Genomic DNA, 72,089 nt, shown 5'->3' with positions numbered 1-72,089 from the left:
TTCAATTGTACCATGTATATTGATGAAAAATAACTCTATGAGAATCTACAACTTGGTCAGCTGGAAGTAATTGACAGTTTGCAAGATAAATCACATTGATTCAAGTGTAAAAATATGGTTAGAACTCAAGAAAAATGCCAAAAGTCCACTAGGTTCACGGGGGACCTGAAGTAATGGACTAGTATGACCAGCAAGTGACCTGAGTAGGTCAAAAAGTGACCTGGGCCTGAGCAGGAAGCAGCCCGCATTTTTCGGTGCAAAATGCGGGCATGCACAGCCTGACTGCAATTGGAGAGAGCTGAAGCCATGGTGCATGCTTTGGAGCATGCAAACTAGATCCTGAACTTTGAATCTCATACTCCTCTTCTGCACTAAACCCCGGTGGTAGACCTTCAACCCTTAACACAACGACAACGTCCCCACACTTAAGACCTTAGCAGGAAGGGAAAACCGAAAAACAAGGACCTAGTATCTCACATTAGACCAACCACGATGTCCCCACACTTAAGACATAACCGTCACTGAGAAATAGAAGGTGTAGGGTTAGAAAAACTTGGCTCATATTGTCGAGGAGGAATGTCAACTATTGAGGTTGCGTCTGGTGTCTTTGTGTTGGCTAGAGGAGGTAACAAGGTGTCTTCACAGCACATGTCCTTCGTGATTCATGGGAGGGACCATGCGGCAGCACCCAGGGAGGTAGCTCGTTGAAGGAATCGCAAGAAATTTGTCAATGATGAGGGATATTGCACTCAACTCATGATCACTCAAATGGAATGAAAGAGCAGTCACTCGCCCTATTACTAACATCACTCGAGGAAATAATGATTAAAACCCAGAGGTCACACCCGATTTAGAAATCGACAAAGGAATGGTGCAGAGGGAGTATGCCAGGATGCAATTAATGGTGCATTAGTGTAACCCGTACATCTGGCATAAGTGCAAGGAGAAAGGCCATGGAGCCTTGTAGGACAGTGTACAAAAGAGAATGACGTGTCCTGTGCTGATAGCAGAAACCCCATCCCGTGGGTGCATAGGAAAACAGAAACGTACCGGACTCCAATTGTCGTAACGTCCCTCAATCCTCACCTCTCAATAATTGATTGAAGAAACACCAGTCACACTCAGCCCACCCTTTGTCTCACGCTTTGTTGAAAGATACAAAGAGCAACCCATTCCCAAAACCCATTAATGTAATCCTCACCATCACTTGTGCAGAGGTTGTATGCCTTGTGCGCAATTGATGGTGCAACTGTGCATCCTGCCCTGTGCCGGCATACAGTGCAAGAAGGAAGTCCAGGGAGCCTTATGGTGTAGTGCACAGGAATAGATCATGCTTTGTGCATTGAGAGGCCCATCCCGTGCGTGCAACACTCCGTTCACATATTTCACCTCTCATTTGATTTGAAGGGAAAGACTGGTCACTCACCCCACCCTCTGTCTCACGCTCTGATAGATACAGAGGGCAGCCCATACTCACGTCCCCATCCTGTTAGGATGAAAGCTCACATCACTCAAGGGGTTGGTGATGAAGATCATGTCGACTGTTGTTGTCGTCAGGATCTTGAAGATGAGGCATACCCAGGGAGGCAGCCTACAAGTCTCATAATTCAATGATTTTTAAGAAGAGTCGTCTGTTAAGAAGGGCAGATGGACTGATATTACAGAAACAACGCACCAAGGGAGGTGGCTTAAAATTACTTGTTGGAAAGATTATGCTGGTGATGAGTCAGCTATCCTGAACTGCAGGGTGTTAGCACCTTTTCCACAGTCAGCTTCTCGCCCAAGGGCGTTTCCACATTTTCTTGGAAAGAGGCCTGTTATGACAGGGAATTTCTTCCTTTTCTTCCATAACTGTTTTGTTTTGTTTTTTTCTTTTTTTTCTTTTTTTTCATTAAAAAAGAGAATGGTGGAAATACCATGTGTCAGGACCAACCTCGCCACCGTTGTTGGATCAAATGAGAAGAGAACAAGGTGGGATTGAGAGGTATCTGTGAGGGGCTAGGAGAACGAGACCGCCTCATACACTAGCTGGAAAGGAGTTTGTAATGTAGCTGCCTTATGAAAGGTTCTGTATGCCCAGAGGGCCTCTCTAAGTTGATCATCTCAGTCGCGACAATGTGTGGCAATCATTCTTGTCAGGATCGAGCAGAGAATGCGATTGGTGACTTCAACTTGGCCATTGGCTTTGGGGTAATAAGGAGTGGACTTGCGATGGCGGATCTTATATAGCTCAGTCAGGCTCCTCCATGATTTTGTTAAGGAAATGAGTACCTGTCTCACTTACTAGCTCAAGGGGATTGCCAAAATGGGTGATAATATTCTCGTACATGAACAGGGCTACGCTGTTACCATCATCCCGCTTCAAGGCTTTAGCTTCACACCACTTTGTGACATAATCCGTACATACTAAGATGTATCTATTCTACTTCCGTCTGGTGGGTGGATCAATGGGACCCACAAAATCAAATCCCCCACTTCTCGAATGGCTTTAGAGGAAGAATGGATTGCAGTGGCATGGCACTTGTTTTGGTGGGTTTCCCCATTCGCTGACAAGCATCACATCTCTTATAGTAATCATATGCATCCTTGTGGAGGGTTGGCCACCAGTATCCTGCTTAGTAGAGCCTTCTTGGCTGTCGCTTCTCCTGCGAAGTGTCCACCACATGGTTCGTCATGGCATGCTTTCAATACTATGCCAATTTCATCCCCTGCAACACATCTTCACAGCACTTCATCTTTGCCTCTCTTGTACAGTGCACCACCTAGCAGGTGTTGGGGGCTAATTCTAACGGAAGCTTCTTCTTCTCACGGCTTGAGATGCCAGGAGGATACTTTTGAGTTGCTAGGAGGTTGGCTATGTCTGCATACCAAGGAGTAACTGTTTCAACTAGAAACAAGGAAGCATCAGGAAGGTCTGGATCATCCTGTTCCTCTTCTTCTGTTTGAGGGATCTGTGATAGATGATCAGCTAGGACATGGGAACAGCCAGGCTTAGTGACCACTTCAAAGTGGAACTCCTAGAATAGTAGCAACCATCTCATCAGTCGTCCTTTAATATCTGCTTTGTTCATCAGGAAGGATAAGGCTTCATAATCCACATAGAACTTAAAATGTGTTGACAATAGATAGTGTCAAAACTTCTCTAGTGCAAACACCATTTCCAAGCACTTAAGATCTGTCACACTGTGTAGTTTCGTTCCCTATCAGTGACCTTTCAGCTTGCATAATATATTGGTTGATCTAATTTAGAGGGGCCCTTTTGACATAGGACAACACCTAGCCCTTCAACTGATGCATCTGTGTGCACATGGAACTCCTTCGTCCAGTTAGGAGGCTGTAAGATAGGTGCTTGGATAAGGCACTATTTGAGGGCATTAAAGGCTTCTTCAAAGTCATCAGTCCAAAGGAAATCAGCTTCTTTCCTTAGGAGCTTGTGCAAAGGGGCTGCCTTGGTTGCAAAATGTGCAATAAATCTTCTGTAATAGCCCGCATTGCCAAGAAATCCTATCAATTGCTAGAGGTTTGTTGGTGCTATCAAGGTGGAAATCTTTTCAATCTTTGCTTGGGTCTGTTGCAATCCCTTGTGCCGAGACAATGTGGCCCAAAAGAACTCTTGAGGAGACGCCAAAGACACATTTATCGGGGTTGAGAGAAATCCCATACTCTCGGCATCTGTCAAAACATTGCTCTAGGTGTCCCTAGTGCTCTCGGATCAAACTATAGACACAGAAGTCATTAAGCTAGACCTCAATGAAATCATGCAGATGATTTTGGAAGGCAGCCATCATTACTTGTTGGAAGGTGGCAGGAGCATTACAAAGACCAAATGGCATCACTCTATAGGCATAGGTCCCCCATTCTATGGTGAAGGTTGTTTTGGATTGGTCCTCTTCTGCGATTTGGACTTGGTTATATCCATTGAATCCATCCAAGAGGGAATACATCTCATGGCCTGCCACTGTGTCCAACAGTTGGTCTGTAAAAGGGATAGGGAAATGACCCTTCTTCGTCTTCGAATTTAGCTTCTGAAAGTCGACACATATTCGAAGTTTCCTATTCTTCTTGGGTACTACCACAATGGGCAAAACCCATTCACTGTTAGCCACGAGATAAATGAACTCTGCTTCAAGAAGTTTCAATAATTCGGCCTTCACCAGAGTAGAGTAATTAGTATTCATACGCCTTTGTCTTTGCCTTACAAGTTTGGCATTAGGATCTAGGTCAATGTGACGCTGGCATACTGTGGGATCAATCCCCTTTAGGTCTTTGTATGACCAAGCAAACACATCTAAGTTCTCCTTTAATAAGTCTCACATGACCACTAGTTCTTCTTTTGGAAGATTGAGGCCCATTTTTAGGTGATGTTTGGTACCCTCAGTATCCAAGAATGTTACTTGTCTTTCACCTTCCACTTTGCGGATAAATGTCCCACGGATTGCTTCTAGATAGAGCTATGACTCTTTCAAGAGAGTAGTATCCTCGTCTGAGGTTTTGCTAGAACCAGTTTCCTCCTTCTGAACAGATGACTCATTCGTTTGTTGAGGTTGTTGGAAGGGTATCAGAGCTTTGTTTACTTCTGTGTGAGTAGTAATTTCTTATGGACTTAGGGATTCATCTTCAGAGGATGCATCTAGGAATGTCACATAGTACAAACCTTCTAGAGGCCGGGGCTCTGAGGGCTTTGGCTTCTATTGACAAGGGGCATCATCATCATCTTTTCTCTGGACTGAACAGTTAGGGTGACAGGAGCCACTATTACTGTCTCTGTATCTGCTCTGTCTCTGTTCTGCATCTGCTCTATATCTGTTTTGCCTTTGTACTGTCTCTGCGACTGTCATGTAACAGGGAGAACAGTACATCCATGCTTATATTTCACTATCAGAGGTGATTTCAAAAGTTAATTCTAGTTGAGACAGGAGGTATTCTCCCATGGACAAGGATTTTGCTTCCCTTGGCAGTTGGCTTATAGTGCCCACTGTTAGGGACTGTGCCTCTGTTTACTTAGGAAAGATCTGCTTAACAGCCTCTTCGTCTCCTATTATACCATCTGTTACCTCATTGGAGGAGTCAGTTATTACTTCGATGGATGTGGATCCATTGCCTTTTTGCGATCCATACAGCTTTAACACTGCTTTGTTGGGTCCTCTACCTAGGGTTAGGGTTCCTTTGAACCAGTCCGTCCTAGCTCTTGCTTCAAAAAGCCAAGGCATTCCCAACAACAGTGGGTATGAGGTCCCATAAGAATTTGGTTTGACCACCAGATATGTCAGCCAATAGTCTCTTCCTGTAAGGGTTGTTTTTACATATGGGAGGATGCCCAATGGTTTAATTCTGCTTTGGTCTGCCAATCTGATAAGCCATTGTGTAGGTTGAATTCCTTGCAACCCTAAGTCCTTCATTGTCACATCTGTCATTATGTTTACTGATGAGCCTCCATCAATTAATGCATCTAAAATGAAGCATCCTTCTATCCAAACACTAATCTTTGGGGTTCCAGGATCTAGGAAGGTGTTAGCCACATCTACTTCCTTTACAAGCTCTGTGGCCTTTTTAGTCTTGGTCACTGTTGAAGGAGCGATCCTTAGTCCACGTCTTCTTGTCAAGATGCTTTTGAATTTCTTTCGGTAGCTAGGAGATAGCATCAAAAATTGTCGAAATGCTAGGTTTGGTTTAAAAGTGTCTAGGTCTTTGACCAAGTTGTAATCTTTGATAGGATCCACAAGTTTCTCCAGCCTGCTGGGGAATGGGGCTACACCCATTTTCATCTTCCCTTTTTCTTCTAGTAATTGTAGCATCGGCACTTCTTCTATTTCTGGAGGTGCTTCTGTATCATCTATCTCCTGGGCCTCTAGTCATGTCTCTGGGACTGTCTCTGTAACTCTCTATGGCACTACAGTGCATTGTACTGCACTGTTCTGTCCTGTACTACTCTGTCCCTTTGTTGGCAGGTGAAACTTCACACTCTTGATAGGAGAGTTATTTTCATTCTGAGAAACTGGTTCCTTCTTCTTGGTGCGTGTGACAACAGCAACTTCCAACTCTACCAAATTGGAGGCAGACTCTTGTACCTTCTGTTGGCTATCAGTGCCATTGGCCCTTACAGGGGCTATACTTGGACAGTCCTTTGCAGTGTGGCATTCTCCTTTACATCACCTGCATAAGGGCTTGTAATCCACAGATCGTCTAGGGTTTGGACAATTTGGGGAGATATGACCCTTTTCTCCACACCTATAACATTCCACCTCTGATCTCTGACCACCACCAGACTATCGTCCTCTGTAACTTTGAGAGGGAAACCTCCTTGGACCAAAATTAGGACCAAATTCTCTAGGCTTTGGTCAAATATCATGTGTTGTCATTTTGGATTCTAGCAAGTTGAATCTCGCATTTTCATCCTTCTGTCTTCGTTCATGCATCTCTTTCAGAGAACAAATATCCTCTATATGGTTTTTCCGCAAATAGTAGGAACATAAGGCCCCAGGAATGGTTGGTTTTCGGGTACATTTAGTGGCTAAATGTCCCGCTTGATGACACTTTCCACACCATGTATTAGAGTGCATCACATCTCTTCCAGCTCTCACAGGAGTGGATATATTGGTGGTATTTACCTTTAGTGTTTGTAGCTGCTTTGTAATCCCTTCCAGAAGCTCTTTCTTGATACTTGCAACTGAGTTGGATAAGTAGTCCTTCAGATTTTCACCTCCTGAAGTGCTTGTAGTGGGATTTTGGGAAGCGTCTGTAATTACTACATAAACCGGTTGGGTCGATCCAGAGGGTCCTCTATTCTGGCTCTGATTTAGAGCTCCTCTTGAGACTTGGGGTTGTTGATTCTAGTTGGTAGGATTCCACTGCTGTTGAGTCGCCATTGGAGGAACTGTTTGAGGCCACTGTTGCTGTGGTTGAACCATCATATGAGGCACTGTCGTCTACGATGACTGCACTAGATTAGGTGCATTATACTGCGGCACTATTTGCATCTGGGGATAGGGGTAGGGAACTGTCCCTGGGACTGCATTTGGTGGGTATACCATTCCAGGCATGGGAGGAGGTAAGACTCCTCTTCCTGGAGTCATTGACAGCCTTGCTTCAACTTCGTCATACAATCTTGCATCTTCCACTGTAGCTTGCAGATTGACTGGTCTTCTCAATTCCACGAACTTGCAAACTTCTAGTTGTAGGCCTCTGAGAAACACTCCTTTCTAGATTCCTTCGTCCAAATGATGGTTAGTCCATCTCTTTAGGATGGATCTCATTCGCGAGACATGAGAGCGGAATTTTGATGCCGAGAAGTGATTACAAATAGCTAAAAATTACGAATATCAAGGGAAAAATATTCAACGTCGAAGGCGGCAGCTCGATCTAGGACGATTTTAAGCGTCAAAGTGCTCTAAGGACGCTCGTGCAACACTTGCAGATTTCTAGTAATTTTTCCACATGCTTGTGTGAGTCAAGGAAGCTGCCGGCCAGTCTAGGATGCTGAGGCGGATGCCCAGGATTTTTCAGAACGCGATTCGGATACCGTATACGAGAAAGGCCGGAAAAAGGGCCAAAAGACCGATCAAAACTTGAAAGGGTGGCCACTTGAGGTATGAAGGGGTGCCCTTCAAAGGGGACCCCCTACCCCCCCCCCCCCCCCAATTCAACGAAATAGGAGGAGGGCGTCGTGCAGTAGTCGCGCGCAGAAAAAACGGTCCCCCCCCCCCCCCCCCCCATGGATGAGAATTTTGGCTGTCAGTAAGCCATAGTAATGATGAGGCAAGGCTGCTCCACTACTTCTCCGCTCTGTATCGCCTTCTCTCGTGCGTCCAATGGCGGGTTGTAGAGAGAGGATAAAAATCAATATTTCTCTCTCCTCCCTCTCTCTCCTCTAAGGGCAGATTCATGTGGTGAAGAAGAAGAAGAAGAATGGATAACGAATGCTTGCCCAATGAAGACCGGATTGCTCCGTGGTTCAAGAGGAATGAAGATTGCTGATTGTGGGTCGTCATGAGCATTAATGGCTACTAGAAATCAGTCCCGAGATATGGCAAATAAAAACCCGCAACCCGCAAAGAACGGTAATTTCATTTTTACAAAGGAAATTGATGTTTTATGCAATTTGCTTCATGAATATTTATTCCCATGGGATGATTATGCATTATGTTGTTGTTTTCTATGAGTTTGATCAGTTTATGCTCAGAAAATCAGAAAATCATAAGTGTTGTGACTGAAATTAATGGTGTAAAACCCGTAAAACACGCGAAATAGGGGGAAATTGGGTGTTTTTGATATATAAATGGAAAATATAATAAGACACACCAGCTAAATTTGTGTTTTTGCTGCAAATGAACCTAAGGGCCATAGTCCACAACTCATTTTGTATTTTTAGTTATTTAATATTGTAAAAAATACAAGAAAAATAGGGAAAATGGGTAAAAATAAGGGAAAAATAGGTTTTGAGTGTGCGAAAAATACTAAAAAATAAGATTCATGTTTGTGTATGTATGGGGGGTCTGAAGTATGAGGTTTAGCCTCAGTTCAGCCCTACCTTTATGTTTTAGTGAGTTTCTTTTGCTTTTCATACAACAAAAAACATGGAAAATATTACCCTAAACCTATCCATCGTGCACAATCTAAACGGCGAGGGGGTAAAAAGAATGAGAGTGGTGTTTAAGTGCTGAGAGAAAGAAAATGCTAATTTTTTTCATCTATGCATATCATATAGATCGATCGTTAATTTAAAATAAGGATCTAGTGGCACGAGGTCGCCTCGGTACTAGGTTCGTGCAACGTAGCAATTATGCGTCAGAGAAATTCATTGAAAGAATGCTTTTGCACTAAGCACAATGCTGATTTTTCTTTGTTTGAGCATATGGACATTCACAATTTGCATGAAGCATAAAATGATAAAAGGTATCAGACAATACCTCCTGGATGAACAACGTTGAGTGAGTAAGGTTGTCCCAAGCTGCAGGCTAGGCGTTGGGTCTAAGGGGAAAGTAAAGTGAGGTATGGTACATCCTGGAACGAAATAATTGGTACCTTGAGAGGACTATGTGCGAAGTGTTATATATGTTTAGCGATGCATCGAGGGGTCAATCCCCAAGATGTAGGAGAGTTGCAGTGAGGTAGCGGTAGTCAGCCATGGGAGGACCTCCTATATTTGTACTTCGTGCCATTTGGCAATGTGTTGGGACTCCCTCTGAGGAGTGTTAGTCGGGTTAGGGTTAGAGTTGGACTACTATACGTGATACAAACGCAATATATTTAGGAAGGCAATGTATGATGTATGTGTCATCAACGCTCCTGGCCGCGAGGCCGTGGGGTTGTTGAGCGCATGATAGAGGTCCGGCTAGTGCATGAGCCAGTACCGGCCCATTTTAGGTCCCATCAAGACATAAGCTTCTACTCTTTCTCCAGAGGATTGACTTAGGTTCATGAACTCCTCTCACATCCGCTCTTCAAAACCTTCATGCCTGAATTTAGTGAGGAAGGCCAACTTCAGGTCGTCCCATGTGCCAAAAGTTCCTGTTGCTTGTCTCTCATACTATTGAAACGCTGTGCCCTTGAAAGTGGTGGGGAATATCGCTAACCAATGCTCAGGGGTTCTGGCATTGTTAACCACACATGCTACCATGAATTCTGCTACATGAAGATCAGGGTCTTCATTGTACTCTCCCTTAAAAACTGGCAATGGGACTACATTTGCTGGCCTGCCATTAATATTTCCAAGACGAATCTGACTAGGAAGGGGACCTTGAGTCGCCATGGGGACTTCTGTAAAGAGTGATTTTAGGGTGTCAAAGGAGGCTTCTACTACAAGCTTGTTCTCAGCTTTGATTTTTGCCTTCTCTCTTCTCACGTACCTCTGGACTCGTTCTAACGCTTGCCTCTTTATTGCGTCATTCATCAGTGGGTTGGCTCCACCAACCAATTGGTCTGTACTCAACAGGATAGTATCAGAGTGTTGAGATATCGAGCTCCACTCGTGATACGCCAGGGTGACCGTTGTGTATTTATGTCACCGACTTGTCAGTTGCAGACGCGGTTGGTACACCGCCCATGAATAATAGCTACATGATAGCTATCCTTATCTACTCTAGTTCGTGGCTCAGTTAGTATGCCACCTTAGTTAGTTGAGTTTGGTTTGAGACCCATATTTAGGGTTCTTCTATTTTCTTTGTAAGTGAGTTCTTTTGGCTTACACAACTAAGAAGAGGAAAACTGTTTTCAGCCTCCACCCTTGTGTGTCTTCCCCCATTGTGCAAGCAAGAAAGCTTCAAGCGAGACTCCTTCCTTCTCTCCCACAATCTTGACATGGTATCAGAGCCTTGTTCATGGTAAGGAGCTCAAGAAAGCAAGCCAAGCTCGCGGTGGTCTGGTAAGAGGAGCAGTGTTGCTTTCATTTTCTGTTTTGGGAGCAGATCTCTGCAGGTAGCACAGCCGGAAATTGCAGGAGTGCATTGTCTCAGGTTGAGACGCCCTTCGCGGTGAAGCAAGAGGGCAGTATATGCTGCGGGGCCTGTTTTGCTTTGAGGCCATTTCGGGGCCTGTTTTGCAGACGGAAGTTTTCTGCACGCACTCAGGAAAAGGCTCAGTTTTATGCTGTGCAGCCACTGTTCTACAGGTCGGTGAAAAGTTACTGTAGAAATTGCATCGTATGCTTGTGCGCAGAGACATTGGGAGTTTCAGAATCATCCGTGGTTCCTGTTTATGCAAAATCGTCACTAGGAAGTGACTGTGTGGTCAAATACCACTTTCGCCAGTTTTGCAGATTTGCCCTTGTGAGGGTGAAGCTGTGTTTTTTGCAGTGACAGAATTTCTTGCAGTATTCTGTAATGGCGTCTGATTCTCTTTCACAGATTGTCACTGAAAAGCTTGACAAGAACAACTTCCAGGCATGGAAGTTTAGAATGACGAATTTCCTTATGGGAAAAGGATATTGGGAATTTGTTGCAGGAAATGAAGAAGAACCAGTTCTTCCTGATGTTCCCAATCAACAACAAATGCAGGCATTTAAAACATGGCATGAGAGAGCCAGGAAAGTTATGTATTGGCTGTCTATCAGCATTTCAGACTCTATGATTGTGCATATTCAGGATGCAAGTACGCCAAAGGAGGCATGGGATACTTTGTCAAAAATGTATAGCACAAATACGCAAGCCAGGAAAATGCAGCTCAAGCAAGAGTTGCACAATGTGCAAAGAGAAAATATGAGCATCAACGACTACCACATGAAGGTGAAGAAGATTGCAGATGCACTTGCTTCCATTGGGTCGCCAGTGGAAGATGATGATTTAGTTTCCGTGACCTTGAATGGTCTAGGAAAGGATTATGCACAGTTTCGGACATCCATTTCAGTTCGTGAAAGATTTCCTGATTTTGAGGAGTTGATTGCTCTTCTAATTTCTGAGGAGCAGAGAAATGGTGGTGCATCTTCTTCAGGAGGAACTTCAAAAGAAGCTGTCTTCTACTCAAATGCTGGAAGAGGTAGAGGCAGAGGTAGAGGAGGCCGATTTGGAGGCCGTGGCAGAAATCAGAATATGCAGCAAACTCAAGAAAACCAGTCCTATGGAGGAGGACGTGGTAACTCTAGAGGCAGGGGGAGCCAAAGAGGTCGTGGTGGATGGCAAAGAGGTCAAAATGCAAACAGTGATGTTGAATGCTACTATTGTGGTAAAATGGGTCATATGGCTAAAGACTGCTATAAAAAGCAGAATGACATCATGAATGGAAAACTGCAACAAGGGAATTATGCATCTTCTAACAGACAGGGTGATGACAGAAATGAGCATTTGTTCATGGTGCAGCACATGAACAATTCTGTGACAAGTGCAGAAGAAAGCAATGATGTATGGTATGTTGACTCAGGTGCATCAAACCACATGACAGGTCATGCAGAATGGATGGAGGATGCAAGGAAAATGGAAAAACCAGGATTTGTGGAGACTGGTGATGATACTGCACATCCTATTGTGCAGATTGGAAAAATTCCTTTGTCTATGCAAGATGGGAAAAAGAAATACCTGTCCGATGTATTTCATGTCCCGAATATCACCAAGAATCTGGTTTCAGTTGGTCAAATGGTTGAACAGGGCTTGCAGGTCAGATTTAATCCTCATGGATGCTTTGTTGAGGATATGAAAAATAAAGGTCGCTTGATAGCAAAAGGAAAGAAAAAGGGCAGAATGTTTACATTGGATGCAGACATGTCTGAATTGAGTGCAGCAATGTTTGCACATGGGACCGGTGTAGTTGCAGATATTGATATCTGGCATAAACGCATTGGTCATGTTAATGTACAGCGACTTAAATCAATGCAGGCCCAAAATATTGTTGCAGGATTGCCCAAATTCAAGGTTGCAGAAATGCATAAGGTATGTGAAGCCTGTCAGTTTGGAAAACAGGCAAGGAAACCATTTCCTAGACATGTTCAAGAGAGTGAGAAGCCATTGGAATTAATCCACTCTGATGTGTGGACTACTAAAGCTGCATCTCTTGGAGGCTGTCATTATTTTGTCACTTTTATTGATGACTATAGCAGAAAAGTTTGGGTGTATTTTATGAAAAAGAAAAGTGAAGTTTTTGGGCATTTCAAAACCCTTAAAGCTATGGCTGAAAAAGAAACAGGTCTGCAAATAAAATGCCTGAGGTCAGATGGAGGGGGAGAGTACCTCTCAAATGAGTTTGCAAGGTTCCTGCAGGAGCATGGCATAAAGCAGCAATATTCATGCAGTTATACCCCACAACAGAATGGAATTGCAGAAAGGAAAAACAGGCATATTGGAGAGGTATCTCGTGCCATGCTCAATGAAAAAGACTTGCCAGATTTTTATTGGGCTGAAGCAGTTGCTACAGCAGTCTACATAATGAACAGGACTCCCACTGCAGCAATACATGGAATGACTCCAGAGGAGAGGTATACAGGTAGGAAACCAGATATTTCTCATTTGAAAATTTTTGGTTGCATTGCCTATGTACATGTGCCAGATGAGCTGAGATCCAAGTTGGATCCAAAAGCTGATAAGTGCATCTTTATTGGTTACTCTCTGCAGCAAAAAGGGTATAGATGCTATAACCCTTCTACTCGTAAGTTTACAGTGAGCAGAGATGTTGTTTTTGATGAGATGAGTAGCTGGTATAAACCAGTAAATGTGATTGATGATGAAGATGCACAAAATGGTAATGCTGCACAAAATTCACAGCAGCAGTCACAAAATATTAGTGGACCTGGAGCGTCCTCTAGTAGTGGTTCACATTCTTCGCCATGGACAGGCAGATTGAGATCAGGAGAATCTTCTCAAAGTAATGCAGATAGTGGTATGCAGGTATCACGAAAAGGAAAAGAGAAGGTTGATCAGCCCATGTTTGATGTGAATGCAGGTCACTCTTATGTGGATGGTGAATCCAGTGGCTCAGAACAGAGCATTGATGATGAGTTGGGTATTCCTTCTATTGTTACACCTGGAGTAAGGAAGACCAGGGATGTTTTGAGAGCACCTAGGAGTGAACCTACTTTGCGCAGGTCTACGAGAGCTAGGTATCCTGTGGATAGGCTGAAATATGATGGATTTACAGCCATTCACTATGCATATATGGTCAAAGTGATACAGGAACCAGAACCCACATCTTTTGAGCAAGCCATGGGAAAAGAAAAATGGGAGAAAGCCATGGATGAAGAAATGGATGCCTTGGAAGCAAATGCTACATGGGAGTTAGTACCTTTGCCTAAAGGTAATAATGCAATTGGCTGTAAGTGGGTTTATAAGGTGAAGCACAATGCTGATGGTTCTGTGAACAGATACAAGGCAAGATTAGTAGTCAAGGGGTATGCACAAACATATGGCATTGACTATGAAGAAACATTTAGTCCGGTTGCAAGGATGGCAACCGTAAGAGCAGTCATTGCTATGGCTGCATCAAAGGGATGGTCTTTACATCAGATGGATGTAAAGAATGCCTTCTTGCATGGTGATTTGCAAGAAGAGGTATATATGGAGCAGCCACCAGGTTATGTGCATGCTGTTCATCCTGAGTTTGTTTGCAGGTTGAAGAAAGCCTTGTATGGCTTGAAGCAGGCACCTAGAGCATGGTCTGACAAGATAGGACAGTATCTTGTCACTATTGGCTTTCAGATTTCCAAGGCAGATTTCTCACTTTATGTGAGAAAAACAGAGAAAGGTATTATGCTACTTGTCATTTATGTTGATGATTTGATTATGACAGGTGACAGTGATGAAGATATCCTTCATGTGAAAATGCTATTGAAGCAGAAGTTTGAGATGAAGGATTTGGGAGAGCTGCGTTATTTCTTGGGCATTGAGGTGATTAGATCACCAAGTGGGATACAGCTCTTGCAGAGGCAGTATGGATTGGACATGCTGTCCAAATATGGGATGACAGGCTGTAAGCCTATTTCAGTTCCTTTGGAGCAGAATGTGAAGCTGAGCACAGATGCAGGTGAGCTTCTGGAAGACCCTACTATGTACAGACGCATAGTAGGAAGCTTGATTTATATGACTATTACCAGGCCAGATTTGAGCTATGCTGTTGGATTGGTAAGTCAGTTTATGCAGGCTCCAAGGAAACCACATTTGGATGCGGCTAGACGCATACTCAGGTATGTGAAGTCCACATTGCAGTATGGACTATTTTATGAGACTGGGGTTCAGATACAGTTGCATGGATAAACTGATGCTGATTGGGCTGGTAGTATTTCTGATAGACGATCTACCAGTGGATATGTGTTCTCTTTTGGGAGTGCTGCAGTCACTTGGAGCAGCAAGAAACAGCCTACAGTTGCCTTGTCGAGCACAGAGGCTGAGTACAGGGGTGCAGCAATGGCTGCATGTGAGGTAGCTTGGTTGCATAAGCTACTTTATGATATGCATCAGTCTACAGATGGGCCAGTTGTCATTTATTGTGACAACATGAGTAGTATACACTTGGCAAATAACCCAGTCTATCATGCTAGAACAAAGCACATTGAGGTGCATTATCACTATGTGCGAGAGAGGGTTTTACTAGGTCTTATTGATCTAGTTTATGTCAGCACAGAGGATCAGGTAGCTGACATATTCACGAAGGCATTGGGCGCAGAGAAGCTGCGCAAGTTCAGAGACCTGCTTGGTGTGCAGGAATTGGGATTGAGCTCGAGGGGGAGTGTTGAGATATCGAGCTCCACTCGTGATACGCCAGGGTGACCGTTGTGTATTTATGTCACCGACTTGTCAGTTGCAGACGCGGTTGGTACACCGCCCATGAATAATAGCTACATGATAGCTATCCTTATCTACTCTAGTTCGTGGCTCAGTTAGTATGCCACCTTAGTTAGTTGAGTTTGGTTTGAGACCCATATTTAGGGTTCTTCTATTTTCTTTGTAAGTGAGTTCTTTTGGCTTACACAACTAAGAAGAGGAAAACTGTTTTCAGCCTCCACCCTTGTGTGTCTTCCCCCATTGTGCAAGCAAGAAAGCTTCAAGCGAGACTCCTTCCTTCTCTCCCACAATCTTGACACAGAGAGGGCTTCAATCTCTGAGGGATTCTCTAGCCAACATCTCCTCTACTTCCTTCTTTTCAACATCTCTGAATTCAGCTTTCAAACCACTACAGAGGGGGAGATATTCCATTCTGAAAGTATCAAAACTCATTCTTCTTAGGATCGTTGTTGTGTCATTATAATAATGCCAACTTCTCAGGGTTTCAACAGTGTATGCTGTGAAAAACGCTCTGTCTACCTACTTCCAGTGGGTTGCTAATTGGACAAACAAAAGATTATCAGTGCACCAAGCATCCCACGTATCTTGCTGTTGAGCATCCATGAACAAATTCCAACTCTTTTCCTTCTTGTTTTTGTGAACCTCCACAGACCACGGGTCTTGAAGCTTCTTCACAATCACCCACTTGATGATGTCTGGAAACTTCTCAATGAATGCCAAATCTTCCATGGATGGTCATTCTCTTTGTTTCTACTTTTCAGTTTGTTCCCAAATAATTTGCCACCAAGATGCAAGTTTCTGCTACTTCAACAGGAAGAGGAAACAGTCCACCACATAGAGCATGTATCATGATGGTGATATGTTTTCGCCATTGTGGGATGAACTTCTTGTGGAAAGTGGCTTTGATAATAAGAATCTCTAACTCTTCAGTGGAAGAAGAAAATTTTCAAACATCCATTGAATTTTCCTCTTCTTGGCAATGCCATTTCCTTCATTTTCAGCCTCTTCTAATGCTTGTTGATGGCAAGTTTCCCCGACTGCATATACCAAAAACATGGATCCCCAAGAGGAACACCAAGGAAAAGGGGATTCTACTGCAATAAAATCTATCTTGTAACATCAACAAGTTTTCATTTCATTCTTTTGATCATCAAAACAAAGAAAACAACAATTCTTCACGTAGCATCATAGTAAATATCTCTCACAGATTTGATAGAATCAACCATAATCTTCAACATCTTCATAGAATCCATCAATATAACAAAGAACAAAAAATAATACACCATCTTTGAATGGAAATCAATCACACAGTATTCAACTTCAATGTCTTCATAGTTCTCTCTCTCAATCTCTCATATACAGTTACATTGTTTTGATAGAATTGACTCTCTCTCTCTCTCTCTCTCTCTCTCTCTCTCTCTCTCTCTCTCTCTCTCTCTCTCTCTCAATAGTAAATCATATCCTCACTACAATACTCTCATAATAACTCTCAATAATCCTTCTTAGGTCGTGGATGCACCTCCCAAGAGGTATGTCTGATATGAAGAGTCACCAGAGCTACTACAATGTCTTTTCACAGCTCACTACTGTCACTGTCACTCAATCTTCTCTTCAGTCTTCAGTAGCTGCTTCTTCCATTTGTTTTAGCTCTTTTGAACTTAGATTCATCCTTTCCAAAAGTTAGAATACTTTCCCAAAGTCACACGTACTTTCTACAGAACACTTACAGAAGGTCTACGGAATAGTTACAGTACAATACTAGAGTAGCTATAGTACAGTTACAGTACAGAGACAGAGCAGAGACAGAGGCTCTACATAAGGTCTATAGAGGGTTACAGAACCTCATAACTCATACTCAAACCATTCCAAACTATCAAAAACTATTCAATAGGCTTCCAAAATATCTCAATCTTCATCAATCATCAATCCATGCTTCATACAGAAGAAAATCAGAACAAAACAGAAGCTATACAAAAGGTATACAGAACCAATCAAAACCTCAACAAAACCTATCAGAACATCACAGAGCTTCATATCTCTACTAAGAATCATCATGAACTTCCAAAGCATAATCAATATCATCCAAAATACTCTCAAACACTTCCATTAACAACCATACACCACTCTAAATCCATAAAAAATCAATCATTCAGACCTCAAAAACAACAAAAAGCAGTAAAAAATTCAGTCTTTTTCCACTCTCAACACCCCATGAGGGGGTGGATGTCGTGCCGCTACACAGTCACAGTGTGAAAAAATCTAGAGTGTGGCTTTCTTATTAGAGAGCCAATGCCATATTATTCATTAATGTCTGTGTTTGTAGTGTGGATGGTTCAAAAATACTAGATTTTGGACAAGTTAAGACAATTTTTGATATTTTAGATATTCTCTCTTATAAAAATACAAAAACTATAGACAACTTCTAGAATAAGATGACATGTAAAAGTAAGAAGGTAGCTTTTAGCTATTTTGGGAGGATTTTATGGAAAAATAAGGATTGGCGAAATCGCGCGATGTGCGATCGTAGTTTTCAAGCAGTGAATAACACTTTGAACTAGGAGATGAAGGAGTGATTTGGCAGAATTCTGGCTAAGTGTGCGGGTATTTTACCCCCCCTTTGGAGCCAATGGAAGCATTAGATTGGTGATCTGAGAAACATAGATGAATGTATTATTTTATGCACGTTTTTTTCTACAAGAGATTTATCTTATCATAATGTCGAAATAAATTGAGAGGCTTCACCTCTGTGAGTATTCTTCTACATCTATTTCTTTCTGTGAGTATTCTTCTACGTCTTCTATTACTTTGAGCCCCTTCTCTTCTGTCTACTCCTCTCACTAAATCTTTGTTCACCCTACTATCTCTTACCCTCATGGTAGACTTTTGACCCCAAACACTCTGACAGTGAACCCGATGTGAAAGTCGGCAGCAAGTGTGTAAAGATAGGGGATTTTGCATGTTCAAGTGGTGGTGATGCTTTACAAACAAATGATTGCATGTTCAAGTGGTGGTGATGCTTTACAAACAAATGATTGTTGTTATTGTTGCAACAACAACAACAATAATTGTTGTTACAACACCAGATTCAAACTTGATAAGAAGCACAAAGAATTGATTCCTTAGTTGTAAATGCATTACAAGCAGTGGGACAAGAATTGAATTAGTTTAAGGGTCAAAATGTTTCGTCCTTCATCCGGTTGTATGAAGGAAAGATGTTGTTTCATGGGGTACCATAGTATGCATGAAGTCCGCAGGTTCACCTACGGAAACCTTGTTACGACTTCTCCTTCCTCTAAATGATAAGGCTTAATGAACTTCTCATAATGTCACCGGTGGCGAACCACCAGCGTCGCTGCAATCCGAAAACTTCACCAGACCATTCAATCGGTAGGAGCGACAGGCGGTGTGTACAAGTCGGTATTTCTCATGTTTGGCCATGCATGCTTTGCACGATATGATTGATGAGTTACATAGAAGAGATGCTGATTTGGCAGCTTTTAAGAAATATTTGAGATAAGAGTTCTTCTTCGAAGATGCAGGATTGGTAACTAAAAATACATTTACAAATTGGATTGAAAAGCCCAATAAAGGGTTGGCTCCAAACAGCTTTGCTCCATGAATTTGAAAGTCGGTATGTGCAGTTGGATACTGATGAGTAGCAATCATTGGATATTCAAAAAATTGATTTTTTTTAAAGGTTGCATATATTGTCTTGCAGGAGAAGTTGACTAATCGTTTAGAAGATGCCTCTTCTGAAATAGGGCTGAAATCAAATTGGGCTAATGTAATTGAAGCAGTGCATATGTTGGTAAAGAGAGAGCGGATGAAATTAAGATGGGGTACAGGCGCCATACCTGTCAGTGCTCAAAAGGGGGATGACATTGCAACCAAGATGCCTATAGCTATGATGGAACAACTAGTTATACTTGTTGGTCTGGCTCTTAAAGGTGATATTGTGGATGAATTAATCAAAGGCATGCGTGATTTGAGGCTGAATTTGACAAAAATCTATGCAAAGGTTGAAAAGTTGGATGCAAAGATAGAAGAGAAGGCTTAAGCAATAGCCCAAAGGCCATATAGAGAAGGATACAAGAGAAGATGCATTTGGTATGATAGTTTACAGCATGAAAAGGGAGATTGTATAGGCTACCATGAAGTGAAAGCAAAAAGGTTAGTCTTTTGGAAAAATACAAGCAAAAAGGTTAGTCTGTTGCATGTATTTTGCCATCTTTTGGAAAGATGGCAAAATACATACAACAGAAGCTAGTCTTCCAATAGAGCCAAATTTTGGAAATGGTAGCATATAGAAGCGGTTGAAAGATATGGCTACAAGGATAGAATTTGTTGCCATAGATGTAGTCACATATGGGTTGAGAATTGAAAGGACTGATGAAGCTCGTAAAGGAGGCTGGCTAAATCAAAATCTTGTGTTTGGATAAAAGCATTAGATTGCATGGAAAATGGCAAAACAACAAAGTATGAATTAGCTGATGCAAGTCAGAGTATATGAGGGAGAACAAGATGGAGTGCACCAGTGGATTCATTTTCAATCTATGCTTATTTGGCTGAGGTCCATAATCAAGAACCTCTTATGGAAGAAAAGAGAAGAAGAGATGAGGACACTGCTAGTCCTTCCTCGCCCATCTAAATGCATAACATGAAGTAAAATGAAGTAGCAGAAAGAGGTTGAAAAAGCCATACTTGAGCATGTTATGGAGGATGCATCTCAAGAGAAGAAATAAGAAGAAAAGAAAAGGGGCAAGCAGCCTGATTACAGGGCCTGATTACAGGTTACAATCGGAACTTGAGGCTACCACAAACCTTAAAAAGGTCTTGGAAGATCGCATACTTAGCAGTAGTGCGGAATTCACACTTGGCAAAGTTCTTGGAATCACGAAGCGTGAATTTCATGATGCAATCATTGATATGCTGAAACGAAAAAGGTAGTTTGATGGTGAAGTTTTGCAAGCATTGATGCAGGTTGTCAAATACATAGAGAAACATCTTCAGAGGGAATATGATGATGCATATAATGTCGTTTTGGAACAGGCTGATGCTAAAAATGAGTTAAATGGGAGTGTAGACAACAAGCTTGTGGCTAAAAATGATATTATGGGCAGTACTAAGCATAGAGAGAAAGCTATGTATAATGGGGATGTCCATCAACAAGCACATGAAGAAGAAGATGCTCATTTTATTCCAAGCAATCATTATTCACGAACACATTGGGCTCGTGCTACAACAAAGATAATTGTTAAAGTGGGAGAAAGAGAGACGCCTTGCATAGCTCTCTTGGATCATGGTTCTAAAATCAATATTATGGCACGTAGCTTGTATGAGAATGGAGGTTGCCTGATTGATGTGGATCTAGGATGGCACATGTAAGCAACAAACAATTCATCACGGGATCTTTATGTGGCTTGTATGAATGTACCCGTGACTATTGGAGATGTTAGGGATGAATATTATTTTTTTGTGCAGGATTCATGTAGTTATCCGATGATTTTAGGATAGTCCTATATTTTGGAATCAAGGTTGGAAACAAAAGCCTTGGATGATGGTTCTTCATATGCTCACGTTTAGAGTAAAGACAATACAAGGGTGGTACAGTTTCTCACTGTTTGTGTGAATCATCCCCACGATTGGGATAGGCTGTGAGATAATCCTATGCTACCTAATGCGCAAGAGTTTAAGGGTTTTTTAATAGCACTGCTATAAGTGGAGGCTATGTAGTGCATCTACGAAGATAATTATGCCTCCAAGAAAGGGGAAAACTGTGTTTGTGTCTGGATTGCAAGAATGGATATCATGTAGTCTTGGAAGTTTTAAGAATATTTCAGCCATGTGCAGGGTTGAAAAGAAATATGTAGGATGGGCTAAAACAGAACTAAAGTCATATGGTTTGATGGCTGCAAATGAAGGTACTTCAAGGCTATTTTCAAGACTGGTTGATGATGATATAGTGGCTAAAATGTTTGCAACAATTAATACTGAAAACAGGGCAAAAAAGAGGTTATTTATGGACACTTTAGAGATGTATGAAGTCATTCAAGAGTTTGTTGAGCATGAATATGAGAATATGGATGAAGAAGAGGTAGAAGATGAAGACATTGACATGGTAGAGGATACTTCTTCTGACACTGCAGCTCTGTAAGACTTTGGCACATGTCGGAGGATGTGCTAGTTAGGAGGGGGTGGATATCATGCCGCTACACAATCACAGTGTGAAAAACTCTAGAGTGTGGCTTTCTTATTAGAGAGCCAATGCCATATTATTCATTAATGTATGTGTTCGTAGTGTGGATGGTTCAAAAATATTAGATTTTTAGGCAAGTTTAGACAATTTTTGATATTTTAGATATTCTCTCTTGTAAAAATGCAATAACTATAGATAACTTCTAGAATAGGATGACATGTAAAAGAAAGATGGTAGCTTTTAACTATTTTGGGAGGATTTTATGAAAAAAGAAGGATTAGCAAAATCACGCGACGCGCGATTGCAGTTTTTAAGCAGTGAATAACACTTTGAACTGGGAGATGAAGAAGAAGTGATTTGGTAAAATTTTGTCTAGGTGTGCGGGTATTTTACCCCCCTTTCAGAGCCAATGGAAGCATTAGATTGGTGATCTGAGCAGCATAGAGGAAGGTATTATTTTATGCATGTTTTTGTCTATAAGAGATTTATCTTCTCATAATGCAGAAATACATTGATAGGCTTCACCTTTGTGAGTATTCTTCTATTTCTTTCTGTGAGTATTCTTCTACGTCTTCTATTACTTTGAGCCCCTTCTTTTCCGTCTACTCCTCTCCCTGAATCTCCCTTCGCCCTATTGTCTCTTACCCCTGCGGTGGACTTTCGACCCCAAACACTCCAACAATGCTGCGTGCCCACCATTGCAAACCTGAGGGTGGAGTTTTTTGCCAAGAATTTGAGCACATTAGTTAGGGTCATTATGAATTTGTTTTTCATTTTGTGTCTTTTTGTTTGCATTTTGCATCACGCACGAGCACATGTAGTTAGGCTAGGCACATTCTCTTCAGTGCATTCATATTTTTTGTATGGAGCATCAATTGATTGGTTGCATATTATGGATACGACATTTCATATTTTGAATCATGAGTAGATGAGCACGAAGTTTTGTTTTAAAGCATATTTTCTCATTAGGGCACATTGCATGGATAATAAGTTTCTTTGGGATGTGATGAAAGATGATGTAAAGAAAACTTGGACCAATGTTGATGCCCATAAACTATTGCTAGACCTCCTTTCAAAATTTTGACATGCCAACTCGATAGCTCCTCAAGCAATTTCTACTTTGTGAATCTTGTGTATCTAGCTTGAAGTAGCCAAGAGCTTCATTTTTCCACAATAATCACTAATGTGGGCTCAAGTGACTACAAGATCAACAACAAGTCTGTTACATGGGATGAGTATAATGCCAAAATGTGGCATCTAGGCATCCTCATTAAGGCTTGCAACTTCTTGGTTTTTTAGGGTGACGTTGAATCAATTGCATCCAAGAATCCAAAGGAGCTGACTGCTCTTTTCGAGCAAATATCTGGATCTAAGGAGTACAAGAATGACTTTGAAGATTTGGAAAGTTTAGAAATCACATGCAGAGGAAAATTTTACATTTTCTTATAAAAAAAGAGGTATGTAGCAATTAAGAGGAAGCAAAAGAAAGAGCAGATAGAGCTCAAAATGAAAGAAAACAAGAAAGAGCAATATGTTTTCATGAAGGATTTATTACTCTATGAAAAGAAGATAGTAAGAAAAAGGGTGGAATTGGAAAAAAAGCATACTGAAACCTTGAAACTTAAGGAAGAGAGAACACAAATAACTTAGAAAATAAGAAATTGCGAGAAGGATCTAGAGATGTGGCCATGGAATCAGACCCATTAGAAGCTTGTGTAATGGTATGTGGTGAGATAGTGGATATTATTTTCTCTAAAGACCGTGCTAATTTTTCTCTAAGTACCTGACTTGCTTTTGACCGTATGATATCGATAAACCTTTGGTTTATTTTGTCAATCGAGTCATGAAGCAATCAACTGCATCTGTAGCATATTGGCTTAAAATTTTGTCAAAGGTAAGCAATAAGGACTAATCAACTCACTATAGATAGCTGAGAATTAACTACAAGAATACAATCAGATCAAGGAAGAAGCTGACATCGAAACATTGAAGTTAAATTAGGACAAGGAGGTGCTTGATCGACAATAATAGGTAGATGAAGAGGATTAAAATAATCTCGAGGAAAATCTTCATCAACTTCACAGTAGAGAGTAAGAACTTGCTTCTCAAGAGGAGAAAATGCAGTTATGGTTGAAAAGATTATTAGAAACAACCACAAAGAATGAAGATGAACTTTCATGCATTTGAGATGAGAACTGGAAGTCAAGAACGTATGATAATCTAAAAGCAAAAATTGATGAAATTGAACTTGGTTGGGACGAAGAAGATGACATTATGGAAGGTTGACGACATTGCGTAAAGTTGGTGACCGAAAAAGTTTTTATAAATGTAAGCTTTTGGAGGCTCGTGAGATTGCGGGGAAGTTACTATATGTATATCCTCTACATCACGTGTGTTCAAGACCTATTTATAAATATCCTTATCTATAATATTTTTCTAAATTAAAAAAATCCTTTTTATTCAATCTATAAATAATCCCTTTATATTATACCCTTCTGTATGTAAAAAATGTATAAAAATGGTATTTTAAAAATACCTTATTTTGAACCCACATGATGCACACATATATTCATGAGTAACTAACCCAAGCTCGTGACGTCTTCAATGGTGACCTGATTGGTGTTTTCTTGAGGATGATGATGGCACTTAACATAGATCGCAAGCAAGAGGTACTCATTGACGTTAAGATACATTGAAAATAACGAAAGCTTTTCCTTAAGTTTTTTTAAAAAAAATCTCCAGCTTGTCAAAGGATAATTATAGGGAGAGCATAATTATCATAGGATCCTCATTATCAATACCAAAAAAGCTCATCAGGTGAAAGCAGTGATTATAGAAGAAGTTGGGAGTACGTAATTTAATCCATATGTGAAATTTCTAGCATCATGATTCTTGATGTAATCATTGATTTGGGATATCCAAAGCTTTTCTTAAGATTTTTTTGAGGAAAAATCACCGAGCTTTTGTGAGTTGTGAACTTCAAATTGGGAAGAGACGTTGACAATAACCAGCATGGACAATCGGTATAAAAAGGGGTGGCTATCGAGCATAAGGAGAAGGAGGATTTGGTGGCAGCCGGAGCTAATTTTGGAGGAAAGGTCACCATGCAATCTGCTCTCCCACCTTTGTCTTCATCATCCTCACACCCTTGCCTCTCGACCACCTACCCCGCTTGACATTAACATTGATGCCTAATTGAAGATTATTCCACGGAGTTGGATTGGTACCCTGTGTGCCCACTGATTATGGTGAGCTTGACTCCCTGGATAGCATCTCTTCTACAATTGTAACAGATGATGATGGTGATGATGATTGGGACCTTTGTTAGCATCTCCCTTATGGCATATGCTATTATGATGTTACAATGGTACTGCAACAATGACAAGATGATTTTTAATGATAAATAATGACAAGGTGATTCTTTTGTGGAAATATGTAATGAACTTCTAATCCATCAACTTTTTCATGCAAATCTATGGCATTTTACTCACACTTGTGTGTCCAAGATTTGAAGAACTTTTGAGAAAAGATACATTGAGCTTATCCTTTGAGTGCATCAAAACAATAATTTTATGTATAAGATCTTGTGTTGTGAATATTGAAATCCTTATATTCTCACTTCTCCTTACCATGTCCACATATGTATTCGAACAACTGTGAAACCTAACCATTCCTTTTTACTCCATGTATTTACCTTGAGTTGTGTACTCTTCATAATTTCTTGCTCCCATCTCAAAAAGCATCCCTACGGCGAGTGAATTTTGCAAATTCCCATGCATATTCCATGCGAAAATGTTTGTCGGAAGCCACTAATAAGTGGCGGTCTCCAAATCTTGGTCTATAGGGACCAGTTTATTAGTGTATGCCAAAAGGCAGTGAGATAGATTCAAAAGACTCTCAAGTCGAGCTTCAAAAGGAAGAAAGAGCTGAATAGGCTAGATAGCTAGCCAAAATTAATAGGAGTATTCTCCTTAGAAGAGTGGTCCAATATCGCTACAAGGGAGGGGTCTTAGTAACCCTAGTTCCAGACATAGCCCGTTAGGAGGAGGAGGACGTTCCAGTACTTTCCCTCTCCCAGTTAATCAACCCACTTTGAGTAGTGGAGTAATAGTCCCCATAGTTCAAACTCCTTTAGTGAATTTAATTGTCATGGCACAACCCATTGCAATCCCAGTAGGAATGCTAGACTCGCCAACCTTAGGATTTCCTCTACCCATTTTTAATGGGTTAGCAAAGGAAGATGTGGAATTGCATATTAATGAATTCCAAAAGCTAATGTTTAACTATTGAATCCAAGATGAACAACACTTAATTATGTTCTTTAATATGACTCTAAAAGGACAAGCTATAGTATGGTATCACAACCTAGGTGCTCAAACCATAACTACGATTGATTTATTTTTTGTAGCATTTCAAAGAGAGTTTGCCCCTGAAAGGGGAGGCCAATACTAGCTACATGTTCTTAATGTAACACATCAAGAACCTCACGAGAATGTTTGAGGCTACGCAAAGAAACTGAAGGAAGTATTTTGTAAGTTGCAAACTTATATTCTTATTCTAGGTACTTCTCAATTGCAATACTTTTTGCATGGGATAGACTTTAACATTGATACAACTGTTACAAGAGCAGAGAAGGTAGAGTTGCGATTACAAGTGGCCTATACCTCTAGCTAAAATTGGAATCTAAGTGTAGGTGTTGGAAATACATTGATATTGAAAAATGGTGGTCAAGGAATGCCCATGAGTACTTCTAATGGGAGAGGAAACATGATTCAGAATGTGCCCATGTTGCCAGCTCCTCCGAGTGTGACCATGCCTTCTCTAACTAGTCAGATGGCTCCACCAAGTGTTGGAGGCAAAACAATAAATCCTAATGTTGTTACAGGGAATCAACATCCAATTCCTAATCAAGTGGTCAGAGGCCAATGGATGATAGGTAGACAATCACAGCTATGAGACAAGTGCCTCGAATGTCCATGGCGAAGTTAAGGATATGATAAAGCATTATACTGATATGATCACTGAACAATATAGGCAAATAGACATTGATGTCAATTTCCTTAAGAAGTAGAAAAATTTGATAGGGAGTCGATGCCCTAAAGAGGGTGTGGCAGCCAACATTTTCCTAGGAATTGTTCAAATGTTGAATGTGACATATGTGGGAAGTCTCACCATTTAGCTAGTACCTGTTGAAGCAAGATTAGCTCTCTCCAGCAAGGAAGTGAACAGCCAGGTGTAGTCAACCATCGAGCACAAGGAAATAATTTCTAGCAAGATGAGGAACCGAAATAAATATTGCAAAGAGGAAAAGCTATTGTAGAGGAGCCGCTAGTGGTAGTGGAGTTAGCCTTATTGAAGTTGTTTGTGTTAAGTGCACTAAAGCTTCTAATTTATGGGTCATTACAAGAGGTCAAAAGGGTAGAGAAGGTGACAAAGACAATGTAAAACCTATCTAGGTAAGTCCTAAGCAAGATGATAAGCATTAGGAAAAAAATGAACTCACAAATGGGCCTTTTAGCCCCCCCTCTCCTCCTTAAAATAAGGAAAAGAGGAGAGAAGAATAGTAAATTAATCCTCTTCTCTCTCCACTTTTGCAATCTCATTTTGCATTTTTTATATTATCTACAAAGATATACTTAGATTCCTTCTCTCTCCTCTTTCAAGAAGTCTTTTTCAACCAAATTTTATATTAAAAAAGGAGTTAGTTATAGGATTGTGGTGCTTCGTTTTCAATGAAAAATGATTAGTAGATACAAGGTAATTGATGTTTTAATCAAGAACAAGGAAAATGAAAATTTAGAAGTTCCTTTTAAGATATTTTGGGGATTCTTTATATTCTATCTTTCGGTAAAAAAATAAACCAATTGGTCAAATTTTGTGTTTTTGGGAAATGTTTTTTGAGGTAAAATAGGAATGTCTAAAATATAAAAAGTCTTAGACATTCCTACCCTCTGAGTTATTTTACCTCATATCTATACTCTCTCATGGCTCTATTGTGACCTCTTCTCTGTGTTTATGAAACTTTCATTAACAAAGTGAATCACTTACACCCTCCTTTCCCTTGGTACCTTTATGTGCCTCTCTATGCATCTCCACTCTACCTCATGTGACAACCAAGTAGGCTCCCCGTTTCTATTAATAGTAAAATGAATACAGTAAAGAAGGAGCTACATATTGAGGTAGAGATTGGATACACCCCATTATTCAAAAGAACCCAGCATACCAGTGTCAACCCTCATGTTTTTGCAGAGTTACATGCCAAGGGGATTGAAACATGTGGACTTAAGGGTTGATGGGAGAATCTACCCAATTGACCCCTTAAACAATAGACCTCCAACTTTATTAGGAATTGCAAATTTTCTAAAGTATGTATGTGAGGGTGAAAATGGGTTGGTTGGTTACGTTAGGCAGCTCAATGATTAGGTGTTCAAAGTATTTATAACTTGCCAAGCAACCATAAATAATTGTCATGATGTGATCATTGCACATCAACTTCATATACAACAACTCATAGGACAAGTGGTATAGTTGAATGACACTATAATTCAACAAAAAAATAAAATTATTTCAATGCAAGACACTATCCATGACATTGGTATCTCATATGAGGAGGCAAAGGCACAATTTGATGACCTAAGAAAGATCAACAGCAAGCTAAGACAGAAGCGCAAACTTGACCCAAGAAGCGAGTTCTGTTGGATCAACTTCTGTCTTAGCTTAGCAAACTTGACCCAAGAAACTTTAATGTTCAATCTGAGTGCCATGTGTGGTGGCTCAATGCATTTGAAGTTCCTACGGAAATATTTGAGGTGGTGCAGTTGTTCTTTATGTGCACAAGCATTCCAAGCATCATCGATCATTAGGAACATGGTGAGATGCTCTTGGTTGAAGGGTATGGTCAATACTTGGTTGAATGGCATCTTGTAGGAGACTTGAAAACTTTAAAATGCATGTGTGGAATCTTCAATGGTGCAAATACAAAGAATCCATGCCTATATTACTTGACAGAGGGTGGAAGGAAAGAGCGGAAAGAAGAACTGGCAAAGGATGACACGTGCTGCATTGATGCGCAATAGAGAAGATCCCACTTGGAAGCCCATCTTCAACATTCCATTGGATTGTATTCACATTTGTTCATTGTATGCTTTTGTTAGAATCATGGAGAAACTTGTATATGAATACATTTTCTTTGCTTATAGAATGCAACCAGACAAAGAAGCCATTGCAACGTGTAGAAATGTGGAGCGAGTGCTATTAGAAATTGGGCTACACAAGCATCAAGTGATTGGAAAAGATGAGAAGAGATAAGGAAAATCCGATAACTTGCCAAAAAAGCCTTGCTTTGAAGGAGCAAAGGCTAGGAAGTTTCTCTCAGCACCCATCAATGAGGAAGGGAATGTCATGGTTTGTAGGCCGCATGACTATGATGGGTGGAAAAAGTTATATTTTGAAGTTCTTGATCGAAGTAGTGAAGAAAAAACAAGGTTGTCCAAAGCTAAGGCTTGGATAAGTCTTAACGAATTGCCTCCCTTACTTCGCAAGATGGTTTTTAACAATGAAGATAAGCATGAATTTATCGATACTGTGCATAGCTTCTACGAAAACATGGTGAAAGTGTGAGGCAAAAGCTCTATCACACATTACATGGTGCGTACCAAGTTAATATTTTAAAATTGTATGAATTGTATAAACTATTGAGCATAGTTTTACTCATGTGTGATATGTGTCTTTGTAGCATATCCTTGAGGCACATGGGCTATACTTTGCAAAAAAGAAAAGCATCAGAGTTTGGTCCACACAAGGGATGGAAAATTCACATTGGATAGCATGTGGTGCATACCAAAGAAAAACCGATCATGGTGGAGGGGTGAATGGTAGCAATCCAATGATCCAATTGCTATCTTGGTGGTATAGGATTACAGTAGTGGATGAAGCTAAACTCTCACAAAAGAGAGCAAATGAAAGTTTTGATAATTGGTTGTAGACATTAAGGAATCATGTCGTGTCACTAAAAGAGTGTGTTATGAAGCCTCAAGTGCCAAAGAAAACCATGCCAACTAGCTAGAAACAAGGTCTCTACAAGGCAACAAATGGGTTCGAAGCTAGCTAAGATAGTAAGATGAAAAATGTATTCAGTGTCTCATAGTTTAAGAGAGAAAGAGAGAGTGTGCATCTATGTGAATGAGTCTTACAGTTTAGGGTTATATAAAATAGGTTTTCACTTTCTATCTTATTCATTGAGTTCTCACATCTCTTGTGCAAGAAAGATGGCTAGGCCTAAGGTAGTTGCAAATAAGCTTCTGCTCAAAGCCCCATATCGTGTTCAGTCCCTTGGAGCATCTACTAGCTCATATGCACCCCCTTCTCAACCTAACCCATATTTCTCAAGCTGACCTCAAAAGGGTCCTCATCAGCATCCCCACAAGAAATGCATGTGGAAGCCAAGTATAGTGGCCCTGAGAGAAATTAGGAGGTATCAATGCTATTTTGATATCAGCATTCCAAAGGTGAGCTTTTGGAGACTTGTTCACGAGATTGTGCAAGACCTCTACCACACAGAAAGCAAGAGGTGGTTTTTGGCACAAGGTCAAGATAGACCTAATCACTTCACAAAATAATGTCTTCATGCTCTATAGTGTGTTGTAGATGCCTTTTTAGTTGACTTTATGAGACTGATGCTCAATGTTGTGCAATTCATATGAAGCGCATCATTGTAACTTCCACTACAAGATATAGACCTTATACCGATGTTTAAAGCGACGAAAATACAAACAACAAAATTTTCCCCCGTCATCACAAAAAGCGTCGTTATTGACGACGCCATAGAAACGTCGCTATTTGCATCGCAAATGCGACGCAGATAGCGACGGCTGCGCATAGCGACACAGCCAGTAAAGTTGCGACACTCATAGCGAGGCCAATAGCGATGGGAGTAGTAAATTTGCGACGCAAATAGCGATGGTAACAGGAAAAAAAAAATTGTGGTAGGGCAGCAAGCCCTGCCACATATAGCACTGTGTGTTGTATGAGAGCCATACAAAATAGTTTCTGCACTGCTGCATACAAAGCGCTTGCAAACAAAAAGAATGTATACTGAAATCATAAAACTGATACATGAAATAAATACATGATCGCATAAAATGCGATTGGTACAATCATGAAAGGATATCACTAATACATAGAAAATGTTTACATAGATTAGGCGACTAAAAACTAAAGGTGTGTGAGCTCTAAGGATCCAAGGGCGAGCTAGAAATCCTCGTTCCCCGAAAGCTCGTCCCGCCACAAAGGAGCATCAAATGGATTCTGTAGAAAAAGAAACAACATATCAATCCACCATACAATAATGCATTCAAATATCTCATGGTAACTACGGACAAGAAAGATGAGTGACTTACAGGGCCGCCGCATCTATACAATCGGTTGATCAATGCCGTGAGACCGTGCCTCTCTGCATATCGAGTCTCAAGGCCTTGCAAATCACTATTTGTAATGGAGTGCTACAAAGAAAACAAAATGCTAACTGTTAGAAACATGATTGTCAGTACAAAGAATATTTCAAAAAAACAAATAAGCAAAACAAAAGACAAACTTACAAAGTCCTCCAAATATGTCATGTGGCCGCCACTCCCAAGATGATGCACCGCTCCGGCCTCGATTCGTGCCCTCGCCGCCTCCCACTGCTGACTCCAATGTCCTGGCGAATCTGTAGCCTCCTCCCTCAGTCGGCGCCAGTCGTCTGTATCTAACCACTGGGGCTTTGGAGCCCCACTCTTGATTACCTTGCGTGCGTCGGATCGTCTATGTGACATGTATGCACGCATACAATCCATCATCTAGCCTGTAGAGAATCTATCTACTGCGGCTGGCACTGAAAACTCCTCGTGCAAGGATGCTACTATGTAGTCCTTACTCCCCTCCGGTATGTTCCTCCAATGATCCAGGACGTTGTGCCGAAAAACTTGTTGGCACAACTCCCTCATGTGAGCCATCACCCTCCTCCCCTCATCATTCATGATGATGGCTCCTGACCTACTATCCACTAGATATCCATAACCCCTAGGAGTCTGCCTAAGATGGGCCCTCTCCCATCTCCGTCCGTGCTCTTGGGCATATCCAGGAGACCCATGTACATCCGGTGTACCGACGGGGGTACCCTCTCCCGGAGTGCCACTCAAAGGGGTGCCACCAAAAGGAGTGCCACCAAAAGGCGTGCCACCTGCTGACGGCTGCGCAAAAGCCGGAGTAACTGGAGTAGACGTCCCCACAGGTGTGACAAATCCTAGAGGTGACGCAGCTCCAGCTGAACGACGAGACGGAGACACCACATCCATGTCTCCACAGCAGCACCCCCCTTATCCTCCTGTAGTCCCTCCCTCTGGCCCAAGTCATGAGCGTCGAGATCATCTGCTCGAAGCTGAAGCATCTGATCACACTGAAGCAAATCTAGCAGAGCGCCCTGACGAAGAACGAGACAGCTCCTGGTCTGCCATCTCTCTGAATCTCGCGAGTTGATCTGGAGACATGCGTGCCATCATGTTCTGAAACTCCTCATCGCTCATCCCTCGACTCATCCTGAAAATGTCACCTGCACAGATAAAAAATGATGTTAGAATAATCAATTTAAACTATACAAAGCACAGTAATATAAATCATTTTTGAAAAATCCCTCTTAAAATGCATATCTTATGTACCTTTATGGAAGATCTAAACAACGAATTGAGTAATATAATTCTCCAAGAATGAAGTATTCTATGGTCCCATGTTAATCTCCTGACACAACTCTGCATACACTGGAAGGTCGATAGACATGTCACCACAAAAGAACGAGTCTGCCTCGTTCTCAAAAAATTCTAGGACTTTTGTATTTCTATCATTGTTAGCCGATGTGGGCTCCAAGCTTGCGGTGGCCTCCACCCCTTGTAATATCGACCCCTCTATTTGCATATTTTCTTCATCTATGCCTGGAGCATCGCTTTGATCATATACTCTCGCACCTCAAGGAGTTGAAGGTATAACATACCACCATCGAGGTTGTCGCGGGTTTGGATAGAAGATTACCTGTTCACAAACACTTACAAAGCAAGTTCAAACCATTGTGACATAAACCATGTCGTATTACAATTAGCAAGCAAATGACTCTTTGCACCTGTTTACAATGGGATGGCAACACAAAAGTGTCACGCAAATCCGTCCATTTTTTTTTCGGAATCTATTTCAAGAAATCCAAATGGACCTTGTCGACTGTTGCTCCAGCTCCTCCAAGTACCACTTTGAACCACTACACATCGAATAGTATCATGGAGAAGCTACGGTAATCCACCGTAATAATACTTTGCAAGTTCCCAAAATACTCCATCTCATCCACAACCGTGTTCAGATCCGTTGCTCGTCGCCGGCTCTCTTGCTCAAACCTTGCCATGACACCACAGTCCATTGTGGAGCGCATTTTATCAATATGCTCCACGCGAAAATGTCGTCCGCGCGACCACGCTGCACTATATATTTTGTATTGTACATTGAAACACTCAAATTAGATGTAGCAAGCAAATTTAGATACGACACATTCTAAACCCATCATTACCTTTGGACTACATCCCCTCGAGAACTCCCACTCCTCCATTGAGACCTCTGTCCCTTCGTTGGATGCTGCGGTCAAGGCTCCACGCAACCATCATGTTGACATAAACCGCGGCATCTCCTCCATGCCTTCGGGATATCGAATCGGTTGGTGACGCGTACTACGTCAGAATTCAGCTCGCGCTTCCTCACGATCTTGCCTTGCAATCTGGTACTTGGCGAGCCACGTCTCCATGGAGGCATGGTGCAATATACAAAAGCGATTTACCTTCTCTTCCATTGAGGCATCCATTCTTTTTTCTACCCCATTTTCAACCGCCACATCTCCAGTCAGCCTATCATCGTCCTTCAGCGTCCATAGCATTTCATTGTCTGGTTCCACCGTTGGTAGCCATTGTGAGATATGCACTAACGCCTTTGACACCAACCAACCTTCCGCCATGCTACCTTCTAGACGAGCTTGTTGTCGCACAAAGCCTTTCAGGGTTTTCATGAAGCGCTCCAGGAAGAACATTCATCTCGTATGGACAGGTCCAACAATCTCCACTTCGTCCACAAGATGCACAAGAAGGTGGACTTGTATCGTGAGCATGCTAGTGGGCAGGTATTTCTCAAAGAGACAGACCGTCTCAACTGCTCCCCGCCTTGCGGATTCAATAGAGGATGTCTTAATCTCTTTCTGTGAGATCCATTGCACCAAAGTCGACAACTTGTAAATGGCCCCGCGAATTTCTAGAGTAAGGCATCCTGCGATCGCGATCGGTAGGACAAACTGCCACAAATGAGAAAGCATTATGAATAATGGTCACTTTTCAAATTGCAAAATATCCATGCTAATTAAAATCCATTCTGTTCACAAACCTGACATATCTTATGCCAATCATGGGATTTTAGCCCAGACATTTGGTCATCTTTAGAAAATGCGGACCTGAGAGAACGCATCATACCCGTCGGAGTGCGAATAGACTTGATTACTTGCTTCAACATGCGCTCTTCTTTGGTAGACAAAACCCAGGGAGCGCGAGGACGCTGCACTCCCCCTTCAGCACTCGACTGCGGCCAAAGCGCCTCCATCTTACCTACCTCCTTTAAATCCATTCGTGACCCTATAGTGTCTCTCTTTCCTATGATATGGTCCCATAGCAAGCTGCCCACATTCTTGAAAATATGCATGGGATCCAATAAGTGGTTGAACTGTAAGTGGGTCCAATATGGCAACTCGTAGAAAACTGAGAACCATCGCATTCCATTTGGATGTCATTCCGGGTTTACCATTTTCAGCTCATACTAGCTTGCAGCGTTCATATGTGCTGAAGGTCGTCCAAGAAAATCTTCCCTGAGTCCATAATCCTCCGGCAAGAAAGCGGCGTGTCCTTGATATACCATCTTCTTCATGGTTCGTGACCTTCGAGAGTCTAACTGTGACCCACACAATGGACATGCATGATAACCTGAGGTAACCAAACCTGTAAGGCGAGCCACGACCTAGTGAATACTTGATTGAATGAAATAAAATATAGATATTACCAACGAGAACAAAGGTCTGCTCACCTGAGCACTCTCCCAATCCCGGAAAGTCATGCATCGTCCACATGAGAATGGCTCGAATGTTGGCTGACCGCCGCCGACCATCGCGCCTGCTCATATCTTGCATAGTGACCCCCTTCTCCCACAAAATCTTAAGCTCATCGACTAATGGACAAAGATACACGTCCATATTTTTTACTTTGTAGCGGCCTGGGACGAGCAAGTTAAGGATGAGATGTCCTTTCTTCGTAGAAAGCCATGGAGGGATGTTGTAGTTGACAAGCACTATAGGCCACACACTATAAGAAGTCGAGCGCAGACCAAATGGGTTCACACCATCCATGGCGAGACCGAGCCGAAGATTCCTTGGCTCTCGCGCAAAGCCTGGGAAGGTAGAGTCAATGTGGCTCCATGCACGCAAATCCGCTGATATTCGTTGAACTCCATCCGTGGACCTATTCTGCACATGCCACGTTGTCAAGCTTGCCATGGCAGACGTGCGAAACATGTGGTTTATGCGAGGGATGAGCGGAAAGTGTCTAAGAACTTTTTGAGGGATGGTTTGCCCTTGCAAGTCCTGTCGATACCTGTGAGCACCACACTTTGGACATGTCTCCATAGTCTCGCATTCATCTCGAAACAATATGCAGTCGTTGATACATGCATGGATGTTATTGTAGTCCATGCCAAGCTTCCGTAAAACATGTCGTGCATCATCACGAGACTCAGGCATGGTATTTGCAGGTGGTAATATATGATATTTCAATAACCTGAAAAAAATCATAAAACACCTTGAAAAAACACAAATGTTTGTAATAATACTGTTTTTAAAAAAATCAATGAAGCCTATGTGCAAGGTACTTGAATAACTCAGTCACACTCGTATCGCTCCAACCGTATTTTGCTTGCACACTTAAGAGTGCAAGCAATGTCTTCAACCGAGATACTCGGCACCCATCATATAATGGTATGGATGCTTCCTCTCTAAGTGGGTCAGATGTCTCAACATCCATGGGAATCAATGTCATGATTGTGGGAGAGAAGGAAGGAGTCTCGCTTGAAGCTTTCTTGCTTGCACAATGGGGGAAGACACACAAGGGTGGAGGCTGAAAACAGTTTTCCTCTTCTTAGTTGTATAAGCCAAAAGAAAAGTACAAAGAAATAGAAGAACCCTATATATGGGTCTCAAACCAAACTCAACTAACTAAGGTGGCATACTAACTGAGCCACGAACTAGAGTAGATAAGGATAGCTATCATGTAGCTATTATTCATGGGCGGTGTACCAACCACGTCTGCAACTGACAAGTCGGTGACATAAATACACAACGGTCACCCTGGCGTATCACGAGTGGAGCTCAATATCTCAACACTCCCCCTCGAGCTCGATCCCAATTCCTGCACACCAAGCAAGTCTCTGAACTTGCGCAGCTTCTCTGCGCCCAATGCCTTCGTGAATATGTCAGCTACCTGATCCTCTGTGCTGACATAAACTAGATCAATAAGACCTAGTAAAACCCTCTCTCGCACATAGTGATAATGCACCTCAATGTGCTTTGTTCTAGCATGATAGACTGGGTTATTTGCCAAGTGTATACTACTCATGTTGTCACAATAAATGACAACTGGCCCATCTGTAGACTGATGCATATCATAAAGTAGCTTATGCAACCAAGCTACCTCACATGCAGCCATTGCTGCACCCCTGTACTCAGCCTCTGTGCTCGACAAGGCAACTGTAGGCTGTTTCTTGCTGCTCCAAGTGACTGCAGCACTCCCAAAAGAGAACACATATCCACTGGTAGATCGCCTATCAGAAATACTACCAGCCCAATCAGCATCAGTGTATCCATGCAACTGTATCTGAACCCCAGTCTTATACAATAGTCCATACTGCAATGTGGGCTTCACATACCTGAGTATGCGTCTAGCCGCATCCAAATGTGGTTTCCTTGGAGCCTACATAAACTGACTTACCAATCCAACAGCATAGCTCAAATCTAGCCTGGTAATAGTCATATAAATCAAACTTCCTACTATGCGTCTGTACATAGTAGGGTCTTCTAGAAGCTCACCTGCATCTGTGCTCAGCTTCACATTCTACTCCAAAGGAACTGAAATAGGATTACAGCCTGTCATCCCATATTTGGATAGCATGTCCAATCCATACTGCCTCTGCAAGAGCTGTATCCCAGTTGGTGATCTAATCACCTCAATGCCCAAGAAATAACGCAGCTCTCCCAAATCCTTCATCTCAAACTTCTGCTTCAATAGCATTTTCACATGAAGGATATCTTCATCACTGTCACCTGTCATAATCAAATCATCAACATAAATGACAAGTAGCATAATACCTTTCTTTGTTTTTCTCACATAAAGTGAGAAATCTGCCTTGGAAATCTGAAAGCCAATAGTGACAAGATACTGTCCTATCTTGTCAGACCATGCTCTAGGTGCTTGCTTCAAGCCATACAAGGCTTTCTTCAACCTGCAAACAAACTCAGGATGAACAGCATGCACATAACCTGGTGGCTGTTCCATATAGACCTCTTCTTGCAAATCACCATGCAAGAAGGCATTCTTTACATCCATCTGATGTAAAGACCATCCCTTTGATGCAGCCATAGCAATGACTGCTCTTACAATTGCCATCCTTGCAACCGGACTGAATGTTTCTTCATAGTCAATGCCATATGTTTGTGCATACCCCTTGACTACTAATCTTGCCTTGTATCTGTTCACAGAACCATCTGCATTGTGCTTCACCTTATAAACCCACTTACAGCCAATTGCATTTTTACCTTTAGGCAAAGGTACCAATTCCCATGTAGAATTTTCTTCCAAGGCATCCATTTCTTCATCCATGGCTTTCTCCCATTTTTCTTTTCCCATGGCTTCCTCAAAAGATGTGGGTTCTGGTTCCTGTATCACTTTGACCATATATGCATAGTGAATGGCTGTAAATCCATCATATTTCAGCCTATCCACAGGATACCTAGCTCTCGTAGACCTGCGCAAAGTAGGTTCACTCCCAGGTGCTCTCAAAACATCCCTGGTCTTCCTTACTCCAGGTGTAACAATAGAAGGAATACCCAACTCATCATCAATGCTTTGTTCTGAGCCACTCGATTCACCATCCACATAAGAGTGACCTGCATTCACATCAAACATGGACTGATCAGCCTTCTCTTTTCCTTTTCGTGATACCTGCATACCACTATCTGCATTACTTTGAGAAGATTCTCCTGATCTCAATCTGTCTGTCCATGGCGTAGAATGTGAACCACTACTAGAGGATGCTCCAGGTCCACTAATATTTTGTGACTGCTGCTGTGAATTTTGTGCAGCATTACCATTTTGTGCATCTACATCATCAATCACATTTACGGGTTTATACCAGCTACTCATCTCATCAAAAACAACATCTCTGCTCACTGTAAACTTACGAGTAGAAGGGTTATAGCATCTATACCCTTTTTGCTGTAGAGAGTAACCAATAAAGATGCACTTCTCAGCTTTTGGATCCAACTTGGATCTCAACTCATCTGGCACATGTACATAGGCAATGCAACAAAAAATTTTCAAATGAGAAATATCTGGTTTCCTACCAGTATACCTCTCCTCTGGAGTCATTCCATGTATTGCTGCAGTGGGAGTCCTGTTCATTATATAGACTGCTGTAGCAACTGCTTCAGCCCAATAAAAATCAAGCAAGTCTTTTTCATTCAGCAAGGCACGAGATACCTCTCCAATATGCCTATTTTTCCTTTCTGCAATTCCATTTTGTTGTGGGATATAACTGCATGAATATTGCTGCTTTATGCCATGCTCCTGCAAGAACTTTGCAAACTCATTTGAGAGGTACTCTCCCCCTCCATCTGACCTTAGGCATTTTATTTGCAGACCTGTTTCTTTTTCAACCATAGCTTTAAGGGTTTTGAAATGCCCAAAAACTTCACTTTTCTTTTTCATAAAATACACCCAAACTTTTCTGCTATAGTCATCAATAAAAGTGACAAAATAATGACAGCCTCCAAGAGATGCAGCTTTAGTAGTCCACACATCAGAGTGGATTAATTCCAATGGCTTCTCACTCTCTTGAACATGTCTAGGAAATGGTTTTCTTGCCTGTTTTCCAAACTGACAGGTTTCACATACCTTATGCATTTCTGCAACCTTGAATTTTGGCAATCCTGCAACAATATTTTGGGCCTGCATTGATTTAAGTTGTTGTACATTAACATGACCAATGTGTTTATGCCAGATATCAATATCTGCAACTACACCGGTCCCATGTGCAAACATTGCTGCACTCAATTTAGACATGTCTACATCCAATGTAAACATTCTGCCCTTCTTCTTTCCTTTTGCTATCAAGCGACCTTTATTTTTCATATCCTCAACAAAGCATCCATGAGGATTAAATCTGACCTGCAAGCCCTGTTCAACCATTTGACCAACAGAAACCAGATTCTTGGTGATATTCGAGACATGAAATACATCAGACAGGTATTTCTTTTTCCCATCCTGCATAGACAAGGGAATTTTTCCAATCTGCACAATAGGATGTGCAGTATCATCACCAGTCTCCACAAATCCTGGTTTTTCCATTTTCCTTGCATCCTCCATCCATTCTGCATGACCTGTCATGTGGTTTGATGCACCTGAGTCAACATACCATACATCGTTGCTTTCTTCTGCACTTGTCACAGAATTGTTCATGTGCTGCACCATAAACAGATGCTCATTTCTGTCATCACCCTGTCTACTAGAGGATGCATAATTTCCTTGTTGCAGTTTTCCATTCATGATATCATTCTGCTTTTTATAGCAGTCTTTAGCCATATGACCCATTTTACCACAGTAATAGCATTCAACATTGCTATTTGCATTTTGGCCTCTTTGCCATCCACCACGACCTCTTTGGCTCCCCCTGCCTCTAGAGTTACCACGTCCTCCTCCATAGGACTGATTTTCTTGAGTTTGCTGCATATTCTGATTTCTACCACGGCCTCCAAATCGGCCTCCTCTACCTCTGGCTCTACCTCTTCTAGCATTTGAGTAGAAGACAACTTCTTTTGAAGTTCCTCCTGAAGAAGATGCACCACCATTTCTCTGTTCCTCAGAAATTAGAAGAGCAATCAACTCCTCAAAATCAGGAAATCTTTCACGAACTGAAATGGATGTCCGAAACTGTGCATAATCCTTTCCTAGACCATTCAAGGTCACGGAAACTAAATCATCATCTTCCACTGGCGACCCAATGGAAGCAAGTGCATCTGCAATCTTCTTCACCTTCATGTGGTAGTCGTTGATGCTCATACTTTCTCTTTGCACATTATGCAACTCTTGCTTGAGCTGCATTTTCCTGGCTTGTGTATTTGTGCTATACATTTTTGACAGAGTATCCCATGCCTCCTTTGGCGTACTTGCATCCTGAATATGCACAATCATAGAGTCTGAAATGCTGATAGACAGCCAGTACATAACTTTCCTGGCTCTCTCATGCCATGCTTTGAATGCCTGCATTTGCTGTTGATTGGGAACATCAGGAAGAACTGGTTCTTCTTCATTTCCTGCAACAAATTTCCAATATCCTTTTCCCATAAGGAAATTCGTCATTCTAAACTTCCATGCCTGGAAGTTGTTCTTGTCAAGCTTTTCAGTGACAATCTGTGAAAGAGAATCAGACGCCATTACAGAATACTGCAAGAAATTCTGTCACTGCAAAAAACACAGCTTCACCCTCACAAGGGCAAATCTGGAAAACTGGCGAAAGTGGTATTTGACCACACAGTCACTTCCTAGTGACGATTTTGCATAAACAGGAACCAAGGATGATTCTGAAACTCCCAATGTCTCTGCGCACAAGCATACGATGCAATTTCTACAGTAACTTTTCACCGACCTGTAGAACAGTGGCTGCACAGCATATACTGCCCTCTTGCTTCACCGCGAAGGGCGTCTCAACCTGAGACAATGCACTCCTGCACTTTCCGGCTGTGCTACCTGCAGAGATCTGCTCCCAAAACAGAAAATGAAAGCAACACTGCTCCTCTTACCAGAACACCGCGAGCTTGGCTTGCTTTCTTGAGCTCCTTACCACGAACAAGGCTCTGATACCATGTCATGATTGTGGGAGAGAAGGAAGGAGTCTCGCTTGAAGCTTTCTTGCTTGCACAATGGGGGAAGACACACAAGGGTGGAGGCTGAAAACAGTTTTCCTCTTCTTAGTTGTATAAGCCAAAAGAACTCAAGTACAAAGAAATAGAAGAACCCTATATATGGGTCTCAAACCAAACTCAACTAACTAAGGTGGCATACTAACTGAGCCACGAACTAGAGTAGATAAGGATAGCTATCATGTAGCTATTATTCATGGGCGGTGTACCAACCACGTCTGCAACTGACAAGTCGGTGACCCTGGCATATCACGAGTGGAGCTCGATATCTCAACAATCAATGCATCGATCATTGCCTCCATCTCATGCTCCAAGATTGTAGGTAGGTCGGGAAGGTTGTCTGTCTCCTCTGTGTTGAGATATCGAGCTCCATTCATGATACGCCAGGGTGACCATTGTGTATTTATGTCACCGACTTGTCAGTTGCAGACGCGGTTGGTACACCTCCCATGAATAATAGCTACATGATAGCTATCCTTATCTACTCTAGTTCGTGGCTCAGTTAGTATGCCACCTTAGTTAGTTGAGTTTGGTTTGAGACCCATATATAGGGTTCTTCTATTTCTTTGTACTAGAGTTCTTTTGGCGTACACAACTAAGAAGAGGAAAACTGTTTTCAGCCTCCACCCTTGTGTGTCTTCCCCCTTTGTGCAAGCAAGAAAGCTTCAAGCGAGACTCCTTCCTTCTCTCCCACAATCTTGACATGGTATCAGAGCCTTGTTCGTGGTAAGGAGCTCAAGAAAGCAAGCCAAGCTCGCGGTGTTCTGGTAAGAGGAGCAGTGTTGCTTTCATTTTCTGTTTTGGGAGCAGATCTCTGCAGGTAGCACAGCCGGAAAGTGCAGGAGTGCATTGTCTCAGGTTGAGACGCCCTTCGCGGTGAAGCAAGAGGGCAGTATATGCTGTGGGAGAGGGCTTTAGCCCATGGCGACCTTGTTTTTTTTATTTGAGGCCATTTCGGGGCCTGTTTTGGAGGCGGAAGTTTTCTGCACGCACTCAGGAAAAGGCCCAGTTTTATGCTGTGCAGCCACTGTTCTATAGGTCGGTGAAAAGTTACTGTAGAAATTGCATTGTATGCCTGTGCACAGAGACATTGGGAGTTACAGAATCATCCATGTTTCCTGTTGATGCAAAATCGTCACTAGGAAGTGACTGTGTGGTCAAATACCACTTTCGTCAGTTTTGTAGATTTGCCTTTGTGAGGCTGAAGCTGTATTGTTTGCAGTGACAGAATTTTTTGCAGTGTTCTGTAATGACATCTGATTCTCTCTCACAGATTGTCACTGAAAAGCTTGACAAGAACAACTTCCAAGCATGGAAGTTTAGAATGACGAATTTCCTTATGGGAAAAGGATATTGGGAATTTGTTGCAGGAAATGAAGAAGAACCAGTTCTTCCTGATGTTCCCAATCAACAGCAAATGCAGGCATTCAAAACATGGCATGAGAGAGCCAGGAAAGTTATGTATTGGTTGTCTATCAGCATTTCAGACTCTATGATTGTGCATATTCAGGATGCAAGTACGCCAAAGGAGGCATGGGATACTTTGTCAAAAATGTATAGCACAAATACGCAAGCCAGGAAAATGTAGCTCAAGCAAGAGTTGCACAATGTGCAAAGAGAAAATATGAGCATCAATGACTACCACATGAAGGTGAAGAAGATTGCAGATGCACTTGCTTCCATTGGGTCACCAGTGAAAGATGATGATTTAGTTTCTGTGACCTTGAATGGTCTAGGAAAGGATTATACACAGTTTCGGACATCCATTTCAGTTCGTGAAAGATTTCCTGATTTTGAGGAGCTGATTGCTCTTCTAATTTCTGAGGAGCAAAGAAATGGTGGTGCATCTTCTTCAGGAGGAACTTCAAAAGAAGCTGTCTTCTACTCAAATGCTGGAAGAGGTAGAGGCAGAGGTAGAGGAGGCCGATATGGAGGCCGTGGTAGAAATCAGAATATGCAGCAAACTCAAGAAAACCAGTCCTATGGAGGAGGACGTGGTAACTCTAGAGGCAGGGGGAGCCAAAGAGGTCGTGGTGGATGGCAAAGAGGCCAAAATGCAAACAGTAATGTTGAATGCTACTATTGTGGTAAAATGGGTCATATGGCTAAAGACTGCTATAAAAAGCAGAATGACATCATGAATGGAAAACTGCAACAAGGAAATTATGCATCCTCTAGTAGATAGGGTGATGACAGAAATGAGCATCTGTTTATGGTGCAGCACATGAACAATTCTGTGACAAGTGCAGAAGAAAGCAATGATGTATGGTATGTTGACTCAGGTGCATCAAACCATATGACAGGTCATGCAGAATGGATGGAGGATGCAAGGAAAATGGAAAAACCGGGATTTGTGGAGACTGGTGATGATATTGCACATCCTATTGTGCAGATTGGAAAAATTCCCTTGTCTATGCAGGATGGGAAAAAGAAATACATGTCCGATGTATTTCATGTCCCGAATATCACCAAGAATCTGGTTTCAGTTGGTCAAATGGTTAAACAGGGCTTGCAGGTCAGATTTAATCCTCATGGATGCTTTGTTGAGGATATGAAAAATAAAGGTCGCTTGATAGCAAAAGGAAAGAAGAAGGGCAGAATGTTTACATTGGATGCAGACATGTCTGAATTGAGTGCAGCAATGTTTGCACATGCGACCGGTGTAGTTGCAAATATTGATATCTGGCATAAACGCATTGGTCATGTTAATGTACAGCGACTTAAATCAATGCAGGCCCAAAACATTGTTGCAGGATTGCCAAAATTCAAGGTTGCAGAAATGCATAAGGTATGTGAAACCTGTCAGTTTGGAAAACAGGCAAGGAAACCATTTCCTAGACATGTTCAAGAGAGTGAGAAGCCATTGGAATTAATCCACTCTGATGTGTGGACAACTAAAGCTGCATCTCTTGGAGGCTGTCATTATTTTGTCAGTTTTATTGATGACTATAGCAGAAAAGTTTGGGTGTATTTTATGAAAAAGAAAAGTGAAGTTTTTGGGCATTTCAAAACTCTTAAAGCGATGGTTGAAAAAGAAACAGGCCTGCAGATAAAATGCCTAAGGTCAGATGGAGGGGGAGAGTACCTCTCAAATGAGTTTGCAAGGTTCCTGCAGGAGCATGGCATAAAGCAGCAATATTCATGCAGTCATACCCCACAACAAAATGGAATTGCAGAAAGGAAAAACATGCATATTGGAGAGATATCTCGTGCCATGCTCAATGAAAAGGACTTGCCAGATTTTTATTGGGCTGAAGCAGTTGCTACAGCAGTCTACATAATGAACAGGACTCCCACTGCAGCAATACATGGAATGACTCCAGAGGAGAGGTATACTGGTAGGAAACAAGATATTTCTCATTTGAAAATTTTTGGTTGCATTGCCTATGTACATGTGCCAGATGAGTTGAGATCCAAGTTGGATCCAAAAGCTGAGAAGTGCATCTTTATTGGTTACTCTCTGTAGCAAAAAGGGTATAGATGCTATAACACTTCTACTCGTAAGTTTATAGTGAGCAGAGATGTTATTTTTGATGAGATGAGTAGCTGGTATAAACCAGTCAATGTGATTGATGATGTAGATGCACAAAATTCACAGCAACAGTCACAAAATATTAGTGGACCTGGAGCGTCCTCTAGTAGTGGTTCACATTCTTCGCCATGGACAGGCAGATTGAGATCAGGAGAATCTTCTCAAACTAATGCAGATAGTGGTATGCAGGTATTACGAAAAGGAAAAGAGAAGGTTGATCAGCCCATGTTTGATGTGAATGCAGGTCACTCTTATCTGGATGGTGAATCCAGTGGCTCAGAACAGAGCATTGATGATGAGTTGGGTATTCCTTCTATTGTTACACCTGGAGTAAGGAAGACCAGGTATGTTTTGAGAGCACCTGGGAGTGAACCTACTTTGCGCAGGTCTACGAGAGCTAGGTATCCTGTGGATCGGCTGAAATATGATGGATTTACAGCCATTCACTATGCATATATGGTTAAAGTGATACAGGAACCAGAACCCACTTCTTTTTAGGAAGCCATGGGAAAAGAAAAATGGGAGAAAGCCATGGATGAAGAAATGGATGCCCTGGAAGCAAATGCTACATGGGAATTGGTACCTTTGCCTAAAGGTAAGAGTGCAATTGGCTGTAAGTGGGTTTATAAGGTGAAGCACAATGCAAATGGTTCTGTGAACAGATACAAGGCAAGATTAGTAGTCAAGGGGTATGCACAAATATATGGCATTGACTATGAAGAAACACTCAGTCCGGTTGCAAGGATGGCAACCGTAAGAGCAGTCATTGCTATGGCTGCATCAAAGGGATGGTCTTTACATCAGATGGATGTAAAGAATGCCTTCTTGCATGGTGATTTGCAAGAAGAGGTCTATATGGAGTAGCCACTAGGTTATGTGCATGCTGTTCATCCTAAGTTTGTTTGCAAGTTGAAGAAAGCCTTGTATGGCTTGAAGCAAGCACCTAGAGCATGGTCTGACAAGATAGGACAGTATCTTGTCACTATTGGCTTTCAGATTTCCAAGGCAGATTTCTCACTTTATGTGAGAAAAACAGAGAAATGTATTATGCTACTTGTCATTTATGTTGATGATTTGATTATGACAGGTGACAGTGATGAAGATATCCTTCATGTGAAAATGCTATTGAAGCAGAAGTTTGAGATGAAGGATTTGGGAGAGCTGCGTTATTTCTTGGGCATTGAGGTGATTAGATCACCAACTGGGATACAGCTCTTGCAGAGGCAGTATGGATTGGACATGCTGTCCAAATATGGGATGACAGGCTATAAGCCTATTTCAGTTCCTTTGGAGCAGAATGTGAAGCTGAGCGTAGATGCAGGTGAGCTTCTGGAAGACCCTACTATGTACAGACGCATAGTAGGAAGCTTGATTTATATGACTATTACCAGGCCAGATTTGAGCTATGCTGTTGGATTGGTAAGTCGGTTTATGCAGGCTCCAAGGAAATCGCATTTGGATGCGGCTAGACGCATACTCAGGTATGTGAAGTCCACATTGCAGTATGGACTATTTTATGAGACTGGGGTTCAGATACAGCTGCATGGATACACTGATGCTGATTGGGCTGGTAGTATTTCTGATAGACGATCTACCAGTGGATATGTGTTCTCTTTTGGGAGTGCGCAGTCACTTCGAGCAGCAAGAAACAGCCTACAGTTGCCTTGTCGAGCACAGAGGCTGAGTACAGGGTTGCAGCAATGGCTGCATGTGAGGTAGCTTGGTTGCATAAGCTACTTTATGATATGCATCAGTCTACAGATGGACCAGTTGTCATTTATTGTGACAACATGAGTAGTATACACTTGGCAAATAACCCAGTCTATCATGCTAGAACAAAGCACATTGAGGTGCATTATCACTATGTGCGAGAGAGGGTTTTACTAGGTCTTATTGATCTAGTTTATGTCAGCACAGAGGATCAGGTAGCTGACATATTCACGAAGGCATTGGGCGTAGAGAAGCTGCGCAAGTTCAGAGACCTGGTTGGTGTGCAGGAATTGGGATTGAGCTCGAGGGGGAGTGTTGAGATATCGAGCTCCACTCGTGATACGCCAGGGTGACCGTTGTGTATTTATGTCACCGACTTGTCAGTTGCAGACGCGGTTGGTACACCGCCCATGAATAATAGCTACATGATAGCTATCCTTATCTACTCTAGTTCGTGGCTCAGTTAGTATGCCACCTTAGTTAGTTGAGTTTGGTTTGAGACCCATATATAGGGTTCTTCTATTTCTTTGTACTAGAGTTCTTTTGGCTTACACAACTAAGAAGAGGAAAACTGTTTTCAGCCTCCACCCTTGTGTGTCTTCCCCCATTGTGCAAGCAAGAAAGCTTCAAGCGAGACTCCTTCCTTCTCTCCCACAATCTTGACACTCTGGCATTGACGGTATAGATGGGCCTTGTGAGTGGTGGATTGGCTCCTGCAATCCATCCATCGCACGTCCACGAACTCTTCTAATTGGCCGCAAAGGGTGCACTCCCCCTTAGGTCGAGACATCACCCCCCTGGATAGAAAATTTGCCAACAAGACCCAATCTTATTGTGTATGGTTTTCAATTAGCTTGAGAGTACAATGCATGATTAATATTAACTTCAAATTACCGTTTGCTGAAAATCTGTAATTGCTTGATCAATGATCTCAAATTGAAACTCGCCAAATCATCGTACGTGTTCTATAGACAATCGGCATTTTCGTCTAATTTCCAACTTGCATTGAGAGCAAGGACATGGGATATGCTGATTAAGATACGTCTCGCGGTCTTGAACAATAAGACCTTCTTTGTTTTCCATCTTATCTACATTACAGCAAACAAGGCTTAAATGGATAGCTTTATGGAGATGTACGTCAAGTTGCAAGTTGACCATAAATCTTGCATTGTATATAGTAGTTGAGAGATTTTCCGATGTTATATCTCGGCCTTGTATCATGCTCAAGGATTTGTTTGTCCCGGTAGATAATTATTTGTTATATCTCGGCTTTGAGTATAAGTAATCCATTTTGAGCATCATTGAGGATCTCTTAGTCTAATAATAAATCAGTCTCAATAAAAAGCATCTTAGAAATGTGGTTTTTTTATCCTAGGATCGCGTATTAAAATTAATGCACGCTATCTATGAAATTTAATAACTATAGTAATAAAATTTATTTCAATCAATTCTACTCATAGTCATAAGACCTGAGAGAAAATATCCTATACTCAATTTAAGGGTTTCTTCTTCTATAACAATACTTTTGGGTTCATTTTGATGAAGTACCGTAATGACCATTAGCTAGGATATCATTTTCTTTTAGTCCTTCCGTTGACTAGTTGGCATGATTTCTAATTTGTTATGCCTATAAAGCTAATACAAAAATAATGAATTATGCATATCACAATTAGATCCCCTACTTGGATATTATGAAGGAATTGACCATTTTTAAGCCATCTTAAAGAGTCACCAATGTACGTGGCCCATGGCAAAGCACATTGCATACCATTATCGATAAGTCTATTATCTTAAATTTCCTTCCCCTTCCCCTCCCTCTCCCTCTCTTTCTCTCCCTCTCTCTCCCTCTCCCTCTCTTTCTCTCTTTCTCTCTCATTTCCTCTCCTAAACAAGCAAAAAAGAAAGTGATTCAAACAACAAACAACCAAACCCGTCGTGAGAGAGAGAATGCACTCTCTCTCTCACCCTCTCCCTCTCCCTCTCCCTCTCGTTCTATTTCTCTCCCTCTCTCATTTCCTTCCCCTCGCTCTCCCTCTCCCTCTCTTTCTCTTTCTCTCCCTCTCCCTCTCTTTCTCTTTCTCTCCCTCTCTATCTCTCTTTCTCTCTCATTTCCTAAACAAGAAAAAAATAAAGCGATTTAAACATTAAACAAGCAAAAGGGAGAGGGAGAGAGACAATGCACTCTCCCTCTCTTTCTCTTTCTCTCCCTCTCTTATTTCCTCCCCCTCCCCCTCCCTCTCCCTCTCCCTCTCTTTCTCTTTCTCTTTCTCTTTCTCTTTCTCTCCCTCTCCTCTCCCTCTCCCTCTCTTTCTCTCTTACTCTCTCATTTCCTCTCCTAAATAAGCAAAAAAGAAAGTGATTTAAACATTAAACAAGCAAAAGGGAGAGGGAGAGAGAGAATGCTGGAGCCCCAAGCGGAACACCAAGGAAAAGGAAATTCTCTTGCAAGAAAATCTATCTTGTAACATCAACAAGCTTGTTTATTATGTTTCATATGATCACAATGAAGAAAAGAACACCAGGCACAACAAATCTTCATACAGCATCATGTAGATCTCCTACGGATTTGATAGAATCAACCATATTCTTCAATATCTTCACAAAATCCATCAATAGAACAAAGAAAGCAAAGGAATACACCATCTTTAAATGGAAATACATCACATAGTATTCATCTTCAATATCTCCATAGTCTTCTCTCTCAATCTCTCATATACAATCACTTTGGTTGAGTAGAATTGGCTATCTCTGACTCTCTCTCTCTCTCTCTCTCTCCATCAATAACACATCATATCCTCACTATAATATATCAAAATCACTCTCAAGAATCCTTCTTAGGTCGTGGATACCCCTCCCAAGAGGTATGTCTGATATGAAGAATCACCAGAGCCACTACAGTGTCCTTTCATAGCTCACTACTGTCACTTCACTCTAGTTTTCACTTGAGTCTTCAGCAGCTACTTATTTCACTTCTTTTAGCTCTTTTGCACTTGTATTCACCTCTTTCCAAGACTAGAAAACTTTTCCAAGCTACACTCTCATCCATCAGAACACATACAGAAGCATACAGAATAGTCACAGAACAGTACCAGAACAGCTACAGTACAGAACAGAACAGAGACAGAGACTCTACAGAAGACCTACAGAAGGTTACAGAAGGTCATCAAAACCACATAACTCATTCTCAAACCATTCCAAACTCTCACAAACCATTCAATAAACTTTCACAAGTTCTCAATCTTCATCAATCAATACTCCATCCATCCTTACAAAAGACAATCAGAACAAAACAGAAGGTATACAAAATCTATCAGAACATCACAGAACCACCAATAAACATCATGAACTTCCAAAACACAATCAATATCATCCAAAACACTCTCAAATCACTTCCAAACCAATCAATCATCTCATAAAATCAACCATTCAGCTCTCAAAAACAACAAAAATCAGCCAAAAAACAAGTCATTTCAACACTCAACATATCCCCACACTTAATAAGGAAGCGTCCTCGTGACCCAGGAAAAAAAGGAATACAAGTGCATTTAAAATCGCAACATTAATCTTCAATTATATTTTCAAAAAGAATCCATCCACCACAACCCCAACTTATAACCTGTATCTGATATAAAAATACAAAGAAAGGAAAACCCTTTATACAGTAACACTTCTTATCAAACTAAAAATCACAACAAATTTCTAAAGCATATAAGAGGTTTCTTCTTCTTCATCAGCATCAGCTTCAACTCTGCAATCACGACCCCATCACCACAATTCTTCAAAATGTAGCTCGCACACGAAATCCAATCCAATAGGAAACCACCACATTCATTTTACATAAATGAACTCACAACACAAACACTACACACAACACAACCATCTGAATGATTCCTCCAAAAAGAGAGATTTTCATTAAAAAGCATCCACCATATATTGGAAAGGTATCAATGAAGATGATCCCTCTTGAAAGATTGATGTTGTCCGAAACGGTCCATAGACAAGGATTCATCTACAAAGTTTTTGGGAGGATTTTGAAAAAACTGAAGACAGCACATCCTTTCCAACAGGACCAGGTATCTGCTAGGCAAACAAAGGGCATGAAAATACAAAATATCCACTTGTTGGGAATCAATGCTCACATTGACATTCATGCATAACTTTGGAATAGGCTTGGAATCACTATGAGAGTGCCTATGCATATACGCCAAGTACCAAGCAAAGTGAGCAGTTAATCTCACTGAGGGATATGCAGACTGTGAATACTGTTGAGCAAAATGAACATAGTTCTGATAAGCTTGACTGGAAGCTGTCCATTCTCCTGGAATTACTGGCCAATTGATCTGAGGTCCTGTAAGGGAATCATCCGAACTCCATCCCCTTCTTCTAGAAATCTGATTATCAAACCCATCACAATCACTAACCAACTGAGGTGGTTGAGATATAGAAGTGTTAGGAGAGGGTAATGGAATAAGGAAAAGTGGATGAAGGGAGGGATAGGAAAAATCATAAAAGGAAGAAAAGGTTAAAGAAGGAGTGGCAGAAATTTGGAGGGAATCACTAAGGAAGGGTGTTAACTGATAAATAGGAAAGGTGGAGGGTACATGAATGGATGGAGAAGGATAGGGTGGAGAAGGGGAAAATACCCTATCCTCAATAAAGGAACAGTATGTGAAAATGGAAATTTGAGGGAAAGATGAAGGTTGGAAATGAAGGGGTAAAATAGTGGTGAAATGAGATTGACAAAGGGAAATATATATAGCATAGCGGTGAGCCATTTGTTGGTAATAGAGGAGGGTAGGAACAGAAGGTCCTAAGAGAGATCGTCTATGATAGGGATCAAAGAAGGTAGCATCAAACGGATTATGTTTTGAAAGATAGGCTAAGAGATCCATCCTCAGTTGATTAGTACTCTGGGTAGAGGTAGGAGCTGTGTTTTGTCTTTGATTCAAGACCACAGAATCAATCATGGGATGCCAGGAATTATCATGACAAGCAGCCACTTTGGAGGAGTAACTCTGGAACATGTCAGCTATGCACAACTCCAAATGGTTAACATACAAAATAGCCTGTAAGAGCACATCCCCCACATACCATGCCATATCCACCTCATCTGGAATTAACAAGTCTCCCCGTAGATACATGTAGGACATCAACATGGTATCTGGCAACAACTCAGCAGACCAAGCCCCACTCTATCCATCCTCTGGAAGAGGTAAATCCATCGTGGAAAGCTTCATGTAGAAGACCAACTTCTGTAAGTGGTAGTGGACAAAGAAAGAATAGTTTGGTGAGACATATTCCTGAAACTGCTCAAAGGTAGACTATAACAAGTCCATTCTGGACTGCAATCTTTCCACTTTATCTTGAAAGAGAGGGCACAAAGTAGCCTGTCTCTGAAGAGCAGCCAAGTCCTGTTGTGAAAGAGAAGGAATCAAGGGAACATTAGGGCTTGGAGGAACAGAGCGTGACTTTGCCAGTTGATCTTGCAACTGCTTGATTTGGAAGGCTTGGGATGCCACTGTGTTATTAGCAATCTGTAAAGCTGAAAGTTTGTCATCTAAGATAAACTCCTGCGCTTCCCTGGACATCTTCTCCTTCTCCTCTGAAAGGCTAGTAACCTATGATTGAGCCTCTAGTAATTGGATCTTCAAAGAAGAGATCTCATCGCTTTGGGTGGCAACCAGTTGGGTTTGTTGTTCCATTTGCTTAAATAAATCTGCTAGGGTATCCTTAGTAGAAGCTAACTCAGATGTTGCCTTATGCAACTAGTCCTTAGACTGCATGAGTTCTTTATAAAAAGACGCGTACAGCTGTTGAACACAGGCTGTCACTGACAACTCAATGGAACTTTGAATATCTTTACAGAGGAAGGGAATTGCATCTCCTGAGACTAGACTGTTCAAGGAGGGAACTGATATGTCCAATGATCCTTCTCGATGTGCTCTGAACAGGTTATTACAAGTGAGATACCCAAGGAGTTCACTGCCAGAGGTAGCAGGGATGGACATTGAAGGAAGTACGGAAGGAGCTTTATCCGCTACCCGCTTCAAGCATTTACGATGGATGACCAGGGGAGGCGGAGAATCATCATCCTCGATGTCAATGGGTTCAGACTCATCTGAAGGTGGACGAGGAGGTACTGGATCAGATGGAGGAGGTGGAGGCACAGTCTTCTGTAAACCTGAATAGGTCAAGAAGGCAGACAAATATGATCCATATGTGACATTGGTAACATTAGCCCTGGTGACTTTGACGAAATGTTGATCCATTTTAGTGAGGAGGTAAGTGCTCCAATCAATAGCAACTCCTTTCAACACCATCTTGGAAGTTGTGAAAAGCTCTTTGGACAAGTACTGGGATGGCGTTTTGGGAGGCATAAACCTGTCGTGGAGAAATTGACAGATCGTCTTCCATACGGGATCAGTGATCATGGAAAAGGAAACTCCTAAAGAGTTGATCACCTTCTTAACATCCAACATTTCCCGTGTCTGCTTTTGCAACAGCTTCAGAATCTCTTCATTAGAGAAAAGCTGACGAGTGGTCACAAAAGGTTCACCTTTGGAGGGAAGAGACAAAGCCTTCCCTAAGCCTCGAGGTGTCAAAGTCATAGAGATTCCCTGGACTAGTCCTGTCTTCTTGTTGTAAGAGGCCAGAAACTCATCACATAACGACGGATCCTCTGGAAGCAATGGAAAAGAAGTAGCCACAAAAGCAGCGAGTCCCGCCTTCGTGAGAGGCTCAAAAGTGAGTAGGGAAGAGTAATCCCTACTAACTAATGGGACGTACTGGATAGGGGGAGGAGCATGAGAAGGCGCCATTCAGATGGTTACACACACACCACAAACATAGACAATCAAGAAGAATGCCTGCAAAGCAACAGACAAAAATCCAAGGATAAGAGAACAACCAAAACAAGAAAACGTGACTCAACCAACTAACCCCAAGCAAACCACAACCTAGAAAAAATTCGACATGACCTCTAGACATATGCGACCGAAAGCTTCATGCTATGCATCAGACAAACACCCAGAACCCCGTAGCATGCAAGAAAAGAAAAAACTGCATACCGTACCCTTAATCGTAACAAAGACAGTAAACCAAAACAATACCACATCCGACACATATCAAGACTACATCGTGGCTAAACCAGTAGTTGACCATGGAAATAACTCTAAGGACTGCGCATACCCATCCCACGAAACGATTCGTTAAAAAGGGGGATTAAGTGCAGTGAGGGGGGATTAATTTACTGAAGGGTTGATTTTAATAAATTATTAAGAATGGGTGAATTTTTATTAAGTGATAAACCTTAGCAAGAAAACGGCGGTTCCTTATTATAAATTTAGGTACCAAATATTATGTGAAAATGGTGCGTTAAGTGGAATCCTGGACTGCGATACCCAGACTGGGTCTCTAAATGCAAGTTCATTGATTACAAATTAAGGTGATATGGAGCGCTTTTTTGCCAGCGCGTGCTCTTGTGATGGCTGGTTCACTTTAATGAAAAAGTAAAGTGCCTCTGTAGCACACGTAGCGCGTGCTAAGTGAACGGCGGGTTTATTTTAATTAAAAAACGTATGTATGTTTAGCGCAAATGTGCATGCCATGGTGATAGTTAGGTTTGTTGTTCATGGTTGTGTTGTATTGTTATATTAATCGTGGGTTTTGGGGTAGCTTTTTTTTTAAAACAAATAAAAGGGAAAATACTTGGTAGTGGGTGTATGAAAATGCAAAGAATGCGCTCTCCTCAATCCAAAAATATCTGGATTTTTTCTAGACGGTTAGTTGGTGTGTTGGATGAAAAAGGTTTTTTGTTATTTTATTGATTTGTTTTTTATTTCAAAGGAATTTAGGTGTGTATTTAAATATTGTGACAGCTGAGAAAAATATGCCAAAAATAAATAAAAATGTTAATAGAAGTGTTATGAATTTTTCAGAAATTAATTTGGAATTTTTTAGCATTTGAAATTAATTTTTAATTATATTGTTGGGGATTTGGAAAGAGTTTGGAATTTTAAAATGGGTAAAAATAGGTTTTTCTGAAAGTTACATGTTTAGAAAAATATGGCCATGGGTTGCAAAAATAAAAAGAAATTGTCCTAGATTTTTTTGTAATTTTTTAAGAATTTAAAGTGGTTTGTAATGATTTGTCTTGTATTTGGTCAATGTTTTCGTGTTTTTGTTTTGTGTTTATTTTTTTAATTAATTAATTGTTTGTAAATATGGGTTCCATGTAGAAAAATATGGTAAAGTGAAAAAGGAATGGAAAAAGGTCAAGGGGGGTGATATGAATTTTTTAGAATTTTTTTGGGGTATTTTTTTACTAATTTTAAAATGAATTTTTATACATTTTGTAAGTAATTTTGAATAAAATGGAAAATATGGAATTTTCTGGAATTTTTTAATAGGAATTTTCAGGGAAAAAATAAATTCTAAAATGGTGGGAAAAGGTTTTTGTAATTTTTGGTAAAGTGTCAATTTTTTTAATTGTTTAATTTGTTTTTCTAATTGTAAGTGTGTTGAATGGAGGTGTGGATTTTTTTTAAAAAAATGATATTCGGGATTTCAAAAAGGAATACCCGGACACATGTGATAGCTGCGCATGCATGAACCAGCACGCACCACCTCAATCGTCAAATTCAAACGCGCGTCCCGCGCGTGAACAATGGCTAAAAGATACTCCCGCGCAAACAACGCACATACAACTCTGCGCACACGAACGACAATCGGGGGAGGGTGAGGTGAAGCCAACGAGGATTGGGGGGTGGAGTCTGGTTAAGGGGGTGGGGTGCGAATGGGGGTTTAGGGATGTTTATGGGAGGAAAGAGGGGTAGTGAGGGTGGGGGGGTTAGTGGTGTGTGAAGGGGGGTTTGGGGGTGTGTGTGTGTATGGGTGGGAAGGAAGGGGTGTGAGGTGGGAAAGGGGTTTAGTGGGGGGGTTAATGGGGGTGGGGTTATGATTGTGACAGTGGGGGGAAGGGGGGCTTAGGGAGGGGGGTGTATGAAGTAGGTGGCAGGTGGAGGAGGGGAGGAGAGGGAGGTCAACGGCCACAGGGCGGCGTGTCGGCGGCCTGCACGGGCTGAAAGTGGAAGGCGGCGCGACGGCGGCCAACAGAGGGCGGCGGGCTCGTCCGGCGGCGGCAGGCTCGTCAAGCAGTCGGAGAGGACAGAGGGCGCGGGGCCAACAGAGGCGTAGGGCACCACGTGGCGTCACAGCGGCGTGGGGCAGCCACGGGTGTGGAGAAGAGGGAAGACCCAGCGGGGCGGTGTCGTGGACAGGGCGCAGGGCACTGTGGCCAGCGGGGTAGATGGTGCTGTGGAGGAGAGGAGGGAGGAGTAGGAGGGGAGGGAGAAGAAGAAGGATATGGAGGGGGGGAGCACACACGCAGAAGGAAGGGAGAGAGGGAGGGAGGCGGTTGGGGGGGGAAGGGGTCGGGGAGAGAGAAGGATGAAGGGTAGGGGGATAGGGAAGGGTGTGGGGGGAAAAGGGTGCCCAAGGGGGGGTGCCCAAGGGGGGGTGCCCAAGGGAGGGGATGGGCAGGGGTACCTATGGGGGGTGCCCAAGGGGGTGCCTCAGGGGAAAGGTAGGGGAAAGGGGGTCATGGGGTGGGGTAGGGTTGTGGGTGGGGTAGGGTAGGGTTAGTGGTAGTTGGCGGGGTAGGGGTTAGGGGTAGGGTTAGGGGTAGGGACCCAAAAAGGAGGCGTACCCCTCGTCCCGCGCGCGTGCGCGCGGCGAGGTAAAAAAATTTGCCGTGATGGGATTGAAAGGGCACCGGAACGTCGCGACGGGGCACGTGGAGGTGACCGAGGCACGTTAAAACGCGTAAAATTGAAAAAGGGCGCGTTCACGCGCAAGACGGGCGCGCGAAAACACATAAAAATAAAGAAAAATGAAGAACTCCCAATCTGATCATCAAAACGAAATGGCATAAAAACAAAAAGTAGGCAAGACGAGAGGGGGAAGACAAGAAAAATGTGCAACGGAAGTTCCGGGGGTAAAGGGCGGTCACGTGCAAAAAACACAAAAAACGAACCAAAAAACGCTAAAAATTAATATCGGGAGATCCATGCATCGGAACGAGGTGCAAGAAAAAGGAAAACTATGCAGAAAGACGTGCCCAACAATCCTATCACCTCAAAACATAGTTCTGACTGAGATAAGACACGTTCACGTGGAAAAAACCCAAAAATAAACCCGAAAATGAGATTGGAAATTGATATCGGACGAACCGTTCGCCGGAATGACATACAATAAGAAGGAAAAATCTCCGCAACAAGAAGTGGCACAGGGTTATCACATTAAACTGCAGTTCCGGTGGAAGTAGGAGGGGTTCACATGCAAAAAACTCCAAAAATACACCCGAAAACTCATTTAAAAATTAATAATTAATAATCCAAAAGTCAAAAGTGGGTGGAGGAAAAAGGAAAAAGGTAGGGCAAGGTGTGGTGGACACGACTGTCAAATCAAATTGGAATTCCGATGCAAACAGGGCAGGTTCACATGAAAAAATGTCAAAAAGACATACGAAAAAGTCTTGAAAAACCGAAAAATTAATCGTGGACAAACCATGCATCAAAAGGACTCGGAATAAAAAGGAAAAATATCAGGGAAAAAGTGGTTGTCAGGGCTATGACGTCAGATCACGGTTCCGAAGCAAGAAAAGTGCATTCACATGGAAAACCGGTGAATTTGTGCAAAATGCTTCAAAAATTAATAACTCAAAAACCGTACACCAGAACAGGGGTAGGTAAAAAGGAAAAATGGTCAGTTTAAAGAGACGAACAGGGCAATAAGGTTGGATTTGGACTTCGGTGAATGTAGGGTGCATTCACATGGCAAGACCTCAAAAGCAAGGAATGAAGGAAAACTGCAAGGGAACAGTCCCAAGGGTGGGTGGAACATGAACGGATGGGTGGGAAGGGACCCCATTAGGATAACAGCAAGGCATGGTATACATGCATGAGCAGGTTAAGGCATATGCAGAGGGGTAGGCAATGTAGACGCGCAGGGACGCATCCCCACACTTAAGACCTCAATGGATAGGGTTAACCGAGCAACAAGGACCTAGGACCATGCCACAGACCATCCACTAATGTCCCCACACTTAAAACATGACCGTCACGGAGAAACAGAAGGTGTAGGGTTAGAAAAACTTGGCCCATGTTGTTGAGGATCAAGGTTGAGTGTCAATGGCACGTCCTGTGTTGTTGTCGGCTTCTAGAGGTACCAAGGCATCTCCGCTGTACACGTCCTTCATAGCAGGGACTGTGCGGCAGCACCCAGGGAGGTAGTTGATGGAAGGAAGTGCAAGAAATTTATCGATGACGAGGGATATTGCACTCAACTCACAGTCACTCAAATGGAATGAAAGAACAGTCACTCGCCCCATGACTAATATCACTCGAGGAATAAGGATTGAAACCCATATCTCGTACTCGGTTGAGGAATTGACAAGGGGGGAATGGTGTAGAAGGAGTATGCCAGGGTGCATAGTTGATGGTGCATTAGTGCGTTCAACCCGTGTGGCATAAGTGCAAGGAGGAAAGCAAGGGAGCCTTACAATGCAGTGTACAGAATAGGGTGACATGTCTTATGTTAACGGTAGAGACCCATCCCCTAGGTGCATAGGGAAACGGGAACATACTTGACTCCAAGTGTCGTAACGTCCCTCAATCTCACCTCTCGGTAATTGATTGAAGAAACTCCAGTCACACTCAGCTCACCCTCTGTCTCACGCTCTGGTGATAAATACAGAAGGGCAGCCTTTTCCTGAAACCCGTTGATGTAATCCTCACGGTCACTTGTGCAAAGGTTGTATGCCTTGTGCCCATTTGATGGTGCAACGGTGCATCCCGCCCTGTGCCGGCGTACGGTGCGAGAAGGAAGCCCAGGGAGCTTATGGTGCAGTGCACAGAACAAATTGTGCTTTGTGCATTGAGAGGCCCATCCCGTGCGTGTAACACTTCATTCACACGACTCACCTCTCATTTGATTTGAAGGAAAAAGATTGGTCACTTGGCCCACCCTCTGTCTCACTCTCTGTGGATAGTTACAGAGGGCAACCCATGCTCACGTCCCCATCCGGTTAGGATGAAAGCTCACATCACTCGATTGTTTGTCGATGAAGATCGCGTCGTCAGTTGTTGAAGAGGCGTACCCAGGGAGGTAGCCATTAAATCGAACGTTGTGTTAGATAGGACATGTCGTCTGCGAGAGGACAGATAGACACTCTGCAGAAAGACCCAAGACACAGGGTACCAAGGGAGGTAGCTTTGGAATTGGATCCTAGGGATATCAATCAATGAATCCACTTTCTGGACTGCTGGGTGTTGCCACCTTTTCCACACCCAGCTTCTCGCCCAAGGGTGTTTACCACCTTTTCTTGGAACGAGGCCTGCTATGACAGGGAATTGCTTCCTTTTCTCTCATAACAGATTTGTTTTTTTTTTTCTCTTTTTTCGTGTTTTCTCCTATTCTGGAGGGTGTTTCCACCTTTTCTCGAAGAATAGGTCGGCATGACAGGGACCTAAGTCCCTTTCTCCCATGACCGATATGTATATTTTTTTCTTTTCTTTTTTCGAATTAAGCAAGGGAATGGTAGAGAGACCATTTGTCAGAACCAACCTCGCCACTGTCGAGGATAAGAGATCAAGGCTGGAGGGGGGATTTGAGGGGATAGAGGGTTGCATCCACTTCATCAGGAGTGACTAAAGAACGGCTATCAAAAGTAGCATCATAAGAAGTACAGTGCTGCGCCAATGAGGGAAAAGATCAAGTGACCGTAATTGTCAAGATCCCCAAGGAGGGAAGTACTTCTTTAGGCGATATCCATTAATCAGAAAGGGATCATCAGAGGCATCCATGGTCTGCACTTGGACAGAGCCATTAGGGTTGACTGCAAGTACCTTATAGGGGCCCATCCACCGTTGTTGGAGCTTGCCAAATCATGAATCATAGGCTAGGACCAAATCACCTTCTTGGAATTCCTTGTGCTTGATGAAGCTATCATGGTAAGCCTTGCGTCAAGCTTGCGTGGCTTCCATGCACTGTAGAGCCATCCTACGAATTTCTTGAGAGTGGCTATCAAAGAGCGTTTGGGGGACGATAGCCACTCTCAAAGAGGGTAATTCCAGTTCAACAGGAAAAACAGCTTCTGTACCATACACCAGCAGGAATGGCGTCTCTCATGTTGCTGCTTTATGGGAGGTTCTGTACGCCCAGAGGGCCTTTGTAAGTCGATCATTCCAATCATGATGATATGCGGCAATCGTTCTTGTCAGAATCGAGCAGAGGATGCGATTGGTGACTTCGACTTGGCCGTTGGCTCTGGGGTAATAAGGAGCGGACTTGCGATGGCGGATCTTATACAACTCTGTCAATTCTTCCATGACTTTATTAATAAAATGAGTGCCTCTATCACTTACCAGCTCTAAGGGGCTGCCAAAACGGGTGATGATATTCTCGTACATGAACAGGGCCACGCTGTTACCATCGTCCCGCTTTAGGGCTTTAGCTTCACACCACTTTGTGACATAATCTGTACATACGAGGATGTATCTGTTCTGTTTCCTTCTGGTGGGAGGATCAATCAGACCTACGAAGTCAATGCTCCACTTCTCAAAAGGCTTCAAAGGAAGGATAGGTTGCAGTGGCATGGCACTTGTCTTGGTAGGTTTCCCCATTCTCTGACAAGCATCACATCTTTTACAGTAATCATAGGAATCCTTGTGAATGGTAGGCCACCAATATCCTGCTAGTAGAGCCTTCCTGGCTGTAGCTTCTCCTGCAAAGTGGCCTCCACATGGCTCGTCATGGCAAGCCTTCAGAACAATCCCAATCTCATTTCCTGCAACACATCTTCTGAGCACTTCATCTTTGCCTTTCTTGTACAGTGCATCGCCTAGCAGGGTGTAGGGGGCTGATTCTAGCATAAGCTTCTTCCTTTCATGACTAGAAATACCAGGAGGGTACTGCTGGGTTGCCAATAGATTGGCAATGTCTGTATACCAAGGAGTTACAGTTTCTACCAAGAATAGGGAAGCATTAGGGAGGTCTGGGTCATTCTGCTCCTCGTCTGCAGTTTGTGGGATACGCGACAGATGATCAGCCAGAACATGGGAACGACCAGGCTTAGTAATCACCTCAAAGTCGAACTCCTGGAATAAAAGGAGCCATCTCATCATTCGTCCTTTCACATTTGCTTTGTTTATCAAGAAGGACAGGGCCTCATGATCCACATAAAATTTAAAGTGGGTGGATAGGAGTTAGTGGCGAAACTTCTCTAGGGCAAACACCATTGCCAAGCACTCCAGCTCTGTCACTGTATAGTTCCGTTCTCTATCAGTGACTTTTCGGCTTGCATAATAGATCGGTTGATCCAGGTTAGAGGAGCCCTTTTGGCAAAGAACTGCGCCTAAGCCTTCAATAGATGCATCCGTGTGTACATGGAACTCTTTCGTCCAATCAGGAGGTTGCAGAATGGGTGCCTTAATCAGACACTGCTTCAGAGTGTGGAAGGCTTTGTCACATTCTTCCGTCCAAGTAAACTCTGCATCTTTCCTCAGAAGCTTGTGCAAGGAGGTTGCCTTTGTTGCAAAATGGGCTATGAACCTTATGTAGTAACCCACATGGCCTAGGAATCCCCTCAACTGTTTGAGGTTGGTGGGTGCTGTCAGAGCTGCAATCTTTTCGATCTTTGCAAGGTCTGTTGATATCCCTTGTGCAGAGACAATGTGGCCCAACAAGACCCTAGAAGAGACCCCAAAGATGCTTTTGTCGGGGTTGAGGGAAATCCCATACTCCCGGCATCGGTCAAAGCATTGTTCCAGGTGTCCCTAGTGTTCACGGATCAAACTATAGACACAGAAGTCATCCAAATATACCTCAATGAAATCGTGCAGATGATTTTGGAATGCGGCCATCATGACTCGTTGGAAAGTAGCAGGGGCATTGCAGAGCCCAAATGGCATCACTCGGTAAGCGTAGGTCCCCCATTCTGTGGTGAAGGTTGTTTTGGACTGGTCTTCTTCTGCGATCTGCACTTGGTTGTATCCGTTGAATCCATCCAGAAGGGAATAAAGCTCATGTCCTGCCACTGTGTCCAATAGTTGGTCTGTGAAAGGGATAGGAAAGTGATCCTTCTTTGTCTTGGAATTCAACTTGCGGAAATCCACACATATTCGTAATTTTCCATTCTTCTTGGGTACAACCATGATGGGTGAAACCCATTCACTATTTTCCAGTGGATAGATGAACTCGGCTTCCAGAAGCTTCAGCAGCTCCGCTTTCACCAATGTGGAATAATTTGGGTTCATTTGCCTCTGTCGTTGCCGTGCGGGCTTGGCATCAGGTTCCAAGTCAATATGATGTTGACATATTGTGGGATCAATCCCCTTTAGGTCTTTATAGGACCATGCAAACACGTCCAAATTTTCTTTCAACAAGTTGTACAAGGTTGACAACTCCTCTTCTGGGAGGCTGCTACCCACCTTCAAGTGGCGTTCAATGCCATCTGCATCCACAAAGGTTAACTGCCTTTCACCTTCTACTTCACGGATGAAGGTCCCACGGACTGCTTCTGGATACAAATCCGACTCCTTCAAGGGAGTGGTGTCCTCTTCTGATGTCCCACTAGAACCAACTTCTTCTTTTGGTGGAGACTTAGGTTGCTCCTTAAGATGTTGTAATGGGATTAGGACCGTTTCGGGTTTGGTTTCAAAATTAATTACCTCTTGGCTTGAAGAATCCTCTTCTGAAGATGACACATCCAAGAACGTCACATAACATGGACCCTCTGATGCCTGTTGGGTTTGTGGGACTGGTGCTCGTTGGCACGGTGCATCATCATCATCTTTCTTTGGCAAGGATGGGTGAGGATGGCATGAGCCACTGTTGAAAGATGGCTTGTTCTTCTTAATCCATTTCTTATAAAGGTTTTGCATATAAGAAGATCCATTTACCAGACCAAATGGTACCATCGCCATTCTGTCCTATAGCATGAGCTCGTCTGCTTCTGATGCTTCTGGAACTTCTTCCTCAAATGTATCCTCTTCAGGTGGGATAGATTCTTCTGGCTCACTTTCATAACCTTCTTCGTCCATATCATATTCATCCTCTTCTGTCTCTGTCTCTGTCTCTGCTTTTGCTTCTGTTTTTGCTTCTGTCTCTGCTTCTGTCTTTGTTTCTGCTTCTGCTTCTGTATCTGTAGGAGCTCTGTAAGAGAAGAACAGGTTTTCTATTTCATCTTCTGTCTCTGTCTCGGCTTCTGCTATGGCCATGTAACAGGGAGAGCAATACATCCATGCTTCTATCTCACTATCAGAAGTGATTTCAGAAGTCATTCCCGGTTTAGGCAGGAAGTATTCACCCATTGATAATGGCTTTGCATCTTTTGGAAGTCGGCTTACAGTATCTGCTATTAAGGAACGTGCCACTGTTTTCTTAGGAAGGATCTGTTTGACAGCATCTTCGTCTGTTGATGTTTCATCTGTAGCCTCATTAGGGGAGTCAGAAGATAATTCCAAGGAGGTGGATCCATGTCCTTTTTGAGAACCATACAGTTTCAACACCACTTTGTTGGGTCCTCGTCCCAAGGTCAAAGTTCCTTTGAACCAATCCATCCTTGCTCTGGCTTCAAAAAGCCATGGTCTGCCCAGTAACAGAGGATAGGATGTACCATAAGAGTTTGGCTTCACCACCAAATAGGTTAGCCAATAATCTTTTCCAGCCACTGTAGTCTTCACATATGGAAGAATGCCCAAAGGCTTGATTCTACTCTGATCCGCTAGTCTGATGAGCCATTGGGTTGGTTGCACACCTTGTAGGCCTAGATCCTTCATTGTCACATCCGTCATAATGTTCACTGATGAACCACCATCAATCAGTGCATTTGCAATAAAGCAGCCTTCTATCCACACGCCAGTCTCTGGAAGTACCCGGATCTAGAAAGGCGTTAGCTACGTCCACTTCTTTGACAGGCTCTGGAGCTTTGTTGGACTTTGTCACTGTTGAGGGAGCAATCCTTAAACCATGTCTTCTTGTCAATATACTTTTGAACCTTTTCTGGCAACTGGGACACAACATCAATAATTGTCGGAATGTGAGGTTTGGTTTAAAGGTATCTAGATCTCTGACTAGATCGTATTCCTTAATAGGATCCACTGGCTTCTCTAACCGATTAGGGAATGGGACAACACCCATTTTCATTTTCCCTCTTTCTTCCAACAGAGGAATTATAGGAACTTCTTCTGCCACTTGTGGCACTTTCTCCTCTTCTGTCTCCTGGAACTCTGGTCCTGTCTCTGGAACTGTCTCTGTAACTCTCTGTGGCACTGTAGTGCTCTGTACGGCACTGTCAGGCTCTGTTCTGTTCTGTTTTTCTGGTGGAAGATTGAACTTCACTGTTCTGGCAGGAGGGTTATTTTCTTTCTGGATAGGTGATTCCTTCCACTTTGCACGAGTGATGGCAGCAACTTCCAATTCCACTAAATTGGAGGTAGGCTCTTGGGCCTTGGCCGGACTATCAGTAGCACTGTTTTTCACTGGGGCTGGGCTTGGACAATCTTTTGCAGTGTGGCCTTCTCCTTTGCATCAACTGCATAAGGGCTTGTAATCCACTGACCTTCTGGGATTTGGACAATTTGGTGAGATGTGTCCCTTTTCTCCGCATCTGTAACACTCCACTTCTGTTCTCTGGCCACCGCCAGACTATCTTCCTCTGTAACTTTGGGAGGGAAATCTTCTGGGTCCGAAATTAGGACCAAACTCTCTAGGCTTGGATCCAATATCTTGTGTTGTCATTTTGGATTCCAGCAAGTTGAATCTTGCGTCTTCTTCCTTCCTTCTCCTATCATGCATCTCTTTCAGAGAGCAAATGTCCTCTGTATGGTTCTTTTGCAAACAGTAGGAACAGAAGGCTCCAGGAATGGTTGGTTTTTGTGTGCATTCAGTGGCAAAATGGCCTGCTTGATGACACTTACCACACCAAGTGTTTGACCGCATCACATCTCTTCCTGCTCCTGCAACATTGGATATTCTAGCGGTATTCACTTTCAACGTCTGTAGTTGTTCTGTAATCACATCCATCAACTCCTTTTTTATGTTTGTAACTGAGTTGGATAAGTAATCCTTCAAGCTTTCTCCTCCGGAGGTACTAGCAGGAGGGTTTTGAGGAGTCTTTGTAATCACTGCATAAACCGGTTGGGCTGGTACAGAGGGGTCTCTATTCTGATTCCGATTCAGAGCTCCTGTTTGAACTGTTGGCTGTTGGCTCCAGTTGGTAGGGTTCCACTGTTGCTGCTGACTTGGCATTGAGGAAATTGGTTGGGACCATTGTTGTTGTGGTTGAACCACCATTTGAGGCATGGATTGTGGCCACTGTGGATTTGGTGCACTGTACTGTGATACTGGGGGCATCTGTTGGTAGGGGTAGGGAACAGTCCCTGGAACTGCATTTGGTGGATACATCATTCCTGGCATCAGAGGAGGTAGGACTCCTCTTCCTTGTTGAGATATCGAGCTCCACTCGTGATACGCCAGGGTGACCGTTGTGTATTTATGTCACTGACTTGTCAGTTGCAGATGCGGTTGGTACACCGCCCATGAATAATAGCTACATGATAGCTATCCTTATCTACTCTAGTTCGTGGCTCAGTTAGTATGTCACCTTAGTTAGTTGAGTTTGGTTTGAGACCCATATATAGGGTTCTTCTATTTCTTTGTACTAGAGTACTTTTGGCTTACACAACTAAGAAGAGGAAAACTGTTTTCAGCCTCCACCCTTGTGTGTCTTCCCCCATTGTGCAAGCAAGAAAGCTTCAAGCGAGACTCCTTCCTTCTCTCCCACAATCTTGACATGGTATCAGAGCCTTGTTCGTGGTAAGGAGCTCAAGAAAGCAAGCCAAGCTCGCGGTGTTTTGGTAAGAGGAGCAGTGTTGCTTTCATTTTCTGTTTCGGGAGCAAATCTCTGCAGGTAGCACAGCCGGAAAGTGTAGGAGTGCATTGTCTCAGGTTGAGACGCCCTTCGCGGTGAAGCAAAAGGGCAGTATATGCTGCGGGCGAGGGCTTTAGCCCTCGGCGACCTTGTTTTTTTGATTTGAGGCCATTTCGGGGCCTATTTTGGAGGCGAAAGTTTTCTGCACGCACTCAGGAAAAGGCCCAGTTTTATGCTGTGTAGCCACTGTTCTACAGATCGGTGAATAGTTACTGTAAAAATTGCATTGTATGCCTGTGCACAGAGACATTGGGAGTTACAGAATCATCCCTGTTTCCTGTTGATGCAAAATCGTCACTAGGAAGTGACTGTGTGGTCAAATACCACTTTCGTCAGTTTTGCAGATTTGCCTTTGTGAGGCTGAAGTTGTATTGTTTGCAGTGACAGAATTTTTTGCAGTGTTCTGTAATGGCATCTGATTCTCTCTCACAGATTGTCACTGAAAAGCTTGACAAGAACACCTTCCAAGCATGGAAGTTTAGAATGACGAATTTCCTTATGGGAAAAGGATATTGGGAATTTGTTGCAGGAAATTAAGAAGAACCAGTTCTTCCTGATGTTCCCAATCAACAGCAAATGCAGGCATTCAAAACATGGCATGAGAGAGCCAGGAAAGTTATGTATTGGCTGTCTATCAGCATTTCAGACTCTATGATTGTGCATATTCAGGATGCAAGTACGCCAAAGGAGGCATGGGATACTTTGTCAAAAATGTATAGCACAAATACGCAAGCCAGGAAAATGCAGCTCAAGCAAGAGTTGCATAATGTGCAAAGAGAAAATATGAGCATCAATGACTACCACATGAAAGTGAAGAAGATTGCAGATGCACTTGCTTCCATCGGATCGCCAGTGGAAGATGATGATTTAGTTTCTGTGACCTTGAATGGTCTAGGAAAGGATTATGCACAGTTTCGGACATCCATTTCAGTTCGTGAAAGATTTCCTGATTTTGAGGAGCCGATTGCTCTTCTAATTTCTGAGGAGCAAAGAAATGGTGGTGCATCTTCTTCAGGAGGAACTTCAAAAGAACATGTCTTCTACTCAAATGCTGGAAGAGGTAGAGGCAGAGGTAGAGGAGGCCGATTTGGAGGCCGTGGTAGAAATCAGAATATGCAGCAAACTCAAGAAAACCAGTCCTATGGAGGAGGACGTGGTAACTCTAGAGGCAGGGGGAGCCAAAGAGGTCGTGGTGGATGGCAAAGAGGCCAAAATGCAAACAGTAATGTTGAATGCTACTATTGTGGTAAAATGGGTCATATGGCTAAAGACTGCTATAAAAAGCAGAATGACATCATGAATGGAAAACTGCAACAAGGGAATTATGCATCTTCTAGCAGACAGGGTGATGACAGAAATGAGCATTTATTCATGGTGCAGCACATGAACAATTCTATGACAAGTGCAGAAGAAAGAAATGATGTATGGTATGTTGACTCAGGTGCATCAAACCACATGACAGATCATGCAGAATGGATGGAGGATGCAAGGAAAATGGAAAAACCAGGATTTGTGGAGACTGGTGATGATACTGCACATCCTATTGTGCAGATTGGAAAAATTCCCTTGTCTATGCAGGATGGGAAAAAGAAATACATGTCTGATGTATTTCATGTCCCGAATATCACCAAGAATCTGGTTTCTGTCGGTCAAATGGTTGAGCAGGGCTTGCAGGTCAGATTTAATCCTCATGGATGCTTTGTCGAGGATATGAAAAATAAAGGTCGCTTGATAGCAAAAGGAAAGAAGAAGGGCAGAATGTTTACGTTGGATGCAGACATGTCTGAATTGAGTGCAGTAATGTTTGCACATGGGACCGGTGTAGTTGCAGATATTGATATATGGCATAAACGCATTGGTCATGTTAATGTACAGCGACTTAAATCAATGCAGGCCCAAAATATTGTTGCAGGATTGCCAAAATTCAAGGTTGCAGAAATGCATAAGGTATGTGAAGCCTGTCAGTTTGGAAACCAGGCAAGGAAACCATTTCCTAGGCATGTTCAAGAGAGTGAGAAGCCATTGGAATTAATCCACTCTGATGTGTGGACTACTAAAGCTTCATCTCTTGGAGGCTGTCATTATTTTGTCGCTTTTATTGATGACTATAGCAGAAAAGTTTGGGTGTATTTTATGAAAAAGAAAAGTGAAGTTTTTGGGCATTTTAAAACCCTTAAAGCTATGGCTGAAAAAGAAACAGGTCTGCAAATAAAATGCCTAAGGTTAGATGGAGGGGGAGAGTACCTCTCAAATGAGTTTGCAAAGTTCTTGCAAGAGCATGGCATAAAGCAGCAATATTCATGCAGTTATACCCCACAACAAAATGGAATTGCAGAAAGGAAAAACAGGCATATTGGAGAGGTATCTCGTGCCATGCTCAATAAAAAAAACTTGCCAGATTTTTATTGGGCTGAAGCAGTTGCTATAGCAGTCTACATAATGAACAGGACTCCCACTGCAGCAATACATGGAATGACTCCAGAGGAGAGGTATACTGGTAGGAAACCAGATATTTCTCATTTGAAAATTTTTGGTTGCATTGCCTATGTACATGTGCCAGATGAGTTGAGATCCAAGTTGGATCCAAAAGCTGAGAAGTGCATCTTTATTGGTTACTCTCTGCAGCAAAAAGGGTATAGATGCTATAACCCTTCTACTCGTAAGTTTACAGTGAGCAGAGATGTTGTTTTTGATGAGATGAGTAGCTGGTATAAACCAATAAATGTGATTGATGATGTAGATGCACAAAATGGTAATGCTGCACAGAATTCACAGCAGCAGTCACAAAATATTAGTGGACCTGGAGAGTCCTCTAGCAGTGGTTCACATTCTTCGCCATGGACAGGCAGATTGAGATCAGGAGAATCTTCTCAAAGTAATGCAGATAGTGGTATACAGGTATCACGAAAAGGAAAAGAGAAGGTTGATCAGCCCATGTTTGATGTGAATGCAGGTCACTCTTATGTGGATGGTGAATCCAGTGGCTCAGAACAGAGCATTGATGATGAGTTGGGTATTCCTTCTATTGTTACACCTGGAGTAAGGAAGACCAGGGATGTTTTGAGAGCACCTGGGAGTGAACCCACTTTGCGCAGGTCTACTAGAGTTAGGTATCCTGTGGATAGGCTGAAATATGATGGATTTACAGCCATTCACTATGCATATATGGTCAAGGTGATACAGGAACCAGAACCCACTTCTTTTGAGCAAGCCATGGGAAAAGAAAAATGGGAGAAAGCCATGGATGCCTTGGAAGCAAATGCTACATGGGAATTGGTACCTTTGCCTAAAGGTAAGAATGCAATTGGCTGTAAGTGGGTTTATAAGGTGAAGCACAATGCAGATGGTTCTGTGAACAGATACAAGGCAAGATTAGTTGTCAAGGGGTATGCACAAACATATGGCATTGACTATGAAGAAACATTCAGTCCGGTTGCAAGGATGGCAACCGTAAGAGCAGTCATTGCTATGGCTGCATCAAAGGGATGGTCTTTACATCAGATGGATGTAAAGAATGTATTCTTGCATGGTGATTTGCAAGAAGAGGTATATATGGAGCAGCCACCAGGTTATGTGCATGCTGTTCATCCTGAGTTTGTTTGCAGGTTGAAGAAAGCCTTGTATGGCTTGAAGCAAGCACCTAGAGCATGGTCTGACAAGATAGGACAGTATCTTGTCACTATTGGCTTTCAGATTTCCAAGGCAGATTTCTCACTTTATGTGAGAAAAACAGAGAAAGGTATTATGCTACTTGTCATTTATGTTGATGATTTGATTATGACAGGTGACAGTGATGAAGATATCCTTCACGTGAAAATGCTATTGAAGCAGAAGTTTGAGATGAAGGATTTGGGAGAGCTGCGTTATTTCTTGGGCATTGAGGTGATTAGATCACCAAGTGGGATACAACTCTTGCAGAGGCAGTATGGATTGGACATGCTTTCCAAATATGGGATGACAGGCTGTAAGCCTATTTCAGTTCCTTTGGAGCAAAATGTGAAGCTGAGCACAGATGTAGGTGAGCTTCTAGAAGACCCTACTATGTACAGACGCATAGTAGGAAGTTTGATTTATATGACTATTACCAGGCCAGATTTGAGCTATGATGTTGGATTGGTAAGTCAGTTTATGCAGGCTCCAAGGAAACCACATCTGGATGCGGCTAGACGCATACTCAGGTATGTGAAGTCCACATTGCAGTATGGACTATTTTATGAGACTGGGGTTCAGATACAGTTGTATGGATACACTGATGCTGATTGGGCTGGTAGTATTTCTGATAGACGATCTACCTGTGGATATGTGTTCTCTTTTGGGAGTGATGCAGTCACTTGGAGCAGCAAGAAACAGCCTACAGTTGCCTTGTTGAGCACAGAGGCTGAGTACAGGGGTGCAGCAATGGCTGCATGTGAGGTAGCTTGGTTGCATAAGCTACTTTATGATATGCATCAGTCTACAGATGGACCAGTTGTCATTTATTGTGACAACGTGAGTAGTATACACTTGGCAAATAACCCGTTCTATCATGCTAGAACAAAGCACATTGAGGTGCATTATCACTATGTGCGAGAGAGGGTTTTACTAGGTCTTATTGATCTAGTTTATGTCAGCACAGAGGATCAGGTAGCTGACATATTCACGAAGGCATTGGGCGTAGAGAAGCTGCGCAAGTTCAGAGACCTGGTTGGTGTGCAGGAATTGGGATTGAGCTCGAGGGGGAGTGTTGAGATATCGAGCTCCACTCGTGATACGCCAGGGTGACCGTTGTGTATTTATGTCACCGACTTGTCAGTTGCAGACGCGGTTGGTACACCGCCCATGAATAATAGCTACATGATAGCTATCCTTATCTACTCTAGTTCGTGGCTCAGTTAGTATGCCACCTTAGTTAGTTGAGTTTGGTTTGAGACCCATATATAGGGTTCTTCTATTTCTTTGTACTAGAGTTCTTTTGGCTTACACAACTAAGAAGAGGAAAACTGTTTTCAGCCTCCACCCTTGTGTGTCTTCCCCCATTGTGCAAGCAAGAAAGCTTCAAGCGAGACTCCTTCCTTCTCTCCCACAATCTTGACATTCCTGTATTCATCGCTAATCTAGCTTCCACTTTATCGTACAGTCTTGCACCTTCTATTGTAGCTTGCAGTGTGGCTGGTCTTTGCAGCTCCACAAACTTGCGGATTTCTGGTTGTAATCCTCTGAGAAACACCCCCTTCTGAATGCCATCATCTAGATTATGGTTAGTCCATCTTTTCAGGATGGATTCCATTCGTGAGACATAAGCTTCCACTCTTTCTCCAAAAGATTGACTTAGGTTCATAAATTCCTCTCGCATCTGCTCGTCAAAACCTTCACGCCTAAATTTAGTGAGGAAGGCCAACTTCAGGTCGTCTCATGTGCCAAAAGTTCCTGCTGCTTGTCTCTCATACCATTGAAACGCCGCGCCCTTGAAAGTAGCGAGGAATATGGCTAACCAATGCTCAGGGGTTCTGGCATTGTTAGCCACACACGCTACCATAAACTCTGCTACATGAAGATCAGGATCTTCATTGTACTCTCCCTTAAAAACTGGCAATGGGACTACATTCGCTGGCCTATCATCAATATTTCCAGGACGGATCTAGCTTGGAAGTGGACCTCCATTGGGACTTCTGTAAATAGCTCTGCAAAGGTGTCAAAGGCGGCTTCTGCTGCGAGTTCATTCTCAGCCTTGATTTTTGCTTTCTCTCTTCTCACGTACCTCTGGACTCATTCTAACGCTTGCCTCTTCATTGCGTCATTCATCAGGGGGTTGGCTCCACTATGTTGTTAGTGCTCCACAGAGGGTTAACAGAAGGCTTCAGTCTCTGGAGGACTCTCTTGCCAACATTTCTTCTACTTTTTTTTTTCAACGTCCTTGAATTCTGCTTTCATTCCACTGCACAAAGGAAGATATTCGGTTCTGAAGGTGTCAAAATGCATACGTCTGAGCATTGTGGTGGTGCCATCATCATAGTAATGCCAGCTTCTGATGGTTTCAACAGTGTATGTTGTGAAAAACACTCTGTCTACCAACTTCCAGTGGGTTGCTAATTGAACAAACAGAAGATTATCAGTACACCAAGCATCCCATGTATCTTGTTGTTGAGTGTCCACGAACAAATTCCAACTCTTTTCCTTCTTGTCTTTGTGAACCTCTACAGACCAAGACTCCTGAAGCTTCTTCACAATCTCCCACTTGATGTTGTCTGGAAACTTCTCAATGAATGCCAATCTTCCATGGATGGTCATTCTCTCTGTTTCTGCTCTTCAGTTTATTCCCAAACAGTTTGCCACCAAGATGCAAGTTTCTCCTGCTTCAACAGGAAGAGGAAACTGTCCACCACATAGAGCATGCATCATGATGGTGATGTGTTTCTGCCATTGTGGGATGAACTTCTTGTGGAAAGTGGCTTTGATTATGAGGAATTCCAACTCTTCAGTGGAAGAAGGAACTTTACAAACATCCATTGAATTCTTCTCTTCTTGGCAATGCCATTTCCTTCATTTTCAACCTCTTCTGGTGCTTGTTGATGGCAAGTTTCCCCGGCTGCGCACCAAATACATGGAGCCCCAAGAGGAACACCAAGAAAAAGGGAATTCTCTTGCAAGAAAATCTATCTTGTAACATCAACAAGCTTGTTTATTATGTTTCATATGATCACAATGAAGAAAAGAACACCAGGTACAACAAATCTTCATACAGTATCATGTAGATCTCCCACGGATTTGATAGAATCAACCATATTCTTCAATATCTTCACAAAATCCATCAATAGAACAAAGAAAGAAAAGGAATACACCATCTTTAAATGGAAATACATCACATAGTATTCATCTTCAATATCTCCATAGTCTTCTCTCTCAATCTCTCATATACAATCACTTTGGTTGAGTAGAATTGGCTATCTCTGACTCTCTCTCTCTCTCTCCATCAATAATACATCATATCCTCACTACAATCTCTCAAAATCACTCTCAATAATCCTTCTTAGGTCATGGATACCCCTCCCAAGAGGTATGTCTGATATGAAGAGTCACCAGAGCCACTACAGTGTCCTTTCATAGCTCACTACTGTCACTTCACTCTAGTCTTCACTTGAGTCTTCAGCAGCTACTTCTTTCACTTCTTTCAGCTCTTTTGCACTTGTATTCACCTC

Source organism: Lygodium microphyllum, chromosome 10 (genome assembly GCF_053477565.2).
Source record: "Lygodium microphyllum isolate KBCC chromosome 10, Lygodium_microphyllum_v1.1.10, whole genome shotgun sequence".
Classification (NCBI taxonomy): Eukaryota; Viridiplantae; Streptophyta; class Polypodiopsida; order Schizaeales; family Lygodiaceae; genus Lygodium; species Lygodium microphyllum.
Note: the sequence above shows the minus strand (reverse complement) of the source record.